Source organism: Anolis carolinensis, chromosome 2 (assembly GCF_035594765.1).
Source record: "Anolis carolinensis isolate JA03-04 chromosome 2, rAnoCar3.1.pri, whole genome shotgun sequence".
Taxonomy (NCBI): Eukaryota; Metazoa; Chordata; class Lepidosauria; order Squamata; family Dactyloidae; genus Anolis; species Anolis carolinensis.
Window position 1 is genome coordinate 1,623,259 of NC_085842.1, and position 63,839 is coordinate 1,687,097.

General features: G+C 45.5%; 3 protein-coding genes and 1 long non-coding RNA gene across 6 annotated transcripts in view; 3 read left to right on the forward strand and 1 right to left on the reverse strand.

Moving 5' to 3' along the window:
• Positions 1 to 1,869: 1,869 nt before the first annotated feature.
• LOC134296842 (zinc finger protein 84-like) lies at positions 1,870 to 8,282 on the forward strand. The gene has a single exon (XM_062972772.1). It carries the CDS (start codon positions 3,610 to 3,612, stop codon positions 5,107 to 5,109), a length of 1,500 nt encoding a protein of 499 aa, XP_062828842.1. The 5' UTR covers positions 1,870 to 3,609; the 3' UTR covers positions 5,110 to 8,282.
• A 7,884-nt stretch (positions 8,283 to 16,166) lies between these two features.
• LOC103281125 (zinc finger and SCAN domain-containing protein 2) lies at positions 16,167 to 23,875 on the forward strand. Of its 2 annotated transcripts, none has more exons than XR_010003695.1 (3): positions 16,167 to 16,336; positions 19,556 to 19,701; positions 19,926 to 23,875. It is a non-coding gene; the product is annotated as a zinc finger and SCAN domain-containing protein 2 (long non-coding RNA). The 2 variants fall into 2 exon arrangements; XR_010003694.1 differs by lacking the exon at positions 16,167 to 16,336 and adding an exon at positions 17,890 to 19,415.
• Positions 23,876 to 26,977: 3,102 nt separating this feature from the next.
• Positions 26,978 to 37,505, forward strand: LOC134296850 (zinc finger and SCAN domain-containing protein 2-like). Its single transcript, XM_062972815.1, has 3 exons — positions 26,978 to 27,472; positions 32,723 to 32,845; positions 34,963 to 37,505. The coding sequence occupies exon 3, from the start codon at positions 35,246 to 35,248 to the stop codon at positions 36,557 to 36,559; it is 1,314 nt and encodes a 437-aa protein (XP_062828885.1). The 5' UTR covers positions 26,978 to 27,472; positions 32,723 to 32,845; positions 34,963 to 35,245; the 3' UTR covers positions 36,560 to 37,505.
• Positions 37,506 to 54,427: 16,922 nt separating this feature from the next.
• Positions 54,428 to 63,839, reverse strand: part of LOC103281120 (zinc finger protein 709-like) — an 11,900-nt gene continuing 2,488 nt past the window's right edge. The window contains exons 1-3 of one of the 2 annotated variants that reach the window (XM_062972776.1): positions 63,221 to 63,839; positions 59,767 to 59,889; positions 54,428 to 56,330 (exon numbers count right to left, since the gene is read on the reverse strand). The exon at positions 63,221 to 63,839 is cut by the window's right edge and continues 1,954 nt beyond it. In XM_062972776.1, coding sequence (XP_062828846.1) covers positions 54,559 to 56,037 — 1,479 coding nt within the window. In that variant the 5' untranslated portion in view covers positions 56,038 to 56,330; positions 59,767 to 59,889; positions 63,221 to 63,839 and the 3' untranslated portion in view covers positions 54,428 to 54,558. The remainder of the gene's footprint in view (positions 56,331 to 59,766; positions 59,890 to 63,220) is intronic. The other variant, XM_062972777.1, reaches the window with a different exon arrangement.

Here is a 63,839-nt window from a genome sequence, read left to right on the forward strand (position 1 = left end):
GGGCCGGATTATCATTTGAAAAAAAAATACAAACAAATTCCGATGCACACTGCACATGTCTTATTTGTAGTGCAAAAATAATAACAACAACAATGAAAGAACAATACAATATTTAAAAATAAAACCAATTTTAACCAACATACATTTATCAGGATTTCAATGGGAAGTGTGGTCCTGCTTCTGGCCAATGAGATAGTCCAGTTAATCAGGATTGTTGTTGTTGTTGTTTTGTGCCTTCAAGTCATTTCAGACTTTGGGCGAGCCTAAGTCTAAAATTTATTTATTTATTATTTATTTATTTACTGCATTTATTTACTACATTTGTATCACACCCTTCTCACCCCAAAGGGGACTCAGAGTGGCTTGCAAATTATATGTGCATGCAATATATTATATTATTAGCATAGCACAATATTAGCAGTATATATTACTATATTGAACTATACTGTAATATTATTAGTAATATTATATGTAATTTAGAATATATAATTAATATTATTATATGGTATTATTATTAGTGTTATATTGTATTACATTATAATATTATTATCAATATTATATGTATATACAATATATTATATTATAAAATTGAGGGCGGGGGCCAGGTAAATGACCTTGGAGGGCCGCATCCGGCCCCCGGGCCTTAGTTTGGGGACCCCTGGTCTAAGTCGTTAATAAAGATGTTGAACAGAACCGGGCCCAGGACGGAGCCCTGCGGCACTCCACTCGTGACTTCTTTCCAAGATGAAGACGATGCATTGGTGAGCACCCTTTGGGTTCGTTCGCTTAGCCAATTACAGATCCACCTAACCGTAGTTTTGTCTAGCCCACATTTTACTAATTTGTTTGCCAGAAGGTCGTGGGGGACTTTGTCGAAGGCCTTACTGAAATCCAGGTAGGCTACATCCACAGCATTCCCTGTATCGACCCAACTCATAACTCTATCGAAAAAAGAAATCAGATTAGTCTGGCATGACTTGTTTTTGGTAAATCCGTGTTGACTATTAGCAATGACCGCATTTGTTTCTAAGTGTTCGCAGACCACTTCCTTAATGATCTTTTCCAGAATCTTGCCTGGTATCGATGTGAGGCTGACCGGACGGTAATTGTTTGGGTCGTTCTTTTTTCCCTTCTTGAAGATAGGGACCACATTCGCCCTCCTCCAATCTGTGGGACTTCTCCTGTTCTCCAAGAACTCTCGAAGATTATTGCCAGTGGTTCTGAAATAACTTCCGCTAGTTCCTTCAATACTCTTGGATGTAGCTGATCTGGCCCTGGGGACTTGAATTCGTTTAGAGTGGCCAGGTGTTCCTGGACAACTTGTTTCCCTATTTGGGGTGGGATTTCCCCCAATCCTTCGTCCATTCCATGTTGCTGAGGTTGAAGATGGCTTTCTTTTTGTGAGAAGACCGAGGCAAAGAAGGCATTAAGCAGTTCTGCCTTTTCCCTATCCCCTGTCGCCATCACCCCATCTTCTCCTTGCAGTGGCCCTATCGCCTCCTTTTTCTTCCTTTTTCTACCAACGTAAGCAAAAAAGCCTTTTTTGTTGTTTTTTATGTCCCTGGCAAGCCTGAGCTCATTTTGTGCTTTAGCCTTGCGAACCTTTTCCCTACAGGTGTTGGCTATACGTTTGAATTCTTCTTTGGTGATTTCTCCCCTTTTCCACTTCTTGTGCATGTCACTTTTGAGCTTTAGCTCAGTTAGAAGTTCTTTGGACATCCATTCTGGCTTCTTTGCACTTGTCTTATTTTTCTTCTTTGTTGGCACTGTTTGCATTTGCGCCTTGAGTATTTCACTTTTGAAAAACTCCCATCCATCCTTAACTCCCTTGTTTTTTAATACTGGCGTCCATGGAATGCTGCTCAGTAATTCCTTCATTTTTTGGAAGTCGGCTGTCTTAAAATCCAGAATGCGTGTTTGACTTGTCTTAGTTTCAGCATTCCTTTGTACTGCAAACTGCAAGAGCACATGGCCACTTGGCCCTAAGGATCCAACGACTTCAACTGTATTGATCAGGTCTTCCACATTTGTTAAGATTAGATCAAGAGTTGCTGATCCCCTTGTTGCCTCTTCTACTTTCTGGACCATAAAATTGTCTGCAAGGAAAGTGAGGAATTTGTTGGACTTTGTACTCTTGGCTGAGTTTGTTTTCCAGCAGATATCGGGATAATTGAAATCGCCCATGACTACTATATCTCTTCTTTGTGCCTGTTTGGTCAGCTGTTGACAGAAGGCTTCATCGAGTCCTTCATCCTGACTTAGGAGCTCCTGCTGAACTATGGTTGTTGCTGCTTTGCCCTTTTTGACTGCTTTGTCCTTTTTGGAAATGGCCCCAGACTCAGAACCTGGACCCTTCCCTCTGCAGAGAAGGCCGTCCTGCGAAAGTAGAGAGGCCCCAGGGAGGGAGTGGCAGAAGAAGCTCCAGGCTGAAGTGGAGAAGGACCAGCAGGTGCAGAAATGTGAGGCGGACTTGGGAGTTGAAAAGCTGCCCTCGGCTTATACGTTGGTGCTTTCCTGCCAGGACCCTCACCTCTCTGCACAGCAGCCCAGCTCTCCTTCCTCTCCTCCTCTCTCGACGCAGTGCGCACCTTCCTCTCCTCCTCGGTGCTCGTCTTTTCCACTTTTTCTTACTCATTTACATACAGCATTTCCCCCAAAATGTATACTGAAAATAAACTATGGTGATTATTGGAAGCACATATACATTGAAGGAGGTTAGAATAATGATTTAATCAGAGTTGGGCAGTCTTAAATCTTAAATTCCAGTTGTATGTAAATATTCAAAAACATTTAACCTACTGATGCCTCAATAATATAATTTTATTGCTATCTACCCCACCTTTCTCTACCCTGAAGGGACTCATTGTTAAGATACAACATGAAGATAAAATATTAATTAATGATATCAATATTCAACAGACTTTTAAACATTATTACAGTAATTTATATAAGGCTGACCACATATCTCTAGAAGACATTAAGAATTATTTAATACAGCAAAAGATGCCAAAAATAAATGAAACATGAAAAAACATGTCCACAGTTCACAGCCTGTTATACCTGCAGCTTTGCTGCATTGTTGAATTTTAATCTGTAGGATTGGATTTTATTTTATGAAGAGAGTCTATGGGCATCCTCCCCTTTGTACCTGAGGAGGGATTGTTCGTTGTTGGGCAAGGGTTAAAGGATTTGTCACCAGGCAATGGGCACTTTCCCTCTTCCCCTGGGTTTGCTACAACACGAGACTTGTTCTTCATGTTTCATGAGATCTTTCTCTGTTCAACTGCTGAAGTGATTTTCCTCTCATTTGTCTGGCAGGTAACTTCTGAACAAGTTACGCGAAGAACACCTTGTGAGAGCTTTGCCCGAGGAGTGATCTAAGTCTAAAGTGACTTCAAAATACACAGCAATGACAAAAAGAAGAAAGAAGTAGTAGAAAAATATATTTCAAGCTGCATACCTATGCAATTAAGGGGAGGAAATAAGATTGTGCTGAAAAAAGATAGGCTTGGAAAAGCAAGCAGAAGGCTACAGAAACACAGATTGTGCTGTTTGAAAGGTTATATCTGTGAACCCCTGGCATGATATTTGAATTATAAATGTAAAAGAATGGCAAGTCCTCTACCTCCCTATCCTAGATCACACACAGGGGAGAAGTTACATCAGTGTGTGGAATGTGGGAAACAATTTGATAGGAAACGTTCTCTTACTGTACATGAACGGACCCACACAGGGGAGAAGCCCTATAAATGCATGGAATGTGGAGAAAGCTTCACTCACAGTGGCAGTCTACGTTCCCATCAAAGGACCCATACAGGGGAGAAGCCATATAAATGCATGGAATGTGGAGGAAGCTTCAGTCACAGTAGCAATCTACGTTCCCATCAAAGGACCCACACAGGGGAGAAGCCATATAAATGCATGGAATGTGGAAAGAGCTTCAGTCAGAGTGGCCATCTACATTCCCATCAAATGACCCACACAGGGGAGAAGCCACATAAATGCATGGAATGTGGAGAAAGCTTCAGTCACAGTGGCAGTCTACGTTCCCATCAAAGGACCCATACAGGGGAGAAGCCATATAAATGCATAGAATGTGGAGAAAGCTTCAGTCACAGTGGAAGTCTACATTCTCATCAAAGGACCCACACAAGGGAGAAGCCATATAAATGCATGGAATGTGGAAAGAGCTTCAGTCAGAGTTGCCATCTGCGTACCCATCAAAAGACCCACACAGGGGAGAAGCCACATAAATGCCTGGAATGTGGAGAAAGCTTCAGTCACAGTGGAAGTCTACGTTCCCATCAAAGGACCCACACAGGGGAGAAGCCATATAAATGCATGGAATGTGGAAAGAGCTTCAGTCAGAGTTGCAGTCTGCGTACCCATCAAAAGACCCACACAGGGGAGAAGCCACATAAATGCATGGAATGTGGGGAAAGCTTCAGTCACAGTGGCAGTCTACGTTCCCATCAAAGGACCCACACAGGGGATAAGCCATATAAATGCATGGAATGTGGAAAGAGCTTCAGTCAGAGTTGCAGTCTGCGTACCCATCAAAGGACCCACACAGGGGAGAAGCCACATAAATGCATGGACTGTGGAAAAAGCTTCAGTCACAGGGGAAGTCTACATTCCCATCAAAGGACCCACACAGGGGAGAAGCCATATAAATGCATGGAATGTGGAGAAAGCTTCAGTCAGAGTTGCAATCTGCATACCCATCAAAAGACCCACACAGGGGAGAAGCCACATAAATGCATGGAATGTGGAGAAAGCTTCAGTCACAGTGGCAGTCTATGTTCCCATCAAAGGACCCACACAGGGGAGAAGCCATATAAATGCATGGAATGTGGAGAAAGCTTCAGTCGCAGAGGCAGTCTACATTCCCATCAAAGGACACACACAGGGGAGAAGCCACATAAATGCATGGAATGTGGAGAAAGCTTCAGTCACAGTGGAAGGCTACGTTCCCATCAAAGGACCCACACAGGGGAGAAGCCATATAAATGCATGGAATGTGGAAAGAGCTTCAGTCAGAGTTGCAATCTGCGTACCCATCAAAGGACACACACAGGGGGAGAAGCCACAGAAATGCATAGAATGTGAAGAAAGCTTCAGTCGCAGTGATAATCTACGTTCCCATCAAGGGATCCACACAGGAGAAATCACCTTAATGCACGGAATATGAAAAGTGCTTTAGAGAAAGTGAAGCATACATTAGACATCACAGAACTCATGCTCCGCTAGAGGGGACGAGCCTTTGAGTTTCTGCGCTGTCTCTAAAAAGCATTGGAAGGAAAGAGGAAGGACAGCACCTTGCTCTCTCTCCTCCAGAACTGCAGTTTGTGTGGCCTTGGTTGACGGCTACTGGGAGCAGGTGTCACTCAGAATGGCAGCAAGCTTCGAAGGGGTTCATCTAACCTCCTCCCCAAGGAGACCCATCACAGGCTTCTAGGGTGATCTGTGAAAGTTTGCTGAAATGAGCAGCAGTTGAGATCTCTGGATAAAAGGTTCTTTAAAAAAGAAAGCTCTTAGCAGGGGGTCCTGCTTCTTAGCAGGGGGTCCTGCTTCTTAGCAGGGGGTTGGACTAGATGGCCCATGTGGTCTCTTCCAACTCTACTATTCTATGATTCTATGATTCTATTTGGTTGCAGATAACATCATATCTTCATACTCCTGTCACATGTCTTGGCTCTACTGCATTCAATGGCATCGATTGTTTCCCATGCATGTGTACTGTATGTACCGTGATCCATCCTGAGTCCATTTGGGGGGATAGGGCAGAATATAAATAAAGTGTTACAGTAGAAACTCACTTATCCAAGCCTCACTTATCCAAGCTTCTGGATAATCCAAGCCATTTTTGTAGTCAATGTTTTCAATATATCGTGATATTTTGGTGCTAAATTCGTAAATACAGTAATTATAACATAACATTACTGCATATTAAACTACTTTTTCTGTCAAATTTGTTGTATAACATGATGTTTTGGTGCTTAATTTGTAAAATCATAATCTAATTTGATGTTTAATAGGCTTTTCCTTAATCCCTCCTTATTATCCAAGATATTCGCTTATCCAAGCTTCTGCCAGCCTGTTTAGCTTGGATAAGTGAGACTCTACTGTATTATTATTACTGCCCCTTGGTTAAAATTTTGGGCTCTAGCCCTGTACCTTTCACCCTTTTCTGGACTTTGTTATATCCTGAATTGTTGACTCTAAATTCTGGACTGACGTCCTGGTTTCGTTTATGGACTTGGACTTTGTATCCCTGACTTTCTGGCTTGACTTTGGGACTCTAAATTTGGTTGTACTGTTGATTTCTTGATTGTTATTTGATGAACTCTGCTGAATGAACTCCTGGCATGTGACGGTTGGACTGTAACCTTGGCCCTTGTTTATTTTTGCTTTTGACCTGGATCTGCAGTACTCAACTTGTCTGCATTAATTGGACTCTTGACCTGCCCTTGTGTTCATTGTTCCTTTGACTGTGTTGCTGCAATTGTATTATTTTAGCCCAGTGGTCCCAAACCTTTTTAAAACTAGGGATCAGTTGACCAGGGACCACTTTGATCAGAGACCACTCTCCAACATTAGTACCAAAAGGGTTACGAATCAGTTTTTCGTCAACTTTAGATATGGTTTTGTTATTTGGGGTGATGATTAAGAAAATCGCATTGAATAGACCACATCAGCTCTAGTTCCTGATACAGAACATATGCCACCCAGTAGTCGCCATCTGCTTGCCCACAGAAAACCATATTTAATAAGCCTCGGCATTATAAGTGAGTTTCGCGAGGCCAGTCGCTCTCGTTGCAATGGTGTAGTAACGGTGAGGCCGTGGACCCTGTTTTAGTTCTTGCAGACCACTGGTGTTTTACGGACCACAAGTTGGGAACCACTGTTTTAGCCAGACTGAAGACTTTAGTTTTCTTATAAGTTAATAGGGTCTTGGGTTATCTTGTGTTTGTTTAATAAACCTCAGACTTTGTACCAAGAAAGCCCTGGAACATCACTCTTCATGTTGCTTACAATGATCCAGTTTTGATATTTGGGATTGTTTAATCACCACCTTTGGCAAAGGGTCCATTAGGATACACAACACATTTCCCTAACTGCAGGGAATGGAAGGCAAAGACTGATGACGACAGATGATGAAGATTCATAAATCAGTTCAGATGGACAAATTAATTAAATTGATGAAGTATAGAGTATGGAACAGTATTGAAAGGAAATAGAGTAAACAGATAAACATATTGTGAGTGACAGGTTTCTAGACTAGGGTTTGGTGTCGGTTAGTTTTGTTCTTATTGTGCAAGGTGTGTGTCTTTGTTTCCTTTATATTTGTTAAGTAGTCCTTTAAAATTTGATTTGTTTTTCTTTTTTGTGTTTGAATAAAAAAAAATTTTTATTATAAAGTGTGATACAGCAGCTTTAAAAAATCAATGTGATTCTTGGCTGTACCAATGGGAGCACAATGTCTAGATCTGGGTAAGTTTTAGTCGGCTCTCTTCTATACTTAGATCAGACCTGCCCTGGGATAACCCTGTGTCCAGCTCTGAGCAGCACAATTCAAGCAAGATTTTGAGATGCTAGAATGTCTCCAGAGAAGAGCTATAGGGAATGGCTGAGGGAGATGGGTGTGTTTAGTTCGGAAGGAAAAAAAGGCTGAGGGGACAAGAGAGCTAATATTTGGAAGGATGTCCCTTTGAGGAGAAAAGGGCAAGTATTTCCTGCTGCTCTGGAAATTGAAATATAAAGCAACTGATTTACATTGGGGGAAAGAAGCTTCCACCTAAACATTGGGAAGCATTTCCTGATGGTAAGAGCTGTTTAGCTATGGAAACCTTGTCCCTTCCCAGGAGCCTCCCTTCCCAAGCCCTGGCCTTCCACCTCCTGGGGACTCCATGTCCCAGAATCCCTGATCTTGGGCCAAGGCAGCTGGGGCTTCTGGGTGTTTGGGAATCCCTGCTGCAGAGAGTGAAGGGAATGTCTGTCTTGGACTACAACTCCCTTCACCCCTGCAGAATGTCCTGGCATGAGGGTTGGAGGACCCTGGGAGTTGTAGTCCAAGATAAATATATCTCCCAAGTCCTTGCAATTAAAAGCATGTGTTTGTGTGAATCCATGCAAACAAGGATTTAGAAAGAAACAAGGGAAATGTGCCTTGATTATCTCCCACCGCTTTAACATTTACTGGTCACTTCTGATGGCAGAGGTTGATCAGGTATATATTAATCCAATGTCCAAAATGCAATAAAGATTCCTGTGTGATTACACTATTAGTCCAAAGTTACTTATTTGGACTCCAGCTCCCATAATCCTTCCCCACAGGAAGATCTAAGGAGTTTTGGAGGGAGGCCAGATAAGGAGAGACCCTGGTTGTTTATAGATTTGGGGAATTTGGGTTGTTGAGGAGGGAGGCCCCCAGATGCCCTTCTCCTGGGATTTCCAGCCTCCTCTCCTTTTGTCGTGATTTCAGGAGAGACCACATATTGCGGGTCCGTACCAGGTGAGGTTCCACTCAATCAGATCGGTCAGGACGGAGAACAAAATTATCCGGGGTTGAAGGCAAACAACAGTGCCGGGCATGGAAGACAAAAGGTGATAATGCTAGATATCCCAAGGGTAGGGTACACACTCAAAAAGTTAAATCATTCATCCATGTTTGGCCTTGCGTTCCGTGGGAATCATAAACCTCTGGACACATCTGGCAATGTAAACAGTGCACAACAGCCCTCCTGATGAAGGGATTTTGTCCGTCACGCTCACACAAAAGGGATTACATGTCCTGGCTTGGAAGGACACTAGAGGGATATTTACTAATGGTACAAAATCTCAGTTCCCAGGATTGTATATAAATACAAGGACTTTCACTAAAGATTTCCCCTGACCTACTTCTATTTATCACAGGACGTTGAAACTGCACATATAAGTCTCTATAGGTTATGTACCAATTTACAACTCAGAACTGATAACGGTCTTGACTGTAGAGGTGCTGAAGTGGAGTGAGGTTTGATAATGGGACCAGTGGAATACAGAGCAGTCCTCCAGTTCCTTGACTTGAAAGGCCGGCCGCACACCAAAGGAGACATTCGATGAGATGAAAGAGGTTTATGGTGATGATTCCCCGTCATATGACGTAGTCAATTCAAATGTGTTTGGACTTTGGTGCAACCCCACTCTGCTATTGATGAACACACCATCCAGCAAGTGAAGGTGGCCAATTTGGAAAAATGCCTCGTAACCATTCACCGCCCAGCCCAAAATATCAAGATTAGTGTGGAAAAAATCACCCAAGACCATCTTCACATGCATAAGGTACCTGCTTGCTGGGTTCCCCGTTTGCTCACACCTTTCCAGAAGCAGGAACAGGTCGAATGATCTCAGGCTCTATTGAGGATGTGCCATGGAAACCAGGAGGACTTTCTCAACAGACTGATCACACAGGATGAAAGCTGGGTCCGTCACTATGATCCTGAGCTCAGTAGATGCAACGGTGCATCATAACCCACCGCCTCCAAAGAAGGCACGTGCCCAACTCTCGGCAGGCAAGGTCACGCTCACAGTATTTTGGGACCAGCACGGAGTAGGATGGATGGATTTCCCAGCAAAGGATCCCACGGTCACTGGAGCAGATGACGTTTCACTGCTGCGGGAACTGTGGGAGGGAGGCCATCAAAACCAAGAGACGTGGCATGCTCACCAAAGGTGATGAGACTCTGATTTCCGAAGTCACAACATGGCTCTTGAAACAACCTGACGACTTCTACAAGCGAGGTGTTGAGAGTCGCTTAAAAGATGGGAGAAGTGTGTGTCCCGAGGTGGCACTCATGGAGAGAAGAAGGACTCAGGACTGGGCCAGGGTCCATTGCTCTCAGTCCGCAGGAAGTGGGCCAGGGGAAATCTTGCATGAGCGCCCTCGTAGAGGGGATGGAGGGGAACAGGTGCCTTCACAAGACATTTGATACAATATGAGTAAAGCGTACCCCAAAATATCACTCAATACCAGTATTAAAGGGTTTACTTTTATTAAGTTTGGGGTCCAGTGGCAAGGTCCTCCTGAGGCATTGAGCTGCTTCCCAACAGCGTCCCCCTGAACACATCCCAGAATCCCCTTCCTCACCTTATGAGCACTCCCCATCTGGCCAGACTGCAAGAGAAATCTGCTCAACCATGTGGGGTGAAAAGTGGGGTGCCTCTTTTTACCCAGAGGAAATACACATGGAGTCTGCATTTTGCATTCATTGAGTTTCCCTTGCTTATCAAAAACAGCCATTGTGTTGTCGAAGGCTTTCATGGCCGGAATCATTGGGTTGCAGTCAGTTTTCAGGGCTGTGTGGCCATGTTCCAGAAGCATTCTCTCCTGAAGTTTCACCCACATTTATGGCAGGCATCCTCAGAGGTTGTGTGGTCTGTTGGAAACTAAGCAAGAGGGGATTATATATCTGTGGAAAGTCAGGCAGAAAACAGCCAGGCTTTGAATCTGTAAGCCCATTCAATGCTAATCAAGGTGGCCAATCACAACATTCCCACTTGCCTGCAACAGACAAGAGTTCTTTCTCCCAACCTGGGCATAATTGCACAGGTATTTAAACCCCACTTGCCTAGTTTCCAACAGACCTCAAAACCTCTGAGGATGCCTGCCATAGATGTGGGTGAAACGTCAGGAGAGAATGCTTCTGGCACATAGCCAGGCAGCTGGAAAACTCACAGCAACCCAAAGATGTCATTTGTTTCCAGGATAGTTTCTTAACCATTGACCCATCAGAGAGTAGTAGCATCCCCCTCTGAGGTTCCCCCCAACCCTGGCTGAGTCCCTGCCCTGCCCTTGGGCTTCTCTGGCACCCCGAGCAGGGCCAGCCCTCCCTCCCTCCCTCCCTCCCTGGAGTTCCCTGCCAGGCCTGGCCTCTCTCACCTGCAGCAGAGACCCCCAGGCTGGGCAAGGGAGGGAGGGAGGGAAGGGGGCTCTTCTTGTTTCTCCTCCTTCCTGAGTCTCTGATGTGAAACACCAAGGGCTGAGCGGGGGCAGAAGGAACCCTCCCCTCGCTGGGGAAGGATGAGGAGAAGGGGGGGCACTGGCGGGGCATCCGGACACCCCAAAGCTGCCCCTTTCCCAAGGGAGCCTGGGAGGGGATCCCACTGAGACCCACGGCCTGGCCTCCATCGGGAGGAAGATTGGGATTGGAAAGCGCCAGGCCTTGGCCTTTGTGGAGAAGAGGAGCAGGAGGAGCACAGGTCTTGATCTTAATGACAAAAAGTAATTTCAGGAAAGATGAAGAAGTGAGGAATGGATTCAGGTCTGGATCTCAGTATCTGATGATTTGGTTTTATTTTCTACCAGCTTAGATACCCAGCAATGCCCGGGTGATGTCTCTGGTTGTGATAAATATTAGAAGAAGTCCTTGTTTGAGTCTCGCTCTGTGAGAAAAGCGGGACAAAAATAAATAAATAATGATAATAATTGTTTTTGGATTTTTAGAAAACGCATAAGGAGGTGGGTAAGCTCCTCCTCCCACCATCACCTGTCGTTGCCCCTCTTTGATCCTGGGAAGTCTTGATCTCCCAACATCATGGCCCAGTTCTCCCAGTCCACACTATTAGGGTTGGTCTCCATGGGTCCGTGTGTCAGGTTTGGCCCAGATCCCTTCGAGAATCCTGGAGGCGGAAGAGGCCTCGCGGGCCATCCAGTCCAACGTGATTGTACCAAGAAGCACAAGGATGTGCAGAGTGTGTAAAGACCTACTGCACGAATCCGCATGGATCTCAAATAATTTCCACAATAGAGAAGCTATTTCAGTGTTCAGGGTGTGGAAAGCAGTTCAGTTCATACGGTTGTGTTGTTTCCCATCAAAAGAACCACAAAGGGGAGAAGCCATATAAATGCCGGGAGTGTGACCAGAGTTTCCGGCTGAAAGGTGAACTCCTATCACATCAAGGAACGCACCCGGGGGACAAACCGTACAAATGCTGCGAGTGTGGAAAGGGATTTGACGGGAGCCTAGAGCAGGGGTCCTCAAACTTTTTAAGTGGTGGGCCGGTTCATGGCCCCTCAGATTGTTGAGGGGCCGAATTATCATTTTAAAAAATACAAACAAATTCCTATGCACACTGCACATGTCTTATTTGTAGTGCAACCCCCCCCCCCCAACAACAATTATTTATTTATTTATTTGCTTACTACATTTATACCCCACCCTCTCTCACCCTGCAGGAGACTCAGAGCGGTTTACAAGTTATATGTACATACAATATATTATATTATTAGCACATCACAATATTAGCATTATATATTACTATATTGTACTATACCGTAATATGATTAGTAATATTACATTTGATATATAATATATAATTAATATTATTATATTATACATTATTATTATATTATATTATATTATTATTATTAGCCACCCTGAGTCCCCTATTGGGCAACAAGGGTGGGGTAGAAATACTGTAATAAATAAATAAATAAATAAATAAATATTATATTGTATTACATTATAATATTATTATCAATACTATATGTATACACAATATATTATATTATTAGGATTGCACAGTATTAGTAAATTAAAGAACAATACAATATTTAAAAATAAAAACAATTTTAACCAACATACTGTGTAAATCTATCAGGATTTCAATGGGAAGTGTGGGCCTGCTTCTGGCCAAAGAGATAGTCAAGTTAAGTAGGATTGTTGTTGTTGCGCCTTCAAATCATTTCGGACTTTGGGCGAGCCTAAGTCTAAAACTGAGGGCGGGGGCCAGGTCAATGACCTTGGAGGGCCGCATCCGGCCCCCGGGCCTTAGTTTGGGGACCCCTGGTCTAGAGCTTATTCGACATGAAATACATCATGGAGGAGAGAAATTTTACAAATGTTTGGAATGCGGAAAGCACTTCCGTTCTGCTGTTCTCCTTGACGCACATGGAAAAACCGACACAGAGAAGCAATCAGGTTTGGAGTGTGCCAAGAGCTTCCCGACAAGCACACCTCTTATTAGCCATGAACTGACCCACATGGGGGAGAGGCCGCATAAGTGCATGCAGTGTGGGGAAAGCTTCAGTGGGAGAGAGTGCCTGGATATGCATACAAGAACCCACACAGGAGAGAAACCGTATACATGTCTGGATTGTGGAAAGGCCTTCACGGCGAGTGCAAGCTTTAAAGAGCACAGAAGAACCCACACCAGAAAGAAATCACACAAGTGCTTGGAGTGTGGAAAGAGCTTCACTGGGAGAGGAAACCTTGATGCACATACAAGGATCCACACAGGAGAGAAACCATTCAAGTGTGAGGAGTGTGGAAAGAGCTTCCGCCAGAAAGGGAAATTTAACGTGCACAAAAGGACCCACACGGGAGAGAAACCGCATAAGTGCTTAGAGTGCGGAAAGAGCTTCCATGCGAAAGAGTACCTTACTACCCTGTTTCCCCTAAAATAAGACATCCTCAGAAAATAAGACCTAGTAGAGGTTTTGCTGAATTGCTAAATATAAGGCCTCCCCCGAAAGTAAGACCTAGGCAAGTTTGTGTTTGGAAGCATGCCTGCCAAACAGAACACCAGAGCATGCAGGTTTGGTAAATGTACGTACCATAGATTGTTGTACATGGAAATAATGGTAGTAACAAGAAATTCTTGATCGGATTCAGTTTGCCTGGTTATGCTGGTTTGTGATGACAACTACTGTACAGTATATAATAAATGTTCATTTTTTTGGTTCAACAATAAATGTGAATTCTTCTTCATGGAAAAATAAGACATCCCCTGAAAATAAGACCTAGAGCATCTTTGGGAGCAAAAATTAATAGAAGACACTGTCTTATTTTCGGGGAAACACGGTAGGCATAACAGAACCCACACAGAGAATCCGCATAAATGCCTGGAGTGTGGAAATAGCTTTTGCCAGTTAGCAGACCTTTCCTCCCACCAAAGCATCCACATGAGGAAACAAACCAATATACTTTCCAGCTTCCAGGCGCCATATGTAATGTGTCTTCCAGGCAGTATAAGTAGTTTTGGAATTAGGAAAGATACCCTTTATACACAATTTCACATTCAACCCTCAAATCCTGGGTACACTTATTCATTGGGTAATGTAAGTATTGTACCTTAACTCTTTATGTGTTTTATTGCTTATATGTTTAGATTGTTTATATTTTAATCAGATGTGTTTTATTGTTTACTTGTGCGGCATTGAATTTTTGCTGGATTTGTAAGCCGCCTTGAGTCCCCTTCGAGGTTGAGAAAGGCGGGGTAGAAATGAAGTAAATAAAATAAATCAATAATAAAGAAGCAGGAAAATGGCATTGGGAGCATTGCTGGTGTTGTGTACAGTGATCTTTCATAGGGGGTGAACTGCAACTCCCCACATTGTGGGTCAATTTCCCTCAAACCCAGTAGGTATTCAAAGTTGATCTTGTTGGTAAAGTGTGTCAAGTTTGGTCCAGATCAGGGGTCCCCAAACTTTTTAAACAGGGGGCCAGTTCACAATCCTTCGGACCATTGGAGGGCCGGACTATAGTTGGCCACCGAGCAATAATAATAATTATTATTATTAATAATAATAATAATAACAGCAATAATAATGAAAAGAGGGTTGGAAGAGACCCTTTGGGCCATTGAGTCCAATTCCCTTCTGCCTTTGTGTACTGAAAGCATAAGCAAAGCATCCCTGACAAATGGCCACACAGCCACAATGTTAACAATAATAATAATAATAATAATAATAATAATAATAATAACAGCAATAATAATAAAAAAGAGGGTTGGAAGAGACCCTTTGGGCCATTGAGTCCAATCCCCTTCTGCCTTTGTGCACCGAAAGCACAAGCAAAACACCCCTGACAGATGCCCACCCCGCCTCAATGTTAATAATAATAATAATATTATAATAATAATAATAAAGAAGGTTGGAAGAGACCCTTTGGGCCATTGAGTCCAACCCCCTACTGCCTTTGTGCACCGAAAGCACAAGCAAAGCATCCCTGACAGATGCCCACCCCGCCTCAATGTTAATAATAATAATAATATTATAATAATAATAAAGAAGGTTGGAAGAGACCCTTTGGGCCATTGAGTCCAATCCCCTACTGCCTTTGTGCACCGAAAGCACAAGCAAAGCATCCCTGACAGATGCCCACCCCGCCTCAATGTTAATAATAATAATAATATAATAATAATAATAATAAAGAAGGTTGGAAGAGACCCTTTGGGCCATTGAGTCCAATCCCCTACTGCCTTTGTGCACCGAAAGCACAAGCAAAGCATCCCTGACAGATGCCCACCCCGCCTCAATGTTAATAATAATAATAATAATATAATAATAATAATAAAGAAGGTTGGAAGAGACCCTTTGGGCCATTGAGTCCAATCCCCTACTGCCTTTGTGCACCGAAAGCACAAGCAAAGCACCCCTGACAGATGGCCACCCAGCATCAATGTTAATTAATAATAATAATAATAATAATAATAATAATAATAATAATAAAGAGGGTTGGAAGAGACCCCTTGGGCCATTTTGTCCAACCCCCTTCTGCCTCTGTGGACCAAAAGCACAAGCAAAGCACCCCTGACAGATGGCCACCCAGCCTTAATGTTATTAATAATAATAATAATAATAATAATAATAATAATAATAATAATAATAATGGTTGTAAGAGAAGAAGAGACCCCTTGGGTCATTTAGCCCAACCCCCCTCAGCCCAAGTGCCGTGGGGGCCGGATAAATGGCTTCGGTGGGCCGCATCCGGCCCCCGGGCCTTAGTTTGGGGACCCCTGGTCCAGATTCATGGTCACTTTGGTTCGCAGCGCTTTCTGGATGTGGGTGAATTAAAGCTCTGAAAACATTTGCGCATTGGGTGTGTGTGTGTGTGTGTGTGTGTGTGTGTGGGCCATGTTTGGTCCAGATCCATCTCTGTTGGGATTTGCCTGATCTTTTGAGGTGAGTGTATGTACTTCACATCCCATCATCCAGGGCCCATCCCCTGCCAAACCCTACCTGGACTTCAAGTGGGTCATGGGGTGTGTGTGTGTGTGTGTGTGGGCCAGGTGTGGTCCTCTCCCTTTGGAGGCTGAGCCCCGCCTCTCGATGGGCGCCTCCTCGTGGCCGCCATGTCCAGTCCGGGCGGAAGTAGAGCGAGAGGGAGGCCTCCGCTGCCCAGAGAGGCGGGAGGAAGTGCTCAGGAGGGGAGGGGAGGGTGAGGCCCTTCCCTCTGAGCTCACTTCCGGAGGGGGGAGCGGGGCCTTGTCCTGGCGCCCTCCCTTCCAGGCCTGGGCCTCGCGTGGGCCTCCTCTCCCGGGTGTTTGGGCCTGGCCTCCCTCAGGGACTCCGGTGAGTGTGGGCAGGCCTGGGGGGAAGGGAGTGGGCTCTCCCGGGGGTCTTCCTCCCCCTCCCCCTCCCTCAGCCACAGACCAGGCCCGTCTCCCGCCCCCTCCGTGGACCCCACCCCAGCCTTCCCTCCCTTTCCCATTCCCATTCCCACCCACGCAGCACAGACCAGAACCACCCCGAGGCCCGCTTCCTTCCACGGGCCTCCATCCCCTCGGTGCTGCGCAATCCCTCCGGCTTTCACCTGAGGTTTAATCTCTGTTTGATGAATTTTACTACCAGGGTTGGATGAAAAGTAATGCCTCCACCTTCGGAACTCCTCAGCAGATGGCAGCCCTGGTCTGCGGCAGGTCCTGGCTTGTTCAGGAGACTCTCCTCTGCAGTTAAAGTAGAGTCTCACTTATCCAAGCCTCGCTTATCCAAGCCATTTTTGTAGTCAATGTTTTCAATACATCGTGATATTTTGGTGCTAAATTCGTAAATACAGTAATCACAGCATAACATTACTGCGTATTGAACTACTTTTTCTGTCAAATTTGTTGTATAACGTGATGTTTTGGTGCTTAATTTGTCAACTCATAACCTCATTTGATGTTTAATAGGCTTTTCCTTAATCCCTCCTTATTATCCAAGATATTTGCTTATCCAAGCTTCTGCCGTCCCGTTTAGCTTGGATAAGTGAGACTCTACTGTAGTTCCATTTGGCGGGAAGCCTTAGCATTGAATGGTTGTGTTGTTAAAGTGCAAAGTATGGAACCCTGCGCAGACGGTTGGTTAATGCAACTTAAGCTTTGCTTGGCTAGCAGAAGATCTGTGCACGATGGGTACCCAGGATCCTGACAGCTGAAATGAAAGTGCACAGACTTGAAATTTGCCAGGAACTCACTCTCTCTCTCTCTCTCTCTCCCTCCCTCCCTCTCCCAGCAGGCCCACCCAGACAGAGTGCATCATGGCTTTGAAACTTGCACCTGATGTTACATCTTGGCTTTCTGTATTTTAATATGTATTTTGTAGAAATATGTTGTGATATGTGTATTTTAAAGAATGTTTCGGGTTAATGTCTGTTTCACAATGTTGCAACCTGCCTCAAGCTACAGTAGAGTCTCACTTATCCAAGCCTCGCTTATCCAAGCCTCTAGATCCGGGGTCCCCAAACTAAGGCCCGGGGGCCGGATGCGGCCCTCCAAGGTCATTGACCTGGCCCCCACCCTCAGTTTTATAATATAATATTTTTATATCAGTTTTAATAATATAATATATTGTATATACATATAGTATTGATACTAATATTATGTTACACAATATAATACTAATAATAATACCATATAATAATATTAATTGTATGTTATATATTACATATAATATTACACTATAGTGGTATAGTTCAATATAGTAATATATAATGCTAATATTGTGCTATGCTAATAATATAATATATTGTATGTACATACAGCTGCTCTGAGTCCCCTTCGGGGTGAGAAGGGTGGGATATAAATGTAGTAAATAAATAATTAATTTTATAATTATAATATTATAATAATATTAATTATATGTTATATATTACATATAACATTACACTATAGTGGTATAGTTCAATATAGTAATATATAATGCTAATATTGTGCTATGCTAATAATATAATATATTGTATGTACATACAGCTGCTCTGAGTCCCCTTCGGGGTGAGAAGGGTGGGATATAAATGTAGTAAATAAATAATTAATTTTAGACTTAGGCTCGGCCAAAGTTTGAAATGACTTGAAGGCACACAACAACAACAATCCTAATTAACTTGACTATCTCATTGGCCAGAAGCAGGCCCACATTTTCCATTGAAATCCTGATAGGTTTTTGTTGGTTAAAATTGTTTTCATTTTAAAATATTGTATTGTTCTTTCATTGTTGTTGTTGCTGTTTTGCACTACAAAAAATAAGACATGTGCAGTGTGCATAGGAATTTGTTCATTTTTTTTTTCAAATGATAATTCAGCCCAACAGTCTGAAGGATTGTGGACCGGCCCTCTGCTTCAAAAGTTTAAGGACCCCTGCTCTAGATTATCCAAGCCATTTTTGTAGTCAATGTTTTCAATATATCATGATATTTTGGTGCTAAATTCGTAAATACAGTAATTACAACATAACATTACTGCATATTGAACTACTTTTTCTGTCAAATTTATTGTATAACATGATGTTTTGGTGCTTAATTTGTAAAATCATAATCTAATTTGATGTTTAATAGGCTTTTCCTTAATCCCTCCTTATTATCCAAGGTATTTGCTTATCCAAGCTTCTGCCGGCCCGTTTAGCTTGGATAAGTGAGACTCTACTGTATTACTATTATTATTTCTATACTTTTCATAGTGATGACACTTTTTCAAATGGATCATTAGGAACTCAGTAATTCCATTTTCTAGGAAACTGGAGGTTAAACCAAGCCCTTCTAAGAATTAGAGACAGATAGATAAAAAGGTAAAGGCTTCCCCTGGACGTTAAGTCCAGTCATGTCTGACTCTGGGGGTTGGTGCTGATCTCCATTTCTAAGCTTACTTAGAAATAATGGAATGTATGGGAATGCAATGTATCTCATGGAAACCTGTGGATACGGAAGTCTGCCTACACGTTGTGATTCTTACTTGTTTTTATTTGGAATTCTGTAACTTTAAAGCTTGTCCCATGGATCTTCTATCTCTCCAAAAATGATAGGAATAACGTCTGTGAGTAGTTAGGAATATTTGGAGACACGTTCGTATTATTAATCATAATACTTACTTTATTTTTGTATCCCACCTCCATCTCCCCGAAGGGATTCAGAGCTCACATGGGCATGAACCCAACATCGACATAACTTAAAACAATCCATGAAATGTAAAACAATATAACAATATAGTATAAAACAGCATAAAACAACATAAAATATTTTCCCTCCTTGGAGTGCACTTTCCTCAGCGCCAGCCCAAGGGAGCCATGCTCTGCGTGAGGATCAGGATGAGGGCCTTCCCTTCTGCAGCCTCCCCATTATCTGATGCCCTCCCCTTCAAAGCCCACCCAGTGCAGATGTTGATGTTATTCCAGTCTCCAGGTCTGCATTTATCATGCCTTTCTTTTAAAATAAATTGCAATTCATGAACCATTAGTAAGAAAAGTTTAAAATAGTAAAACATAAACAATTGTGTTTTGGGAACACAAGCTGATGTTCTAAAAATACTTTTTTCAAAACAGACACATCATACTGCTGAGCTGAGCTGGAGGTAATACGAGGCTGCAACACATCCACTGCTCCCCATTCAGGAGCAAAGGAAGGGCGGGAAGGATGTAAGTACCCTCCGGAGGCAGGAAGAGGAGGGCAGAGGGGCCTGCAAAGAAAGGTAAGTGTAAGACATCGCATACATCGAATATTTGGGCACCGTCCCCTTTGTCCCTAAGGAGGGATTGTTCGTTGTTGGGCAAGTGTTAAAAGTATTTGTCACCAGTCAATGGGCGCCTTCCCTCTTCCCCTGGGTTTGCTCCAGCACGAGTCTTGTTCTTCATGTTTCATGAGATCTTTCTCTGTTCAACTCCTGAAGACATTTTCCTCTCATTTGTCTGGCAGGTAACTTCTGAACAAGTTCTGCGAAGAACATCTTGTGAGAGTTTTGCCCGAGGAGTGCTCTAAGTCTAAAGTGAATTCAAGATGCACAGCAATGACAACAAGAAGAAATAAGTAGTAGAAAAATACATTTCAAGCTAAATGCCTGTGCAATTATAAGGGGGGAAATAAGATTGTGCTGAAGAAAGAGACACTTGCTGAAAGTGAGAAGAATGCTAAAGTAATACAAAGACTATGCTGTTCGGGAGGTTATATCTGTGAATCCCTGGCATGATATTTGAATTATAATTGTAAACGAATGGCAAGTCCTCCACCTCCCTATCCTAGATCACACACAGGGGAGAAGTTACATCAGTGTATGGAATGTGGGAAACAATTTGATAGGAAAAGTCATCTTACTAGACATGAACGCACCCACACAGGGGAGAAGCCTTATAAATGCATGGAATGTGGAGGAAGCTTCAGTCGCAGTGGCAGCCTACGTTCCCATCAAAGGACCCACACAGGGGAGAAGCCATATAAATGTATGAAATGTGGAGGAAGCTTCAGTCGCAGTGGCAGCCTACGTTCCCATCAAAGGACCCACACAGGGGAGAAGCCATATAAATGCATGGAATGTGGAGGAAGCTTCAGTCGCAGTGGCAGCCTACGTTCCCATCAAAGGACCCACACAGGGGAGAAGCCACATAAATGCATAGAATGTGGAGAAAGCTTCAGTCACAGTGGCAGTCTACGTTCCCATCAAAGGACCCACACAGGGGAGAAGCCACATAAATGCATGGAATGTGGAAAGAGCTTCAGTCAGAGTTGCCATCTACGTTCCCATCAAATGACCCACACAGGGGAGAAGCCACATAAATGCATGGAATGTGGAGAAAGCTTCAGTCAGAGTGGACATCTACGTTTCCATCAAAGGACCCACACAGGGGAGAAGCCACTTAAATGCGTAGAATGCGGAAAGAGCTTCAGTCACAGTTCTCATTTGCGTACCCATCAAAGGACCCACACAGGGGAGAAGCCATATAAATGCATAGAATGCGGAGTAAGCGTCAGTCACAGAGGCAGTCTACGTTACCATCAAAGGACCCACACAGGGGAGAAGCCATACAAATGCATAGAATGCGGAAAGAGCTTCAGTCGGAGTGACAGTCTACGTTCTCATCAAAAGACCCACACAGGGGAGAAGCCACATAAATGCGTAGAATGCGGAAAGAGCTTCAGTCACAGTTCTCATTTGCGTACCCATCAAAGGACCCACACAGGGGAGAAGCCATATAAATGCATAGAATGTGGAGAAAGCTTCAGTCGGAGTGACAGTCTACGTTCTCATCAAAAGACCCACACAGGGGAGAAGCTACATAAATGCGTAGAATGCGGAAAGAGCTTTAGTCACAATTCTCATTTGCGTACCCATCAAAGGACCCACACAAGGGAGAAGCCATATAAATGTATGGAATGTGGAAAGAGCTTTAGAGAAAGTTCAGCATATATTAGACATCACAGAACCCATGCGCCACTAGAGGAGACGGGCCTTTAAGTTTCCAAGCCCTCTTCAAAAGAACATTGGAAGGAAAGAGGAAAGCCACCACCTTGCTCTCTCTCTCTCTCCCATGAACTGCAATTTGACTGCTGCTGACAGGTCTCACTCAGAGGGGGGCTTTTCTCAGCATTGCAGCAAGCTTTGAAGGCGTTCACCTAACCTCCTCCATAAAGAAACCCCTCACAGGCTTCTAGGATGATCTCTGAAGGTTTGCTGAAATGAGCAGAAGCTGAGATATCAGGATAAAAAGGGTTCTGAAAAAGAATAGCTCTTTGGTAGCAGATTACGTCATATCTTGATACGCTTGTCTCATGTCTTGGCTCTACTGCCCCTCGGTTAGAATTTGGGGCTCCAGCCATGTACCTGTAACCCTTTCCTGGACTTTGTTGTGTCCTGAATCGTTGACTAAATTCTGGACTGACTGCCTGGTTTCATTTATGAACTAGGACTTTGTTTGTATCCCCGTCTTTTTGGGTTATCTTTGAGACTCTGAATTCTGTTTGTATTCTTGATTTTTTGGTTGTTATTTTATCATCTCTGTCGAATGAACTCTGGGCATGTGACTATTGGACTGTTATCTTGGCTATTGTTTTTTCTTGCTCCTGACCTGGATCTGCAGTTCTTGACATGTCTGCATTAATTTGACTCTTGACCTTGACTTGTGTTCACTGTTACTCCGACTGTGTTGATGCAATTATATTATTTTAGCAGGACTCAAGATTTTAAAGGTAAAGGATTTAAAGTTTAAAGGTAAAGACTCAAGTCTTGAAAGGTATGGTCTTGGCTTACCTTGTGTTCCTCAGACCTTATACCGGGAGAGCCCTGGTACACGAGACCATCAGTCTTGCTTTGTGTGTACTAATCCCTGCTTAGAGTGAACCCATTTCTGTATTTGAGACTGTTTAATCGCCACCTTTGGCAAAGGGTCCATTAGGATACACAGCATATCTCCCTAACTGTAGGGATTGGAAGACACCGGATTATGACAACAGCTGATGAAGATAAATGATGGTGATGATGATGGTGGTGATGATAATTTATTTGTAACCCGCCCTATCTCCCCGAGGGGACTCAGGGCGGTTTCCAGCAAGTAACAAAATGCCAAACATTCAATGCCATAAAGTTAAAAACAATAGATATGACAATCACAATATAAACCTATGAATGAAACTAAAAACATAACCAAATATTAAAACCTAAACATACTCTCACACATTTACCATAGTAAAATGCTACATGTTTCACATAATGTAGTTTACGGCTTCCCAGGAGCTGAGGTAGGTGTCCAATATCTGGGCGAGGATATTTATATGATGTAGTAGTCCTCCTCCTCTCCATATGCTAAAGTGCATAAATGGGTTTTTAAAAGCTTTTTGAAGGAGAGGAGAGGGGGCCATTCTTAGTTCTTTAGGGTGGAGTTCCAGAGACAAGGGGCGATCACGGAGAAGGCCCCTCTCTTGTCTCCCCACAACCGAGCTTGGGACGGGAGTGGGACCGAGAAGAGGGCCTCCTCTGCAGACCACAGCACCCGTGCTGGTTTATTTATGGAGGTGCCGTTTTTCAAAAACTCTGGACCCGAAATGCTTAGGGCTTTATAGGTAATAACCAGCACTTTGTATTAAGTCCAGAAGCGGACGGGCAGACAGTGGTTGCTCTCCCTTTATGGTGCTCCACAAATTAACCTGGTTGCGGATCTTTGAACAATTGAACCTTCCGAACTATCTTCAAAGGCAGCCCCACGTAGAGAGAGTGGCAGTGGTCCAGGTTGGATGTAACTGGACTCATTAATCCGTTGAGATGGACAAATTAACTAAATGGATGAAGTATAGAACAGCATTTAGAGGAATAGAGGTAAAAATCATATAGTGAATGAGATGTTTATAGACTAGTGTTCGTTGGCCGTTAGTTTTGATCTTATTGTACAAGACGTGTGTCCTTGTTCGCTTTATATTTGTTAAGTAGTACAGTAGAGTCGCACTTATCCAACACTCGCTTATTCAACGTTCTGGATTATCCAACGCATTTTTGTAGTCAGTGTTTTCAATATATCATGATATTTTGGTGCTAAATTCGTAAATACAGTAATTACTACATAGCATTACTGTGTATTGAACTACCTTTTATGTCAAATTTGTTGTTAAACATGATGTTTTGGTGCTTAATTTGTAAAATCATAACCTAATTTAATGTTTAATAGGCTTTTCCTTAATCTCTCCTTATTATCCAACATATTTGCTTATCCAACATTCTGCCAGCTCGTTTACGTTGGATAAGCGAGACTCTACTGTACTTCTAAAAAGGGACCAGAATGATAATTTGTGTAAAAACGTTAAATACCTAAATTGTAATTTGCATAAGCATGCTTTGTTTTGTTTGTTGTTTTTTTGTCTTTGAATAAAAATTGTTTATTCTATGAAGTGTGATACATCAGCTTTAAAAAGCCAAAGTGATTATAGGCTGTACCAATGGGAGCATGATGTCTAGATCCGGGTAATTTTTAGTCGACTCTCTTCGACACTTTGATCAGACCTGCCCTGGAATAACCCTGTGTCCAGATCTGAGCAATTCAAGCAAGATTTTGAGGTGCTAGAATGTCTCCAGAGAAGGGCTCCAGGGAATGGCTGAGGGAGATGGACGTGTTCAGTTTGGAGGGGGAAAGGCCGAGGGGACAAGAGAGCCAATACTTGGAAGGATGTCACTTTGAGGAGAAAAGGGCAAGGTTTTCCTGCTCCTCGAGACTAAAATAAACAGCAACTGATTCACATTGCGGGAAAGAAGCTTCCACCTAAACATTGGGAATCATTTCCGGATGGTAAGAGCTGATCAGCCGTGGAAGCCTTGTCCCTTCTCAGGAGCCTCCCTTCCCAAGCCCTGGCCTTCCACCTCCTGGGGACTCCATGTCCCAGAATCCCTGACCTTGGACCAAGGCAGCTGGGAGTTCTGGGTGTTGGAAGTCCAAGAAATCTCAGAGGAATAGAGTTTGGGAATCCGTGCTCCAGAGAGTGGAGAGAATTGCTCTCTTGGGCTACAACCCCCATAAACACTATAAAAAGACCTGGCATGGGGGTTGTAGGACCCTGGGAGTTGTAGTCCAAGACAAATATGTCTCCCAAGTCCTTGCAATTAAAGGCTTTCTTTCTCATGGTGTCGAATGTGTTTGTGTTCATCCATATAGAGAAGGGTTTAGAAAGAAACAAGGAGAATGTGCATTGAGTATCTGCCACGACTTTAATGTTTACTTGTCATTCTGATGGCAGTGGTTGATCAGGTTGATCAGGTATATATTAATCCAATGTCCACAATGTAATAAAGAATCCTATGTTATTATTAGTCCAAAGTTACTTCTTTGGACTGTATCTCCCATAATCCTTCCCCACAGGAAGACCTAAGGAGGCCAGATAAAGAGAGACCCTGGTTGTTTATAGATTTTGGGAATTTGGGTTGTTTTGGGTCTTAGGCCTCCTGAGGAGAGAGGGCCCAGATGCCCTTCTCATTGGATTCCCACGTCCTCTCTTTTTGAGGTGATTTCAGTAGAGACCACATATAGTGAGTCTATACCTGGTGAGGCTCCACTAAATCAGATCGGCCCGGACAGAGAACAAAGTTATCTGGGTTTGAAAGCAAAGAAGATGACTTTCAATCCACTTGCACAGGTATAAAGTGCTAAACGGTTCCGGCCCAGCTTACTTGTCCGAACGTGTCTCCCGCTATGACCCATCACGGAATCTAAGATCTTCCAGGGAGGCCCTGCTCTCGGTTCACAGGTGCGGCTGGCGGGGATGAGGGACAGGGCCTTTTCAGTGGTGGCCCCCCGCCTATGGAACACCCTCCCAAACAAAATTAGACAGGCTCCCGCCCTCCTGTCTTTCTGAAAGAGAACAAAAACGTGGTTATGGGAGCAGGCATTTGAGCATGAGTAGCAGCAGAATCGCGATATGAATATATGACTCCTTGACAGACCCCCACCTGGACATGAAAAGCACCTTAAATGTATATTTAAATGTACAATGATGCAGGTTTTTAAGGTATATTTTAATTTTTATTGTAATTTTTTAATCTTGGAAGACTTTTAATCTGATGTAAACTGTGTTTCTGATGTATATTGTAAGCCGCTCTGAGTCCCCTGATGGGTGAGAAGGGCGGGGTAGAAATGATGTAATAATAAATCAATCAATATCCAGACCTCCCATGCCTCCCTCCTGATTGGCTGTGGAATGAGCCAGCCAGGATCCGGGCCATGATTGGTGGGGGTTCCCTTCGTGTCACAGTTGGAAGGAGAGGTTCCCCACGGCAGGAAGAACCACGGACGATTTTGGGAGGGTTTAAGAGTCCATTCAGTTGTGAGGAGACCTGTGGAGGGCGCAAAACTGATGAAGGTGATGGTGTGGGAATGCAGATGAGTCCTTGACTGACTTAATGTCTAATTCCAAAGAAGACAAAAGTGCCAGTCCCAGAAGACACAAGGTGATGATGCTACATATCCTGGGGGTCGGGTACCCATTGGAAAGGCTAATTTAGTCATCCTTGCTTGGCCTTGCCTTCCCTGGGAATCCTAAACCTCTGGACATATGTGGCCAGGTAAAGAATGCCAAAGAGCCCTCCTGAAGAAGGGATTGTCTGCCTGTCACTCTCACACAGAAGGGATGACATGTCCAGGCCTGGGAGATGGCTAGAGGGATATTGGACAGGGTTTGATAGGGTTGTATGTCAATAGAGGAGACGGACGGGGACATGTGCCTTCACAGGATATTTGATACAATAGGAATACAGCGTACCCCAAAATATCACTCCATGTGCTTATTAAAGAATTTCGTTGGATCAAGTTTGGGGAGCAGTTGCAAGTTCCCCCCAGGGTTTTGAGCCGCTTCCCAACAGTGTCCCCCGAACCCACCCCAGCACCCCCTTCCTCACCTTCTGAGCCCTCCCAGTCCGGCCAGGCTGCGACGGAAATCTGCTCAGCCACTTGGGATGGAAAGTGGGGTGCCTCTTCTGCCCCAGAGGAAGGAAACACACCTTCTGGCCACGGAGCCTGTGGGTCTGGCACTCGCTGGGCTGTCCCTTGCCCAACAGAAGACAGACATGGATATGATGCGTTGTGTTGTCAAAGGCTTTCATGGCTGCAATGACTGCCTTGCACTGAGTTTTCGGGGCCGTATGGCCATGATCCAGAAGCATTGTCTCCTGACGTTTCACCCACATCTATGGCAGGCATCCCTAGGCAAGAGAGGTGTATCTATCTGTGGGAGGTCAGGCAGGATGCAGCCAGGCTTTGAATCTGCAAGGCCATTCAATGCTAGTGAAGGTGGCCAATGGCAACATTCCCATTTGCCTCTACCTGCCAAGGGTTCTTTTTCCCACCCTGGACATTATTCCACAGGGATATATATAAACCACACTGGCCTAGTTTCCAACAGACCTCACCACCTCTGAGGATGCCAGCCATAGATGTGGGCGAAACGTCAGGAGAGAATGCTTCTGGCACATGGGCAGGCAGCTGGAAAACTCCCTTCAGCGCAATGATGCCATTTGTTTCTAGGATAGTTTCTTAAGCATTGCCCATCAGAGAGTAGTAGCATCCCTCTCTGAGGTTCCCCCCAACCCTGGCTGAGTCCCTGCCCTCCCTTTGGCTTCTCTGGCACCCCCGAGCAGGGCCAGCCCCCCCTCCCCCCCTCCCTCTCCCTCCCTCTACGTGGAGTTCCCCACCAGGCCTGTCCCTGCCAGGGACCCCCAGGCCGAGGGAGGCGGGGAGGGGGCTCTTCGGGAGGAACAGCCTCGTGGGGGTCCTTCCCGCAGTGCTGCTCCTTTAAGGCCAAGCCCCGCCTCTCTTTGGGCGCCTGCCTCCGCCCCCAGGGTGACGTCACGGCAAGGCCAGCCCCGCCCCGATCCCTTGGAAACAGGCAGGCAGAGGGGAGGGGGGCCTCCGCGGGCGGAAGTGAGGGGGCGCTTCCGGTTGGGCCCAGCCGAGGGAGAGGCGCCAACTCTTCGCGTGTTCCTCGGGAGCCTCGCGCGGGTGAGTGGAAGGAGGGGGGGGAGGGGAGGGGAGCCAGGCCAAGGCCTTGTTCCCGGATGGGGAGGAGAGAGAGAGAGAGAGAGACGCACAGACCTCCCGGGGCCTCCTGCGTGGCCTGGTCTCCTCCCGAGGGAAAGAAGGCAGGCAGGCGGGCGGGCGGGCGCCCCTGAGGGAAGAAGGCCCGGGGCCTGAAGGGACTGCACCTCCCCCGCCCCCTCCCTCCCTCGGCCCTCCAGTCTGAATCTCACCAACGAGGCACCTGGAGCTCCACTGGCTGCCATTTATTTTCCGAGCCCAATTTAAGGTGCAGGTGCTTACCTACAAAGCCCTGAACGGTTTGGGACCATCCTACCTCCGTGACCGCATCTCCGTCTACGAACCCACGCGTTCACTTCGGTCATCTGGAGAGGCCCTGCTTGTGATCCCGCCTGCGTCGCAAGCGCGGTTGGTGGGGACACGAGACAGGGCCTTCTCCGTGGTGGCCCCCCGACTCTGGAACCCCCTCCCCAAGGATCTCAGACAGGCCCCTACATTGGCAGCCTTCAGAAAGAACTTGAAGACCTGGCTGTTCCAATGTGCCTTCCCAGATTAATAGGAAATCTCCAATACCAAGTCCCATAAGCACTTTATTAGAACTAAGATCGTATATCGCACTCTGCACTTGCCCTAGAAGCCTATATATCACCGGTCACATCAGCACTTTTAATCTTGTACCCATTACTCTGGCCCGGCCCAGTTTTATTGTGTTTTAGCGTATTGTTTATTGCTTGTTGTTTATACTGTTTTAAGTGTTTTTAATTTGCCTTTTGTTTTGTATTGTTATATTGTGTGTTGAGGCTAGCAGGGTACAAATAAAGTTTAATAATAATAATTAAAAATAGAGCTCACTTGCCACACAGACCCAACATGGCCAAATCTGCATCCTGACCTTGACACCCAGGAGTTATAGTTCACCCGTGTTCAGAGAACACTGAACCCAGCAAATGAGGAATCTGGACCAAACTTGGCACACAAATTCAACATGGCCAACTGGGAACACTGGTGGATTTAGCGGGTGACTGACCTTTATCTCCGGGAGTTATAGTTCCCCTGTATTCCGTGAGCCCTCTGAACCCCACCAATGACGGATCTGGACCAAACCTGGCTCACAGACCCAACATGGCCAACTGGGAACACTGGTGGATTTAGGGGGTGACCGACCTTTATCTCCGGGAGTTATAGTTCCCCTGTATTCCCTGAGCCCTCTGAACCCCACCAGTGACGGATCTGGACCAAACCTGGCTCACAGACCCAACCTGGCCAACTGGGAACACTGGTGGATTTAGGGGGTGACCGACCTTTATCTCCGGGAGTTATAGTTCCCCTCTATCCCGTGAGCCCTCTGAACCCCACCAGTGACGGATCTGGACCAAACCTGGCTCACAGACCCAACATGGCCAACTGGGAACACTGGTGGATTTAGGGGGTGACCGACCTTTATCTCCGGGAGTTATAGTTCCCCTGTATTCCCTGAGCCCTCTGAACCCCACCAGTGACGGATCTGGACCAAACCTGGCTCACAGACCCAACCTGGCCAACTGGGAACACTGGTGGATTTAGCGGGTGACTGACCTTTATCTCCGGGAGTTATAGTTCCCATGTATCCCGTGAGCCCTCTGAACCCCACCAATGATGAATCTGGACCAAACCTGGCTCACAGACCCAACATGGCCAACTGGGAACACTGGTGGATTTAGGGGGTGACCGACCTTTATCTCCGGGAGTTATAGTTCCCCTGTATTCCGTGAGCCCTCTGAACCCCACCAGTGACGGATCTGGACCAAACCTGGCTCACAGACCCAACATGGCCAACTGGGAACACTGGTGGATTTAGGGGGTGACTGACCTTTATCTCCGGGAATTATAGTTCCCATGTATTCCGTGAGCCCTCTGAACCCCACCAGTGACGGATCTGGACCAAACCTGGCTCACAGACCCAACATGGCCAACTGGGAACACTGGTGGATTTAGGGGGTGACTGACCTTTATCTCCGGGAATTATAGTTCCCATGTATTCCGTGAGCCCTCTGAACCCCACCAGTGACGGATCTGGACCAAACCTGGCTCACAGACCCAACATGGCCAACTGGGAACACTGGTGGATTTAGGGGGTGACCGACCTTTATCTCCGGGAGTTATAGTTCCCCTGTATTCCGTGAGCCCTCTGAACCCCACCAGTGACGGATCTGGACCAAACCTGGCTCACAGACCCAACATGGCCAACTGGGAACACTGGTGGATTTAGGGGGTGACTGACCTTTATCTCCGGGAATTATAGTTCCCATGTATTCCGTGAGCCCTCTGAACCCCACCAGTGACGGATCTGGACCAAACCTGGCTCACAGACCCAACATGGCCAACTGGGAACACTGGTGGATTTAGGGGGTGACTGACCTTTATCTCCGGGAGTTATAGTTCCCATGTATTCCGTGAGCCCTCTGAACCCCACCAATGATGAATCTGGACCAAACATGGCTCACAGACCGAACATGGTCAACTGTGCATACAAGCGGAGTTTAGAGGCGATTGCCCTGGACATCTGGGAGTTGTAGTTCACCCTTACCAAACTGGACCAAACTTAGGATATTACCTAACGTTCCAAAATAAACAATGCCTTCTTCTAATAACCCAGCCACCACTGGGTCCCCAAGCTAGTAAATATATAAATACTAACATATAAATAGGTAGGTAGATAAATAGATATGTGTGTTTGTGTGTAAGTGAACATGAGGGCATTTGGATGTGCCTGGTCACACGCTTTGTTTGCAAATGTGCTGTTTCCCTCAAAACTGTACTTTAGGGAGGCCAGCTGCCCTGGGAGTAAGACTTCTCTTCTCCCCTCCCTCCCTTCCTTCTTTCCTTCTTTCCTTCCTCTCTTCTGTCTTTTGTGACCTGCCTCCCGGTCGGTGCTTCAGGTTCCACAAGCATCGTGTGTCTTATTCCTGTATGAAACTGACCTATGAAACATTCTCTCTAACATTAACAATTAATCTGTCTAATGATAAGAGCCGGAAGCGACCCCCGGTCCCCCAACACAAAGAGCCACAACGTGGGACCCGCAAACCTTTGCAGGGCAGGCTAAGGAAGGCCTTTCTGCTTCAATTGAAGCCAGTGCCTTTTATCTTCCTTATTATTCTGCAGCAGGGGAGGGAGGGAGGGAGGGAGGGAGGGAGGGAAGGAAGGAAGGAAGGAAGGAAGGAAGGAAGGAAGGAAGGAAGGAAGGAAGGAAAGAAAGGGGCTCTTCTGGAGGAACAGCCTTGCGTGTGTCTCTTTCACAGATACGTACATATATGCATACAGTATTATGCGGTGCAAGATATAAATATGGCAAATGTGAAATTGACCATTGCAATGGCCCCGGTCTACAGCTTTGGATCATGTAATTTTAATGTTTATATGAGGTGTTTTAATTCTATGTTCTCATGTCTAAATGTTTATATCTTTATGTTTAATGGTCTTATTGATCTATGTTTAATGGTCTTATTGATTTTAATGAATACTTATGTTTCTTTTTTAGATTTTATGATTTGGTTTTACTTATTTATTATTTATTTAAAGCATTTATATTGCACCCTTCCCACCATGAAAGGGACTCATGCCGGAACATAAAACTCATGCCGGAACATAATGCCGGAATATAAAATAAATAAAAATACACAAAAACTAAAATCAGATTATTTCGACTTTAAAATCAATTGTTTAAAGCCATCTCAGATCAGCCTTGTTGTCATCTTATTTTATAAGTATGTTAGGCATTGAATTTTTCCCATGATTATGTTATAAACCAGTTTGAGTCCCGTTCCCCCCCCCTTCCCCCGGTGAGAAAAGTGGTATATAAAAACAGTCAGTAAATAAATAAATAAATAAATAAATACAAACATATAGATACGGTAGATAGATAGATAGATAGATAGATAGATAGATAGATAGATAGATAGAGAGAGAGATGTGTGAGTCAAGGAAAATCAAGGCACTTGGATGGTCACACGCTATGTTTTGATATGTGCTAGTTTCCTTCAGAAGTGTGCTTTGGGGATGCCAGTTGCACTGGGAATGTGTTGTTTGTGTCATTGGCACCTTGTGTTGTTTGTGTCATTGGCACCTCCCTTCCTCCCTCCCTCCCTTCTCCCCTTTCTTCCTTTTCTCCTTCAAGGCTAATATCCCCTTTACTCACCAATTGCCCAGGAAGAACCCTAAATTGGTCTCGCAGCTCTCTACTGTCTGATCATGACAGAAGGGCAATGGAGCATAGAATCCTAGAGTCTGAAGAGACCTCGTGGTCCACCCAGTCCAACCCCATTTTACCGAGAAGCAGGAAAATTGCATTCAAAGTACCCTGACAGATGGCCATCCAGCCTCTGCTTAAAAGCCCCAAAGGAGGAGCCTCTACTATTTGGCAGGTGGCCATATTTCTCTTTGCAGCAGTAAAAGGCCGCAAGTGCTTCATGAATAATCTGTAAGTGCTGACAGTGTAACAAAGAGCAGCTGGTTATAGGGAGCACACCATGCCCCTATTAAAGCAGCCCCACAGGCTGCCAATGAATTTCCGGACCTGATTCAAAGTGCAGGTTATCACCTATGAAGCCCTTTACGCTTCGGGTCCAACCTGTCTTCGAGACCGTATCTCTTTATGAACCGGCATGGGCTTTAAGATCGACCGGAGAAGGAGGCCCTGCTCTTGGTCCCACCTCCATCTTAAGTGGGGACGAGAGAGAGGGCCTTCCTTCTCAGTGGTGGCCCCTTGGCTCTGGAGTGCCCTTTCAAGTGAGATCATGCTAGCCCCCCCCCCAAACCTTCCGCACACATTTAAAGACCTGGCTATTCTGACAAGCCTTTGTTCATGTTTAGACTCTCTTATAATACATATGAGGACCTTTAGACTCTTTTGTTAGCACTTTACTATTCTGAGGTCAAATACTGCTGTTTTATCTACAGCAATAGCTGTATTTTATTGTTTTTACCAGAGGGTACTGTGAATTTATGATGTTGTGTTGACTCTTTATTACCTATGTTTTATTTTGCACTTGTTGTATTTTGTGTCACACCTTGAGTGTTTTGTGAGCCGCCCCGAGTCCCCCTCAGAGATGGTGGCGGGATATAAATAAAGTTGTTGTTGTTGTTGTTGTTGTTGTTGTTACTATTATTACTACTGATCTGCTGAACTATGGTTGCCCTTTTTGACTGCTTTGTCCTTTTTGGAAATGGCTCCAGACTCAGAACCCGGACCCTTCCCCCGGCAGAGAAGGCTGTCCTGCGAAAGGAGGGAGGCTGCAGGGTGGGAGTGGCAGAAGAAGCTTCAGGCTGAAGTGGAAAAGAACCAGCAGGTGCAGAAAGGTGAGGCGGACTTGGGAGTTGAAAAAGCCATCCTCAGCTTATACTTGGGTGCTTTCCTGCCAGGACCCTCACCTCTCCGCACAGCAACCCAGCTCTCCTTCCTCTTCTGCTCTCTTGTGCAGTGCTCACCTTCCTCTCTTCCTTTCTCGACGCAGTGCACACCTTCCTCTCCTCTTTCAACGCAGTGTGCACCTTCCTCCCCTCTCGGTGTAGTGTGCACCTTCCTCTCCTCTCTCGACGCAGTGCGCACCTTCCTTTCCTCCTCTCAACGCAGTGTGCACCTCTCTCCTCTCTCGGTGCAGTGTGTACCTTCCTCTCCTCCTTTCTCGACGCAGTGTGCACCTTCCTCTCCTCTCTCGACGCAGTGCGCACCTTCCTCCTCTCTCGATGCAGTGCGCACCTTCCTCTCCTCTCTCGACGCAGTGCGCACCTTCCTCCTCTCTTGACACAGTGCGCACCTTCCTCTCCTCTCTCGACGCAGTGCACACCTTCCTCTCCTCTCTTGACGCAGTGCGCACCTTCCTCTCCTCTCTCGGTGCAGTGTGTACCTTCCTCTCCTCCTTTCTCGACGCAGTGCGCACCTTTCTCTCTTGACACAGTGTGCACCTTCCTCTCCTCTCTCGACGCAGTGTGCACCTTCCTCTCCTCTCTCGACGCAGTGTGCACCTTCCTCTCCTCTCTTGACGCAGTGCGCACCTTCCTCTCCTCTCTCGGTGCAGTGTGTACCTTCCTCTCCTCCTTTCTCGACGCAGTGCGCACCTTTCTCTCCTCTCTTGACACAGTGTGCACCTTCCTCTCCTCTCTCGACGCAGTGTGCACCTTCCTCTCCTCTCTCGACGCAGTGTGCACCTTCCTCTCCTCTCTCGACGCAGTGTGCACCTTCCTCTCCTCTCTCGACGCAGTGTGCACCTTCCTCTCCTCTCTCGATGCAGTGCGCACCTTCCTTTCCTCCTCTTGACACAGTACGTACATTCCTCTCCTCTCTTGGTGCAGTGTGTACCTTCCTCTCCTCCTCTCTCAACGCAGTGTGCACCTTCCTTTCCTCCTCTTGACGCAGTACGTACATTCCTCTCCTCCTCGGTGCTCGTCTTTTCCACTTTTCCTTATTCCTTTACACACAGCATATCCCCCAAAATGTATACTGAAAATAAGCTATGGTGATTATTGGAAGCAAATTTACATTGAAGGAGGTTAGAATAATGATTTAATCAGAGTTGGGCAGCCTTAAATCTTAAATTCCAGTTGTATGTAAATATTTAAAAACATTTAACCTACTGATGCCTCAATAATATAATTTTATTGCTATCTACCCCACCTTTCTCTACCCAGAAGGGGACTCATTGTTAAGATACGACATGAAGACAAAATATTAATTAATTATATCAGTATTCAACAGGCTTTTAAACATTATTACAGTTTTTTTTCGTGTCAGGAACAACTTGAGAAACTGCAAGTCACTTCTGGAGTGAGAGAATTGGCCGTCTGCAAGGACGTTGCCCAGGGGACGCCCGGATGTTTTGATGTTTTTACCATCCTTGTGGGAGGCTTCTCTCATGTCCCCGCATGGAGCTGGAGCTGATAGAGGGAGCTCATCCACGCTCTCCCCGGGTGGGATTCGAACCTGGCAGCTTTCAGATCAGCAGCCCAACCTTCAAGTCACAAGGCTTTAACCCACTACTCCACCGGGGGCTCATTATTACAGTAATTTATTTCTTATTACAGTAATTTATTTCTATCATTTCTAGAGATATGTGTTCGGCCTTATATAAATTACTGTAATAATGATTTATTTAATTTATTTAAAGATGCCAAAAATAAATGAAACACAAAAAGAAATGTCCACAGTTCACAGTCTGTTCACCTGCAGCTTTGCTGCATTGCTGGAGTTTAATCAGTAGGGTTTTATTTTATTTGATGCAGAGAATCTTTGGGCACTGTCCCCTTTGTACCTAAGGAGGGATTGTTCATTGTTGGGCAAGTGTTAAAATGTTTGTCACCAGGCATTGGGCACCTTCCCTCTTCCCCTGGGTTTGTTATAGCATGAGTCTTGTGCTTCATGTTTCATGAGATCTTTCTCTGTTCAGCTCCTGAAGAGATTTCCTCTCTTTCTCTGGCAGGTAACTTCTGAACAAGTTCTGCGAAGATCACCTTGTGAGAGCTTTGCCCGAGGAGTGCTGTAAGTCTAAAGTAACTTCAAGATACACAGCAATGACAAGAAGAAAAAATAAGTAGTAGAAAAATATATTTCAAGCTGTGTAATTAAGGGGGGAAATAAGATTGTGCTGAAGAAAGAGACGCTTGCTGAAAGTGAGCAGAAGGCTAAAGTAATACAAAGACTGCTGTTCGGGAGGTTATATCTGTGAACCCCTGGCATGATATTTGAATTATAATTGTAAAAGAATGTCAAGTCCTTCACCACCCTATCCTAGATCACACACAGGGGAGAAGTTACATCAGTGTATGGAATGTGGGAAACAATTTGATAGGAAACATTCTCTTACTGTTCATGAACGGACGCACACAGGGGAGAAGCCCTATAAATGCATAGAATGTGGAGAAAGCTTCAGTTGGAATGGCAGTCTACGTTCCCATCAAAGGACCCATACAGGGGAGAAGCCATATAAATGTATGAAATGTGGAGAAAGCTTCAGTCAGAGTGGCAGTCTACGTTCCCATCAAAGGACCCATACAGGGGAGAAGCCATATAAATGCATGGAATGTGGAGAAAGCTTCAGTCAGAGTGGCAGTCTACGTTCCCATCAAAGGACCCATACAGGGGAGAAGCCATATAAATGTATGGAATGTGGAAAAAACTTCAGTCGGAGTGGCAGTCTACGTTCCCATCAAAGGACACACACAGGGGAGAAGCCATATAAATGCATAGAATGTGGAGAAAGCTTTATTCAGAGTGACCATCTACGTTCCCATCAAAGGACCCACACAGGGGAGAAGCCACATAAATGCATAGAATGTGGAGAAAGCTTCAGTCGGAGTGACAGTCTACGTTCCCATAAAAGGACCCACACAGGGGAGAAGCCCTATAAATGTATAGAATGTGGAGAAAGCTTCAGTCGGAGTGGCAGCCTACGTTCCCATCGAAGGACCCACACAAGGGAGAAGCCATATAAATGCATGGAATGTGGAGAAAACTTCAGTTGGAGTAGCAGTCTACATTCCCATCAAAGGACCCACACAGGGGAGAAGCCCTATAAATGCATAGAATGTGGAGAAAGCTTCAGTCGGAGTGACAGTCTACGTTCCCATCAAAGGACCCACACAGGAGAGAAGCCACATAAATGCATGGAATGTGGAGAAAACTTCAGTTGGAGTAGCAGTCTACGTTCCCATCAAAGGACCCACACAGGAGAGAAGCCACATAAATGCATGGAATGTGGAAAAAGCTTCAATCAGAGTGGCAATCTACGTTCCCATCAAAGGACCCACACAGGAGAGAAGCCACATAAATGCATGGAATGTGGAAAAAGCTTCAGACAGAGTTGCAATCTGCGTACCCATCAAAGGAAGCACACAGGGGAGAAGCCATATAAATGCATGGAATGTGGGAAGAGCTTCAGTCACAGTGGCAATCTACGTTCCCATCAAAGGACCCACACAGGGGAGAAGCCACATAAATGCATGGAATGTGGAATGTGCTTCAGTCACAGTAAAAGTCTGCATATCCATCAAAAGACCCATACAGAGGAGAAACCATAGAAATGCATAAAATGTGGAGAAATTTTCAGTCAGAGTTAACAATATGCATTCCTATCAAAGGACCCAAATAGGGAAGAATCCATATACATTCATGGAATGGGGAAAGCGCCTCAGTCACAGTGGAATCCGCATTCCCATCAAAGTTTGACAGGGACAAATGCAAGATACTTCACTTTGGCAGAAAAAACAGAATGCAAAGATACAGAATGGGGGATGATGCCTGGCCCGACAGCAGTAGATGTGAAAAAGACCTTGGAGTCCTCGTTTACAACAAGTTAAACATGAGCCAACAATGTGATGCGGCTGTTAAAAAAGCCAATGGGATTCTGTCCTGCATCAATAGGAGTATAGCGTCTGGACTGAAAACTTTAATTTTCCTATAAGTTAATATGGTCTTGTCTTGTGTTTAATAAACCTCAGACTTTATACCGAGAGAGCCCTGGAACAGGAGACCACCAGCCTTGCTTTGTGTGTACTTATCCCTGCGTAGAGTGAAACCCTTTCTGGATATGAGACTGTTTAATCCCACCTTTGGCAAAGGGTCCATCAGGATACACAGCATATCTCCTTAAATGTAGAGAATAGAGGACAAAGAATGATGACAATGATCGATGAAGATTCATGAATCCATTGAGATGGACACATTAACTAAATTGATGAAGTATAGAACAGCATTGAAAGGAAACAGAGTAAATAGAGATAGAAATCATATAGTGGGTGAGAGTTTTGTAGACTAGTGTCAGTTTTGTTCTAATTGTGCAGGTGTGTGTCCTTGCTCCCTTTATATTTGTTAAATAGTCCTTTTTCCAAAAAAATGTATCAAAATTATTATTTGTGTAAAAATATTGTTTTTAAATACCAAAATTGTAATTTGTTTAAATGGGCTTGGGTATGTTTTTCTTTTTGTCTTTGAATAAATATTGTTTTTTAAAACGAGTGTGATACAGCAGCTTTGAAAAGCCAATGTGATTTTAGGCTGTACCAGCGGGAGGGTGATGTCTAGATCCGGGTAAATTTTAGTCGACTCTGTTCTATACTTTGATGAGACCTCCCCTGGAATAACCCTGTGTCCAGTTCTGGGCAGGACAATTCAAGGTAGATATGGAGATGATATAATGTCTCCAGAGAAGAGCTATAGGGGATGGCCGAGGGAGCTGCGCGTGTTTAGTTTGGAAGGAAAAAAAGGCCGAGGGGTCAAGAGAGCTAATATTTTGAAGGATGTCCCATTGGGGAGAAAAGGGCAAGTTTTTGAAAGAAAGCAGGAAAATGCGCCTTGATTATCTGCCCCTGCTTTAACATTTACTTACTGGTCACTTCTGATGGCAGCGGTTGATCAGGTATATATATTAACCCAATGTCCAAAATGTAAAACTTTCCTATGTTATAACATTATTAGTCCAAAGTTATTTCTTTGGACTCCAGCTCCCATAATCCTTCCCCACAGGAAGACCTTAAGGAGTCTTGGAGGGAGGTCCGATAAGGAGAGACTCTGGTTGTTTCTAGATTTGGGGAGTTTGGGTTGTTTTGGGTCTTAGGCCTCCTGAGGAGGGAGGGCCCCAGAGGCCCTTCTCCTGGGATTCCCAGTCTCCTCTCCTTTTGTGGTGATTTCAGTAGAGACCACAAATAGTGCGTTCGTACCTGGTGTCGTCGTTTTTTCGTTCAATCGCTTCCGACTCTTGGTGACCTCCTGGACCAGCCCACACGAAAGCGTGACCTAGACCAGCCCACACGAGAGCGTGACCTCCTGGACCAGCCCACACGAGAGCGTGACCTCCTGGACCAGCCCAGAGTTCTCTGTCGGCTGTTGCTACCCCCCAGCTCTCTGTCGGCTGTTGCTACCCCCCAGCTCTTTCGGGTTCAAGCCAGTCACTTCAAGGATAACAACCCACCCGCCTTGCCCTTGGTCGGCCCCTCTTCCTTTTCCCTTCCATTTTCTCCAGTATCATTCTCTTCTCCAAGCCTTCCTGTCTTCTCCTTATGTGGCCAAAGTCCTTCATCTTTGCCGCTAATATCCAGCTGTTGCAGCCATAGGTTAACACAGGGAGTACCATTGCTTTAACTCTGCGGACCTTCGTTGCCAGTGGGATGTCTCTGCTCTTCACTAGGCATTGGATACAATATGAGTACAGCATTCCCCAAAATATCACTCAATACATTTATCAAAGGGTTTTGTTTGATCAAGTTTGGGGTCCAGTGGCCAGGTCCTCCTGAGGCTTTGAGCCGCTTCCCCAAACTGTCCCCGCGGTCCCCCTGAACCCACCCCAGCACCCCCTTCCTCTCCTTCTGAGCACTCCCAGTCCGGCCAGGCTGCGACGGAAATCTGCTCAGCCACTTGGGATGAAAGGTTGGATGCCTCTTCTTGTCCACAGGAAATACACGTGGAGTCTGTGCATTTTGCACTCCTTGAGTTGTCCTTTGCTCACCGGAAACAGCCATTGATATTATGCTTTGTGTTGTCAAAGGCTTTCATCACTGGGTTGCTGTGAGTTTTTCAGGCTGTATGGCCATGATCCAGAAGCATTCTCTCCTGACGTTTCGCCCACATCTATGGCAGGCATCCTCAGAGGTTGGGAGGTCTGTTGGAAACTAGGCAAATGGGGTTTATTTATATATCTATGGGAGGTCAGGCCGGAAGCAGCCAGGCTTTGAGTCTACAAGGCCATTCAATGTTCATCAAAGTGGCCAATGGCAACATTCTCACTTGCCTCAGGCGGACAAGAGTTCTTTGTCCCAACCTGGACATTATTCCCCAGGGATAGAGGGATACACACACACACACAGACCTCACCACCTCGGAGGATGCCTGTCCTAGAAGTGGGAGAAACATCAGGAGAGAATGCTTCTGGCACGTGGCCAGGCAGCCGGAAAATTCACAGCAACGCAATGATGCATTTTGTATCTAGGAGAGTTTCTTCACCATTGCCCACCCGAGAGTAGTGCCATCCCTCCCTGGAGTCCCCCCCCCCGCAACCCTGGCCGAGGCCCTGCCCTCCCCTCGGGCCTCTCTGGCCCCCACGAGCAGGGCCAGCCCTCCCTTGCCTCCCTTCCCTCCCTCCCTGTTGTTCTCCACCAGGCTCTCTCTCTCTCTGTGTTGTCGAAGGCTTTCACAACCTCTGAGGATGCCTGCCATAGATGTGGGCGAAACGTCAGGAGAGAATGCTTCTGGAACATGGCCACACAGCCCGAAAGACATACAACAACCCCCCCTCTCTCTCTCTCTCTCCCTCCTTCCCGCAGTGCTGCTCCTTTAAGGCCAAGCCCCGCCTCTCTTTGGGCGCCTGCCTCCGCCTTCCATGACGGGGCCGGGCGGAAGTAGGGCTGCGGGGTGACGTCAAGGCAAAGCCAGCTCCGCCCCGTTCCCTTGGAGACAGACAGAGGGAAGGCGGGCCTCAACGGGCGGAAGTGAGCGGGCGCTTCCGGTTGGGCCTAGCCGAGGGAGAGGCGCCTTCCCAGATTCATCGGAAGCCTCGCGCGGGTGAGTGGGGGAGAGGAGAGCCATCCTAAGGCCTTCATCCACTCTTATGGGGGTCGCGGTGCTCTCTGGGAGAGGGAGACGAGGGGGGAACCCCGCCCACACACACGCACACAGACAGACAGACGGACACGGATGCACACAGTATAAGGCCGGGCAAGAAAGAAACCTAGAAGACGTGCCAGTGACCATTGCTTTGGCCCCGGCCCACGACTTTGGGTCATGTCGTTTTAATATTTATCATCGTTGCTTTTAATTCGGTTTATTATATTATTATTGCACCCTCGTGCCTTTCCTCAGGGGAGCATCCCCGCTTTTGAAAAATCCACCCCGTCTCTTTCTGCAGCTACCTCTGCCTCTCCTCACGGCATTATTGTTATTTTTTACCACCAATAAGAATAACTGCCAGACTCTGAAGAAAATCAGCCATTTGGCTGCTGAGCTGCACAGCTGCAGTGGCACCCAAAGAGGTGAGAACATAAATACAGGAAGGAAAACTGCCATTTCTAGATGTTCTGGTCATCGGCAAACCCAATCAACAATTGGGCCACACAGTTTACAGAAAACCTACACACACAGATAGATACCTTCATAAAAACTCCAACCATCACCCAAGTCAAAAAAGGAGCACAATCAAAGCCCTGACAGACCGTGCACAAAGAATCTGCGAACCTCACCTCCTCCAAGGTGAACTCAACCACCTAAACTGGGCTCTACAGGCCAATGGATACTCCACCACAGACATCAGAAGAGCTGCAAGGCCAAGAACAAGCCATGAGAGTCAAGACAAAGATCCACCCAGAGGAAAGGTGTTCTTACCATACATCAAGGGAACTACTGACCGCATAGGGAAGCTGATGAAGAAGCACAACCTACAAACTATCTACAGACCCACAAAGAAAATCCAACAAATGCTACGGTCAGCAAAGGACAAGAGGGATCCTCTCTCTTCTGCAGGAGTCTACCGGATACCATGCAGCTGTGGACAAGTCTACATAGGGACCACCAAACGCAGCACCCAAACAAGAGTCAAAGAACATGAAAGGCACTGCAGACTAATTCAACCAGAGAAATCAGCCATAGTAGAGCATTTGATGAACCAGCCTGGACACAGAATACTATTTGAGAACACAAAAATGCTGGACCATTCTAACAACTATCATGTCAGACTACACAGAGAAGCCATTGAAATCCACAAGCATGTGGACAACTTCAACAGAAAGGAAGAAACCATGAAAATGAACAAAATCTGGCTACCAGTATTAAAAAACTCAAAAATCAGAACAGTAAATAAAAAGCAATACTCTGAAAACAGAGGATTTCCAGACATGAATCAACCAAGGGCAGTTAACGACTCTAAACAAAGGATGCCCCAGAGGCAGGAAGAAGATAGCAGATAAGCTTTTCAATGCTAATTAAAGTGATTAACTACACAACATTCACACTGACCTCTCTCACCCTAGACTTTCCACAGATATATATTAACCTCTTTGCTTAGTTTTCTCCATACCTCACAACCTCTGAGGATGCCTGCCATAGATGTGGGCGAAACGTCAGGAGAGAATGCTTCTGGAATATGGCCACACAGCCCGAAAGACATACAACAACCCCAACATAAATACAATTGATAGAGAAAGAAAGTAATATAAACATATAGGTAGGTAGGTAGGTAGGTAGATGTGTGTGTCAAGGAACATCAGGGCATTTGGATGTGGTTGGTCACACACTTTAATTTCAAATGCGCTGTTTCCCTCAAAACCGTACTTTAGGGAGGCCAGCTGCACTGGGAGGGAGGCTTCCCTTCTCTCCTCCCTCCCTCCCTTCCTCCTTTCCTTCCTCTCTTCTTTCTGTCCTTCCTTCCTTCCTCTCTTCCACTACAACTTGGACTACAACTCCCAGAAACCTACAAAAAGTCCTGGCATGAGGGTTGGAGGAACTTGGGAGTTGTATTCGAAGACAAATATCTCCCAAGTCCTTGAGGAGGAGGCGGGGGAGGGGGAGGCGGCAGCCTTGGCCTAGGACTGAGACATGAGGAATCCCAAAAGCTATAGGGTTGGGGGGGACCCCAAGGGCCACCCAGCCCCACCCCCTTCTGCCGGGCAGGGAAACACAATCCAAACCCTCCCGACAGATCTCCATCCAGCTTCTGACTAAATCCTCCAAAGAAGGAGCTCCCTCCAGACTCTTGAGGCAGAGAGTTCCTCTGCTGAACAGCTCTTCTTACCCTCAGGAAGTCCTTCCTCGTGTTTAGGAGGAATCCCTTTTCCTGCCGTTTGACCTCCTGGCTCCGTTGTCCCTTAGTCTCCAGAGCAGCAGAAAGGAAGCCTTTCCCCCTCCTCTTCCTCACCAATGGGACATCTTTTCGGATATTGAAACATGGCTGCAGCAAAATCTGGATGACTAATAGAGCTTTGAGGACCCATCCCTGAGTCCCCCCAGGGAGATAGGGTGGAATAATAATCAAGTTTTATTATAATTTGTTATTATTTTGGGCTGTAAATTGCACGAACCACATGCAGAATGATTTCTTAGTTGCTTCCACACCCAAAGGCAATAAGCCTTGTTTGTGGTTCACTCAGAAACAACCCCTTTCCTTGAGCTCCCTAAATTTGTCAACCACTTTGAGCCCCTTGATGAGGGAAGAGAAGAGAAATCCATGTCTTGTCAAAGGTTTTGATGGCCAGAATCACTGGGTTGCTGTGAGTTTTCCAGGCTGCATGGCTTCTGGAACATGGCTATGCAGCCCGGAAAGCTCACAGCAACCCAGATATATTCATGTTTAACCCATTGGTTTTTAACAATTCTGTGTCTAATTCGATTTAGTATTTATATGTTGTGGGTTTTAAAAATGGCATTACTTTTTACTGTTTAGAGCCGCCTTGAGGCGCCCAAACGAGAAAGAGAGCCTTTGCCTTGGGATGCCCCCAAGTTACAGGTGCAACCCGTTGTATCCAGGTGGGGCCCAGTCTTGTTTGCCCTTGAGTCTCTCCTGCATCTGTGTCGAAGTGGGGGAAGGGGACACGTGGGAGCCCAAGGCTGCCCTGCATCTTGAAAAGGCAGGAAGGGAGGTTCCACCTGAACACTAGGGAGAACTTTCTGACTGTAAGGAGAACCGCTCAACAGTGGAACTCTGCATCAGAGTCCGGTGGAAGCTCCTTCCTTGCAGGCTTTTAAACAGGCTGGATGGCCATCTGTCGGGAAGCTTTGATGATGCTTTTCCTGCATGAAGGCAGAAGGCTTGTGTCATCTTTTCCAGCTACTATTCTATGATTATTCTACGAGCCTCACCTAAGAGAGTAAAGTGGGGTATAAGTATAGTAGTTATAATAATAACATTAAAAACAGGTGCAATATGGAAAGGAATGTTTCCATCACAGGCCGGGGAAAATCTGTTTGTACCCTCTTTAGATATTTGTGATGATGGGAACTGTTTGATAAAATCCATTAGCAGCTTTGCTGGCACTTACGAAACAAAAACTGGAGCATATGCTTAGAAGAACAGATGTAGGTATCTCTCTCAGGAAAGGCAGAGAGATGCAGTGGGTTGGGCCAAGTGGCCATTGGGGTCCCTTCCAGCCAAGGTCCCATGGAACCGGGCCTTGGGTTGTTCCTGACGCATTTCCTTGGGCCGCCCTCTCCTCTTCCGGATATCAGCATATGGATGTCATACATAGACGTGTGTTTAGCACCTGTTTGAAGACAAGGAGGGAGGGGGAAGTTTTTAGTTCTTTTGGGAGGGATTTCCAGAGGAGGGGAGGATCACGGAGAAGGCCCCCTCTCTCGTTCCCACCAGCTGTGCTTGAGTCGGGAGTGGGAGCAAGAGCAGGGCCTCCTCTGCAGATCTCAGTGCTCGAGCCGGTTTGTAAACAGAGGTGCGGCTCTGCAAATAGTCTGGATCTCTATTTACAAACCAGTTCGAGCACTGCGATCCTAAACTCAACAAGCTCTATGAGGTACGACAGGAGCCATATGAGAGCCCGAGTCTCTTCTGGTGTGAGAGTATCAACCGCCTACAAAGACATGGCTCAGGGGAAGCCAAGCACTTGGACACAGAGAACACAGAAATGTTGGATCATTCTGACAATCACTATGTCAGACTACACAGAGAAGCCATTGAAATCCACAAGCATGTGGACAATTTCAACAGAAAGGAGAAAACCATGAAATTGAACACAGTCTGGTTACCAGTATTAACAGATATGATATTATATATCTATATATCTATACACACACACACACCCCACTTGCCTAGTTTCCAACAGACCGCACAACCTCTGAGGATGCCTGCCATAGATATGGGCAAAAGATTAGGAGAGAATGCTTTTGGAACATGGCCATACAACCCAGAAAACTCACAGCAACAAAGTTATCAGGCCTCCATTATGAAAACTGATGCCTTACAGGAGATTGGAATTAAGTGTTTTCACCAAAGGAAGCCAAACTCTTGGGGAGGGGGCTGCCAAAGAATATACTGTATATACTCAAGTATAAGCCTAGTTTTTAGCCCTTTTTAAGTTGAAAAAGCCCCCCTTGGCTTATACTCAGGTGCTTTCCTGCCAGGACCCTCACCTCTCCACACAGCAACCCAGCTCTCCTGCCTCTCCTGCTCTCTTTGTTCTCATGCAGTTTGCGCCTTCCTCTCCTCGGCGCTCTTTTCCACTTTTCTTTATTCATATACACACAGCATTTTCCCCAAAATGTATACTGAAAATATAAACTATGATGATTATTGTAAGCACATTTACATTTACACAGGGGTCCCCAAACTATGACCCTCCAAAGTCATTTACCAGGCCCCCGCCCATAGTTTTAGACTTAGGCTCGCCCAAAGTCTGAAATGACTTGAAGGCTCACAACAACAACAACAATCCTAATAAACTTGACTATCTCATTGGCCAGAAGCAGGCCCACATTTCCCATTGAAATCCTGGTAGGATTATGTAGGTTAAAATTGTTTTTATTTTTAAATATTGTATTGTATTGTTCTTTCATTTACTAATATTGTGCTATGGTAATAATATCGTATATTGTGTACCTATATACATATAATATTGATAATAATATTATAATGTAATACAATATAATACTAATAGTAATGCAATATAATAATATTAATTATATATTATATATTAATTGTAATATTATTAATAATATTACAGTATAGTGGTATAGTACAATATAGTAATATATAATGCTAATATTGTGCTATGCTAATAATATAATATATTGTATGTACATACAACCTGGAAACTGCTCTGAGTCCCCTTTGGGATGAGAGTGGGCGGGGTATAAATGTAGTAAACAAACAAACAAACAAACAAACAATTGTTATTGGGGTTTTTTTTGCACTACAAATAAGACATGTGCAGTGTGCATAGGAATTTGTTTGTTTTTGCTTTTAAATGAGAATTCGGCCCCTCTACAGTCTGAGGGACCATGAACCGGCCCTCCACTTAAAAAGTTTGAGGACCCCTGCACTAGCACATGGAGAGGAGGAGGATTAGACAATGAGAGATCAGTACCGAGCCCTTGGTTGAGAACTATTTTGTATTGGACTCTCCCCGTCCATGCCAGCCCAATAATAATAATAATAATAATTATTATTATTATTATACCCCTCCTCCATCTCCTCGCAGGGACTTGGGCCAGCTAACATGGGGCCATGCCCCAATAACCACAGTAAAATAGGATAAAATACATACAGAACAAAAAGAAAAGCATCAGCAAGAAAATTTAAATAGAATAGAACACCATTTCAGACAGTAATGTAATAATTAAATAAAAACCACCATATAAGAGCAAAACAGTGATTTAAAATAATAAGAGAACTGGGCAAAGGTGCGAGGAGTATACAATTAAAATTCTAATGAGGTAGATAATGAAGTGATGCAGTATTAACTGGGAGATTCGGAGGTGGGGTAAGCGAAAAAATAATTACCAACTGAAAGGGCAAAGAGACAATGACTGTGCTGGCTGAAAGGTCAGCAGTTCAAATCTGGTGAGCTCCGTCTGTCAGCTTCAGCTTTTCATCGAGAGAAGCCTCTCACAAGATGATAAAAAAATCAAACATTTGGGCATCCCCTGGGCAACGTCCTTGCAGATGGCCAATTCTCTCACACTAGAAACGACTTGCAGTTTCTCAAGTCACACACACAAAATCAAAACCTATTATCATAAGATTTATGAGTAGCCTACAGTCAAATCGGTTTAAGCATTTTGAGATTAAAATTTAAAGAATCCAAGACCATACTATACAACGAAACAATTCAAAAATTGAATAATGTAAAAGTTACAGCAACCTGAAAGACCTGGAGGCTGGAATTCCATCAACATCTGCATCAGGTGGGCTTTGAGGGGGAGGGCAATGCACAAGGGGGGAGGTCACTGAAGAGAAGGCCCTCTTCCTCATCCTCACAACAGAGTATGGTTCCCTTTGGCTGGCGCTGAGGAAAGGGCACCCCAAGGAGGGAAAAGAACGTGTCCCCAAATATTCCTAACTGCTCACAGACATCATTCCTATGGTTTTTTGGGGGTGGAAGATCCATGGGACATGCTTTAAAGCTAGAGAAATCTGAATACAAACAAGGAAGAATCACAGCATGTAGTCAGACCTCCGTATCCACAGGTTTCCATGAGATACTGTACATTGCATTCCCATACATTCTGTTATTTCAGTTTAAGTATCTGTCTATAATTCTCAGAAGGGCTTGGTTTAACCTCCAATTTCCTAGTAAAGCTGAATCATTGTGTTCCGAATGATCCATTTGAAAAAGAGTGTCATCAATATAAAAAGTCTGGAAATAGTAAAAGCAACAGGAGCCATGGTGGCACAGTGGCTAGACTGCTGACCTGAAGGTTGGCGCTTTGAATCCGCTAGACGGAGTGAGCTCCCATCTGTCAGCTTTAGCTTCCCATGCGGGGACATGAGAGAAGTTCCCTCAGGATGGTAACACATTCGGGCGTCCCCTGGCAATGTCTTTGAAGATGGCTGCTTCTCTCACACCAGAAGTGACTTGGTTTTTTCCATGTCAGGAGTGACTTGAGAAACTGCAAGTCACTACTGGTGTGAGAGAATTGACCATCTGCAAGGACGTTGCCCAGGGGAGGCCCGGATGTTTTCATGTTTTTACCATCCTTTTAGGACGCTTCTCTCATGTCCCCGCATAGAGCTGGAGCTGACAGAGGGAGCTCATCCATGCTCTCCCCGGGTTGGATTTGAACCAGCAACCTTCAGGTCAGCAACGCAACCTTCAAGTCACAAGGCTTTAACCCACTGCACTGTGTAAACCGCTCTGAGATAGAGATAGAGATAGAGCGGTATATAAATAAAGTTTTGTTGTTGTTGTTGTTGTTGTTGCGCCACCGGGGGCTCCACCAGAGGCGACTTCCCTCAGTTCTCTTCTGACACAATCAAATAACACAAAACAATAATGTTTCTGTCTGGCCTGTTTGTGCTCATGGCTTGAGGCAGGCTGCAACACGGCAAAAAACACCTTCACCTAAAGCATTCTTTCTCACTCTTTCACAGGCCTGGCCACACTCACTGTTTTGTGACCGCTAGTTAGCTGTTTTAAATTAATGTGGATGTTTGTTTAGATTTTACGTTATTATGCAATTTCGTTTGACTAGGCGTAGTTTAATGTATTGGCTTTAATTTGATGTGAGATTTGAATGTTGTTTTCATATGCAGGGTTTCTCTGGGATTTTATGTCAGTATATATTTGTTTAACAGAAACATTGAATATTTGCCGTTGTATGTTGGAAGACGCCCCGAGTTCCCTTGGGGAGATAGGACGGAATACAAATAAAGATTATTATTATTATTATTATTATTATTATTATTATTGTTTCAGAGGGCCCAGAGTTCGAAGCTCCCGAAAGCCTCAGGAGGACCTTGCAACTGTACCCCAAACTTTATCAAACTTAAACCTTTCAATAAACGAGTGATATTTCAGGGTATGCTGTATTAATATTATATATATATCAAATGTCTTGTGAAGGCCCCAGAGGAGCAGGAAAGACTTTATTTATTTATTACAATACAGTAGAGTCTCACTAATCCAAGCTAAACGGGCCGGCAGAAGCTTGGATAAGCGAATAACTTGGATAATAAGGAGGGATTAAGGAAAAGCCTATTAAACATCAAATTAGGTTATGATTTTACAAATTAAGCACCAAAACTTCATGTTATACAGCAAATTTGACAGAAAAAGTAATTCAATACGCAGTAATGTTGTGTTGTAATTACTGTATTTATTAATTTAGCACCAAAATATCACGATATATTGAAAACATTGACTACAAAAATGGCTTGGATTATCCAGAGGCTTGGATAAGCGAGGCTTGGATAAGTGAGACTCTACTGTAACTGGTTGGGCCTGCTTACTTTTGCTGGGATGGCTCAGAATAGGCTTCTAATTGGATGTAACTATTTGCTTTTAATAGTTTCAGTGTTTAACTTTAATGTGTGTGTTTTTGGTTTGAAATGATATGCAGTGTTGCTTTTATTCTTAGTGAGTTTGGGCCTCCTTTTAAGAGAGAGATAGTAGGATAGAAATGATGATGATGTAATAATATTACTCTGTAAATCGTAAGGCTGTACCTTTGCCTTCTGAAACCCTTTGGCTTCACCGACCCTTGCGACCATCCCCTTTGACCCCTGGCATTGTGGGATTGGGCCCTGAAGGTCAAAGATGCCTGGCCGCACACAGAAGAGGCCCCGGAGGAGGGCAAGGAGACCTGCAGGAGACCTGCAGAGGGAAAAGGAGGGGAAATGGGGATCTGAAACCTCTGCAATCTGTAGAGTTGCCTAGAATTTCTCACCCAATAGGGGACTCAGGGCGGCTTACAATAAAACACGTATATAAATATAATACAGCTCATTCAATCAATTAAATAATAATACAGCTCATTCAATCAATTAAAATTAAATACATTAAACATTCCTAATGGCATCAGGGCAGCGGACAAAACAACAAAATTACAGGGCCCCCAACCTCGAAATTTGACAACCCATCATCCACTGCTCTAAGGTTGATACAACAAAAAGAAAAAAAAATAAAGTCTTAATTACAGGGAGAGGAATAATAGTTTTTATCCAATTGCTGGAGCCCCCGGTGGCCAAGGGGATAAAAGCCTCGTAACTTGAAGGTTGGGTTGCTGACCTGAAAGCTGCCAGGTTCGAATCCCACCCGGGGAGAGTGCGGATGAGCTCCCTCTATCAGCTCCAGCTCCATGCGGGGACTTGAGAGAAGCCTCCCATAAGGATGATAAAACATCAAAACATCTGGGCGTCCCCTGGGCAACGTCATTGCAGACGGCCAATTCTCTCACTCCAGAAGCAACTCCGGTTGCTCCTGACACGAAAAAAAAAATCCAATTGCTGCCAGTTTGAAGTATAAGCTCCGTCCACTTGGTCTCCTAGCAACCTACTCAGCCCAGGGGACAGGCACAGTTAGGCCTCAGGCTTCTTCCCCACTGCCTATAAAATACAGATTATCTGCTTTGAACTGGATTATCTTGACTCCACACTGCCATATAATCCACTTCAGTGTGCATTTTATCCAGCTGTGTAAAAGGGGCCTCATATAATCCAGTTTTAAGCAGATAATATAACATTATCAATATACAGTAGAGTCTCACTTATCCAACATAAACAGGCCAGCAGAACGTTGGATAAGTGAATATGTTGGATAATAAGAAGGGATTCAGGAAAAGCTGATTAAACATCAAATTAGGTCATCATTATACAAATTAAGCACCAAAACATCATGTTATACATCAAATTTGACAGAAAAAGTAGTTCCAGCGCAGTAATGTTTATGTAGTAATTACTGTATTTACAAATTTACCACCAAAATATCACAATGAATTTAAAACACTGACTACAAAAACATTGACTACTAAAAGGCAGACTGCGTTGGATAATCCAGAACACTGGATAAGCGAATGTTGGATAAGCGAGATTCTACTGTAATATGAAATAATTACTGTGATAGAATAATACAGAACAATGTAATCTCTAAAAGCAGGACAGTAAATAAAGAACAACACTCTGAAAGCAGGGAAATTGGAAATTCCACAAAGGAAACAATCAGGGCCAGCTAACATCTCCCAAGATACGATTCTTCCAGAAAAGAAGCTGAGAAGGGAGTGAAGCAGTGCGTATTACCAAAGTCATTATTATTACTATCATTATTATTATTATTATTATTGTGTTGCTGTGAACTGTGAAAATGAATACAATCTGGCTCCAACTATTCAAAAACATTAAATCTGAGTATATAAAAATTACAGTGGTATAATAGAACAGAACAATACAATCTCTAAAATCAGAACACTAAATAAAGAAGAACACTCTGAAAACAAGGGAATTCCAGAAAGGAAACAATCAGGGCCAGCTAACACCTCCCAACAAAAAATTCACTCAGGGAGGAAACAGCCAGGCTTTAAAGCTGCAAGGCCATTACATGCTAATCATTTCCCCTAATTGCAGCAATTAGACTTGCCTCCAACAGGCAAAAAAAATCCAAAATATTGTATATTCACAACCTTTAGGAAATAATATCCCCTGATGGCGCAGCGTGTTAAAGCGCTGAGCTGCTGAACTTCTGGACCGAAAGGCCACAGGTTTGAATTGGGGGAGCGGAGAGAGCCCCCACTGTTAGTCCCAGCTTCTGCCAACCCCAAAGTTCGAAAACATGCAAATGAGAGTAGATGAATAGGTACTGCTCTGGCGGGAAGGTAACGGAGCTCCATGCAGTCATGCCGCCCACATGACCTTGGAGGAGTCTACGGACAATGCCAGCTCTTCGCCTTAGAAATGGAGATGAGCACCAACTCCCAGAGTCAGACACGACTGGACTTAACGTCAGGAGAAAACCTTGACCCTTGACCTTAACTACCACCAATTCCTCAATACTTTATTTCCCAGACCACCAGACTTCGCCACAGCAACGCGTGGCCGGGCACAGCTAGTATACATATAAATATACAACTGGCACATTTGGAGTCTAAAAACTGGGTCTGTCATTGAGTTCTAAAAGGTGTGGTAGTGATTGATGCTGCTGCTCTTGCTTGAAAGCCTGGTCCCACAACCAGGTCTTAACTTTCCTGCGGAAAGATAGGAGAGGGAGCCTCCCTGGCATCATTTGGGAGGGCGTTCCACAACCAACTTTAGTCCTGAATACTAGTCCTGAAGCCTAAGCATGGGAGTCCTAAACTTTCGAGACTGCTGGACTCTACTTTTCAATGACCTTGCTAACGTTTAGACTTAGAAGATGAATGTTTAATTGTTTGAAAAGAACAAGACATTCAGCTGTAGCTCTGTGTTTGCTATTCCTTGCCCTTTTCTCCTCAATGGGACATGCTTCCAATTATCGACTCTCTTGTCCCGTCGGCCTTTTTCCCCTCCAAACTAAACACACTCATCTCCCTCAGCCATTCCCTAGAGTCCTTCTCTGGACACATTCTAGCATCCCAAACTCTTGCTTGAATTGAGCTGCTCAGAACTGGACACAGAGTCAACTAAAACTTACCCGGATCTAGACATCATGCTCCCATTGGTACAGCCTAGAATCACATTGGCTTTTTAAAGCTGCTCTATCACATTTTATTTAAAAAAAACATTTTATTCAAACACAGAAAAAGAAAAACAAATCAAAGCATGTTTACACAAATTACAATTTTGGCATTTAATTTTTTTTACACAAATTACAATTTTGGCATTTAATTTTTTTTACACAAATTATAATTTTGGTACCTTTTAAAAAAAAGGACTACTTAACAAATATAAAGGGAACAAGGACACACACTTTGCACAATAAGATCAAAATTAATGGACCCCAAACCACAGTCTAGAAACCTCTCACTCACTATATGATTATCTGTTTACTCGATTTCCTTTCAATACTGTTCTATACTCTATACTTCATCAATTTAGTTAATGTGTCCATCTGAACTGATTCATGAATGTACATCAGTCGTTGTCATCATTCTTTGCCTTCCATTCCCTGCTGTTAGGGAGATATGTTGTGTATCCTAATGGACCCTTTGCCAAAGGTGGGGATTAAACAGTCCCAAATACCAAAAATGATTCATTGTAAGCAACGATAAATGCACATGAAGAGTGATGGTCTCGTGTTCCAGGGCTCTCCTAGTATAAACTCTGAGGTTTATTAAACAAACACAAGATAAGCCAAGACCATATTAACTTACAGGAAAACTGAAGTCTTTGGTCCAGCTAAAACAGTGGTTGCCAACCTGTGGTCCGTGGGCCACCAATGGTCCGGAAGAGCTTAAATAGGGTCCACGGCCTCACCATTACTACACCATTGCAATGAGAGCGAGTAGTCTCGCAAAACCCTCTTATAGTGCCGAGGTTTATTGAATATGGTTTTCTGTGGGCGAGCAGATGGCGACTACTGGGTGGCATGTGTTCTGTATCAGGAACTAGAGCTGATGTGGTCTGTCCAATGCCATTTTCTGAATCAGCACCCCAAATAACCAAACCGAATCTAAAGTTGACCAAAAACTGAGTTGTAACCCTTTTGGTATTAATTTTGGAGAGTGGTCCCTGGTCAAGTGATCCCTAGTTGGAAACCACTGGGCTAAAAATAATGCAATTGGAGCCACACAGTCGAAGGAACAATGAACACAAGTGCAGGTCAAGAGTCCAATTAATGCAGACAAGTCGAGTACTGCAGATCCAGGTCAGGAGCAAAAATAAACAAGACCCAAGGATACAGACCAATAGTCATATGCCAAGAGTTCATTAAGCAGATTTCATCAAATAACAACCAAGATATCAAGAGTGCAAACCGAATTTAGAGTCCCAAAATCAAGCCAGCAAGTCAGGGATACAAACAAAGTCCAGTCCATAAACGAAACCAGGACGTCAGTCCAGAATTTAGAGTCAATGATTCAGTATACAACAAAGTCCAGAAAAAGGTTACAGGTACAGAACTAGAGCCCAAAATAATAATAATAATAACAACACTTTATTCATATTCCGCTCTATCTCCCCAAAGGGACTCAGGGCAGATCACAGTCCACACAATACACATGCACAGCAAACATTCAATGCCGTTGAATGAAGCAGAGCCAAGACATGAGACAGGAGTATGAAGATATGACGTTATCTGCAACCAAAGAGCTATTCTTTTTCAGAACCTTTTATCCCGAGATCTCAGCTGCTGCGCATTTCAGCAAATGTTCACAGATCATCATAGAAGCCTGCGATGGGTCTCCTTGGGGAGGAAGTTAGGTGAATCCCTTCGAAGCTTGCTTTATTTATTTCGTGTCAAAAAGCATTGCAAACAATTTCATTTTAAAATGATGAAAAAAAGGAAATCACAAGCAACTAAATAGTTTTGGACTAAAAGCGGGCAATAGCAACCGCATTGTCCGTAGCTTTAGACAACTCCTCCTCCGTACATGAGGCAGGGCATTGTGGGCTAGCATACATATGCGGAGTTGTTTGTTCTGCTCCACAGTCACACAAGGTGGAGGATTCCTCCAGGTAGTGCCATCTTGCCAAGTTGTCTTTAGATCTGCCCACTCCGCTTCTGAGTCTGTTCAGGGACTTCCAAGTTGCCCATTCTTGGTTTGCCCCTGGAGGAAGGAAGACCCTCATGGGGGGTCATCCAGTTGGGATTGCCAGGTTTAGCTGCCCAGAGGGACACCCTTGCTGTTGCTGGAGGAACATCAAGAGGAGTGGTGGTTCTCATGAAGCCCTTCCTTGATTTGAGTCTGGTGGGAGGAGGCTGATAGTCATGCAGTGGGTGGCTTTCACAATGTTCGACCTTATTTCTCTCACCATTAGCAGCAACTTCCCGTCGCACGTCAGGAGGAGCAATGCCAGCTAACTTGTAGAGTTTATCAACAGGTGTAGGTTTAAGGCATCCTGTGATGATTCTGCATGTTTCGTTCAGTGCTATGTCCACCTGCTTTGCATGGGCAGACTTGTGCCAGACAGGACAGGCGTACTCAGCTGTTGAGAAAGACAAGGCCAGGGCTGATGTAATTATTAATTGTGGGTCTGCACCCCATGCGTTGCCAGTCATTTTCTGCAGGATGTTGTTGCGCGCAGCTACTTTGTGCTTGGTGTTCATGCAGTGTTTCCTATATGTTAGTGTTCGTTCTAAGGTGACACCAAGGTATTTAGGATGGAAACAGTGTTCGAGTTCTTGGCCGAAGTTCGAAGCTTGCTGCAATCCTGAGAAAAGAGCCCCTCTGAGTGACACCTGCTCCCAGTAGTCGTCAGCCAAGGCCACACAAACTGCAGTTCTGGGGGAGAGAGAGCAAGGTGCTGGCCTTCCTCTTTCCTTGCTTTTTTAGAGAGAGCTCGGAAACTCAAAGGCCCATCTCCTCTAGAGGTACATGAGTTCTGTGATGTCTACTGTATGCTGAACTTTTTCTAAAGCTCTTTTCACATTCGGTACATTTATATGGCTTCTCCCCTGTGTGGGTCCTTTGATGGAAATGCAGATGGTCACTCTGACTGAAGCCTTCTCCAAATTCTATGCATTTATATGGCATCTCCCAAGTGAGTCTTTTGATGGGAATGTAGACTGCCACTCCAACGGAAGCTCTTTCCACATTCCATGCATTCATATGGCTTCTCTCCTGTGTGCTTCCTTTGATGGGAACGTAGACTGTCACTCCGACGGAAGCTTTCTCCACATTCCATGCATTTATAGGGCTTCTCCCCCGTGTGGGTCATTTTATGGGAACATAGACTGCTTCTCTGACAGAAGCTTTCTCCACATTCCATGCATTTATAGGGCTTCTCCCCTGTGTGCTTCCTTTGATGGGAACGTAGGCTGTCACTCCAACTGAAGCTTTCTCCACATTCCATGCATTTATATGGCTTCTCCTCTGTGTGCTTCCTTTGATGGGAACGTAGGCTGCCACTCCAACTGAAGCTTTCTCCACATTCCATGCATTTATATGGCTTCTCCCCTGTGTGGGTCCTTTCATGGGAACGTAGATGTCCACTCCGACTGAAGCTTTGTCCACATTCCATGCATTTATGTGGCTTCTCCCCTGTGTGGGTCCTTTGATGGGAACGCAGATTGCCAATCTCACTGAAACTTTTTCCACATTCCATGCATTTATGTGGCTTCTCCCCTGTGTGCTTCCTTTGATGGGAACGTAGACTTCCGTGACTGAAGCTTTCTCCACATTCCATGCATTTATATGGCTTCTCCCCCGTGTGGGTCCTTTGATGGGAACGTAGATGGCCACTCTGACTGAAGCTCTTCCCACATTCCATGCATTCATAGAGCTTCTCCCCTGTGTGCTTCCTTTGATGGGAACGTAGGCTGCCACTCCAACTGAAGCTTTCTCCACATTCCATGCATTTATATGGCTTCTCCCCTGTGTGGGTCCTTTCATGGGAACGTAGATGGCCACTCTGACTGAAGCTCTTTCCACATTCCATGCATTTATAGGGCTTCTCCCCTGTGTGCTTCCTTTGATGGGAACGTAGGCTGTCACTGCGACTGAAGCTTTCTCCACATTCCAAGCATTTATGTGGTTTCTCCCCCGTGTGGGTCCTTTGATGGGAACGTAGATGGCCACTCTGACTGAAGCTCTTTCCACATTCCATGCATTTATAGGGCTTCTCCCCTGTGTGGGTCCTTTGATGGGAACGTAGACTGCCACTCCAACTGAAGCTTTCTCCACATTCCATGCATTTATATGGCTTCTCCCCTATGTGCTTCCTTTGATGGGAACGTAGACTGCCACTCTGACTGAAGCTTCCTCCACATTCCATGCATTTATAGGGCTTCTCCCCTATGTGGGTCCTTTGATGGGAACGTAGACTGCCACTCTGACTGAAGCTTCCTCCACATTCCATGCATTTATAGGGCTTCTCCCCTGTGTGGGTCCGTTCATGTCTAGTAAGAGAACTTTTCCAATCAAATTGTTTCCCACATTCCATACACTGATGCAACTTCTCCCCTGTGCGTGATTTAGGATAGGGAGGTAGAGGACTTGCCATTCTTTTATATTTATAATTCAAATATTATGCCAGGGGTTCACAGATATAACCTCCCGATCAGCACAGTCTTTGTATTGCTGTAGCCTTCTGCTCGCTTTCCAAGCCTCTTTTTTTTTCATCACAATCTTCTTTCCTCCTCTTAACTGCATAGGGTTGTAGCTTGTAATATATTTTTCTACTACTTATTTTTTCTTGTTGTCATTGCTGTGTATCTTGAAGTCACTTTAGACTTAGAGCACTCCTCGGGCAAAGCTCTCACGCTGTGTTCTTTGCAGAACTTGTTCAGAAGTCACCTGCCAGAGAAAGAAAGGAAAATCTCTTCAGGAGTTGAACAGAGAAGATCTCATGGAACATGAAGCACAAGACTCGTGCTGTAACAAACCCAGGGGAAGAGGGACGGTGCCCAATGCCTGGTGACAAATATTTTAACACTTGCCCAACAATGAACAATCCCTCCTTAGGTACAAAGGGGACAGTGCCCAAAGATTCTCTGCCTAAAATAAAATACAACCCTACCGATTAAACTCCAGCAATGCAGCAAAGCTGCAGGTATAACAGACTGAATTAAATTATTCTCAATGTCTTCTAGAGATATGTGTTCAGCCTTATATAAATTACTGTAATAATGTTTAAAAGCCTGTTGAATACTGATATAATTAATTAATATTTTATCTTCATGTTGTATCTTAATAATGAGTCCCTTCAGGGTAGAGAAAGGTGGGGTAGATAGCAATAAAATTATATTATTGAGGCATCAGTAGGTTAAATGTTTTTGAATATTTACATACAACTGGAATTTAAGATTTAAGACTGCCCAGCTCTGATTAAATCATTATTCTAACCTCCTTCTATGTAAATTTGCTTCCAATAATCACCATAGCTTATTTTCAGTATACATTTTGGGGGATATGCTGTGTGTAAAGGAATAAGGAAAAGTGGAAAAGACAAGCACCGAGGAGGAGAGGAATGTAGCACTGTATCAAGAGGAGGAAAGGAAGGTGCACACTGCACCAAGAGAGGAGAGGAATGTACGTACTGCGTCAAGAGGAGGAAAGGAAGGTGCGCACTGCATCGAGAGAGGAGGAAGGTGTGCACTGCGTCAAGAGAGGAGAGGAAGGTGCACACTGTACCGATAGAGGAGGAAGGTGCGCACTGTGTCGAAAGAGGAGAGGAAGGTGCGCACTGCATCGAGAAAGGAGGAGAGGAAGATACACACTTCACCGAGAGAGGAGAGGAAGGTGCGCACTACGTCGAGAGAGGAGAGTAACGTGCGCACTGCATCGAGAGAGGAGAGGAAGGTGCGCATTGCGTCGGGAAAGGAGGAGAGAAAGGTACACACTGCACCAAGAGAGGAGAGGAAAGTACGTACTGCGTCAAGAGGAGGAAAGGAAGGTGCGCACTGCACCGAGAGAGGACAGGAAGGTGCGCACTGCGTCGAGAGAGGAGAGGAAGGTGCACACTGCGTCGAGAAAGGAGGAGAGGAAGGTACACACTGCACCGAGAGAGGACAGGAAGGTGCGCACTGCGTCGAGAGAGGAGAGGAAGGTGCACACTGCGTCGAGAAAGGAGGAGAGGAAGGTACACACTGCACCGAGAGAGGACAGGAAGGTGCGCACTGCGTCAAGAGAGGAGAGGAAGGTGCACATTGCGTCGAGAAAGGAGGAGAGGAAGGTACACACTGCACCGAGAGAGGAGAGGAAGGTGCACACTGCGTCAAGAGAGGAGAGGAAGGTGCGCACTGCATCGAGAAAGGAGGAGAGGAAGGTACACACTGCACCGAGAGAGGAGAGGAAGGTGCACACTGCATTGAGAGGAGAGGAAGCTACACACTGCACCAATAGAGGAGGAAGGTACACACTTCACCCAGAGAGGAGAGGAAGGTGCGCACTACGTCGAGAGAGGAGAGGAACATGCGCACTGCATCGAGAGAGGAGAGGAAGGTGTGCACTGTGTCGAGAAAGGAGAGAAAGGTACACACTGCACCGAGAGGAGAGGAAGGTACACACTGCACCAATAGAGGAGGAAGGTACACACTTCACCGAGAGAGGAGAGGAAGGTGCGCACTACGTCGAGAGAGGAAGGAAGGTGCGCACTGCATCGAGAGAGGAGAGGAAGGTGCGCACTGCGTCGAGAAAGGAGGAGAGAAAGGTACACACTGCACCGAGAGGAGAGGAAGGTGCACACTGCTTCAAGAGAGGAGAGGAAGGTGTGCACTGCGCCGAGAGGAGAGGAAAGTGCACACTGTGTCAAGAGAGGAGGAAGGTGTGCACTGCATCGAGAGAGGAGAGGAAGGTGCACACTGCGTCAAGAGAGGAGAGGAAGGTGCGCACTGCATCGAGAAAGGAGAGGAAGGTACACACTGCACCGAGAGAGGAGAGGAAGGTGCGCACTGCGTCAAGAGAGGAGAGGAAGGTGCGCACTGCATCGAGAAAGGAGGAGAGGAAGGTACACACTGCACTGAGAGAGGAGAGGAAGGTGCACACTGCATTGAGAGGAGAGGAAGGTACACACTGCACCAATAGAGGAGGAAGGTACACACTTCACCGAGAGAGGAGAGGAAGGTGCGCACTACGTCGAGAGAGGAGAGGAACGTGCGCACTGCATCGAGAGAGGAGAGGAAGGTGCGCATTGCGTCGAGAAAGGAGGAGAGAAAGGTACACACTGCACCGAGAGGAGAGGAAGGTGCACACTGCTTCAAGAGAGGAGAGGAAGGTGTGCACTGCGCCGAGAGGAGAGGAAAGTGCACACTGTGTCAAGAGAGGAGGAAGGTGTGCACTGCATCGAGAGAGGAGAGGAAGGTGCACACTGCGTCAAGAGAGGAGAGGAAGGTGCGCACTGCATCGAGAAAGGAGAGGAAGGTACACACTGCACCGAGAGAGGAGAGGAAGGTGCGCACTGCGTCAAGAGAGGAGAGGAAGGTGCGCACTGCATCGAGAAAGGAGGAGAGGAAGGTACACACTGCACCGAGAGAGGAGAGGAAGGTGCACACTGCATTGAGAGGAGAGGAAGGTACACACTGCACCAATAGAGGAGGAAGGTACACACTTCACCGAGAGAGGAGAGGAAGGTGCGCACTGCGTCAAGAGAGGAGAGGAAGGTGCGCACTGCATTGAGAAAGGAGGAGAGGAAGGTACACACTGCACCGAGAGAGGAGAGGAAAGTGCACACTGCGTCAAGAGAGGAGAGGAAGGTGCACACTGCATTGAGAGGAGAGGAAGGTACACACTGCACCGAGAGAGGAAGGTGCGCACTGCGTTAAGAGAGGAGAGGAAGGTGAGCACTGCGTCAAGAGAGGAGAGGAAGGTGCGCAGTGTGTCAAGAGAAGAGGAAGGTGCGCACTGCATTCAGAGAGGAGAGGAAGGTGCACACTGCATCAAGAGAGGAGGAAGGTGCGCGCTGCGTTGAGAGGAGAAAAGGAAGGTGCGCACTGCATCGAGAGAGGAGGAAGGTGCGCACTGCATCGAGAGAGGAGGAAGGTGCGCACTGCGTTGAGAGGAGAAAAGGAAGGTGCGCACTGCATCAAGAGAGGAGAGGAAGGTGCGCCCTGTGTTGAGAGAGGAGAGGAAGGTGTGCACTGCGTCGAGAAAGGAAGAGAGGAAGGTGAGCACTGCACAAGAGAGCAGAAGAGGAAGGAGAGCTGGGTTGCTATGCGGAGAGGTGAGGGTCCTGGCAGGAAAGCACCCAAGTATAAGCCGAGGGTGGCTTTTTCAACTCCCAAATCCGCCTCACCTTTCTGCACCTGCAGGTTCTTTTCCACTTCAGCCTGGAGCCTCTTCTGCCACTCCCACCCTGCAGCCTCCCTCCTTCCGCAGGACAGCCTTCTCTGCCGGGGGAAGGGTCCGGGTTCTGAGTCTGGAGCCATTTCCATAAAGGACAAAGCAGTCAAAAAGGGCAGAGCAGCAACAACCATAGTTCAGCAGATCAGTAGTAATAATAGTAACAACAACAACAACAACTTTATTTATATCCCGCCACCATCTCTGAGGGGGACTCGGGGCGGCTCACAAAACACTCAAGGTGTGACACAAAATACAACAAGTGCAAAATAAAACATAGATAATAAAGAGTCAACACAACATCATAAATTCACAGTACCCCCGGTAAAAACAATAAAATACAGCTATTGCTGTAGATAAAACAGCAGTATTTGACCTCAGAATAGTAAAGTGCTAACAAAAGAGTCTAAAGGTCCTCATATGTATTATAAGAGAGTCTAAACATGAACAAAGGCTTGTCAGAATAGCCAGGTCTTTAAATGTGTGCGGAAGGTTTGGGGGGGGGGGCTAGCATGATCTCACTTGAAAGGGCACTCCAGAGCCAAGGGGCCACCACTGAGAAGGAAGGCCCTCTCTCTCGTCCCCACTTAAGATGGAGGTGGGACCAAGAGCAGGGCCTCCTTCTCCGGTCGATCTTAAAGCCCATGCCGGTTCATAAAGAGATACGGTCTCGAAGACAGGTTGGACCCGAAGCGTAAAGGGCTTCATAGGTGATAACCTGCACTTTGAATCAGGTCCGGAAATTCATTGGCAGCCTGTGGGGCTGCTTTAATAGGGGCATGGTGTGCTCCCTATAACCAGCTGCTCTTTGTTACACTCTCAGCACTTACAGATTATTCATGAAGCACTTGCGGCCTTTTACTGCTGCAAAGAGAAATATGGCCACCTGCCAAATAGTAGAGGCTCCTCCTTTGGGGCTTTTAAGCAGAGGCTGGATGGCCATCTGTCAGGGTACTTTGAATGCAATTTTCCTGCTTCTCGGTAAAATGGGGTTGGACTGGGTGGACCACGAGGTCTCTTCCGACTCTAGGATTCTATGCTCCATTGCCCTGATCAGACAGTAGAGAGCTGCGAGACCAATTTAGGGTTCTTCCTGGCCAATTGGTGAGTAAAGGGGATATTAGCCTTGAGGGAGAAAAGGAAGAAAGGGGAGAAGGGAGGGAGGGAGGAAGGGAGGTGCCAATGACACAAACAACACAAGGTGCCAATGACACAAACAACACACTCCCAGTGCAACTGGCATCCCCAAAGCACACTTCTGAAGGAAACTAGCACATATCAAAACATAGCGGGTGACCATCCAAGTGCCTTGATTTTCCTTGACTCACACACACATCTATCTATCTACCTACCGTATCTATATGTTTGTATTTATTTATTTATTTACTTACTGTTTTTATATACCGCTTTTCTCACCCAGGGGATTTGGGGGAGGGGGGGAACGGGACTCAAATCGGTTTACAACATAATGGGAAAAATTCAATGCCTAACATACATATAAAGTAAGACGACAACAAGGCTGATCTGAAATGGTTTTAAACAATTGATTTAAAGTCAAAATAATGTGGTTTTAGTGTTTGTGTATTTTTAGTTATTTTATGTCCCAGTATTGAATGTTTGCCGTATATATCTTGTGCTCTGCCCTGAGTCCCCTTTGTGATGAGAAGGGTGCAATATAAATGCTTTAACTAAATAATAAATCAATAAAAGAAAATCATAAAATCTAAAAAAAGAAACGTAAGTATCCATTAAAATCAATAAGACCATTAAACATAAGATATAAACAACATTTAGATATGAGGACATAGAATTAAAACACGTCATATTAAAATCACATGATCCAAAGCTGTAGACTGGGCCACTGCAATGGTCAATTGCACATATGCCATATTTATTTCTCGCACCGCATTATATTGTATGCATATATAGTAGAGTCTCACTTATCCAAGCCTCGCTTATCCAAGCCTCTGGATAATCCAAGCCATTTTTGTAGTCAATGTTTTCAATATATCGTGATATTTTGGTGCTAAATTCGTAAATACAGTAATTACAACATAACATTACTGCATATTGAACTACTTTTTCTGTCAAATTTGTTGTATAACATGATGTTTTGCTGCTTAATTTGTAAAATCATAACCTAATTTGATGTTTAATAGGCTTTTCCTTAATCCGTCCTTATTATCCAAGATATTCACTTATTCAAGCTTCTGCCAGCCCGTTTAGCTTGGAGAAGTGAGACTCTACTGTATGTACGTATCTGTGAGAGAGACAAACACAAGGCTGTTCCCCCAGAAGAGCCCCTTTCCTTCCTTCCTTCCTTCCTTCCTTCCTTCCTTCCTTCCTTCCTTCCTTCCTTCCCTCCCTCCCCTGATGCAGAATAAGGAAGATAAAAGGCACTGGGTTCAATCCAAGCGGAAAGGCCTTTCTTAGCCTGCCCTGCAAGGGGTCACGGGTCCCATGTTGTGGCTCTTTGTGTTGGGGGACCGGGGGTCGCTTCTGGCTCTTATTATTAGAAAGAGTAATTGTTAATGTTAGAGAGAATGTTCCATAGGTGAGTTTCACACAGGAATAAGACACACGATGCGCATCGGGCCCGAGTCACCGATTGGGAAGCAGGTCACAAAGGACGGACGGGCGGAAGGAAGGGAGGAAGAGGAGAAGAGAAGTCTTACTCCCAGGGCAGCTGGCCTCCCTAAAGTACAGTTTTGAGGGAAACAACGCATTTGCAAACAAAGCGTGTGACCAGGCACATCCAAATGCCCTCATGTTCACTTACACACAAACAGATGCATCTATTTATCTACCTACCTATTTATATGTTAGTATTTATATATTTACTAGCTTGGGGTGGTGGCCGGGTTATTAGAAGAAGGCATTGTTTGTTTTGGGAAGTTAGGTAGTATCCTAAGTTTGGTCCAGTTTGCTCAGGGTGAACTGCAACTCCCAGATTTCCAGGGCAATCGCCTCCAAACTCCGCTTGTATGCACACTTGGCCATGTTGGGTCTGTGAGCCAGGTTTGGTCCAGATCCGTCACTGGTGGGGTTCAAGGTTCTCTGAACACGGGTGAACTGGAACTCCTGGGTGTCAAGGTGAGGCTGCAGATTTGGCCAAGTGAGCTCTGGGTGCCTCGTTGGGGAGACTCAGGCTGGAGGGCCGAGGGAGGGAGGGAGGGAGGGGGCGGGGGGAGGTGCAGTCCCTTCAGGCCCCGGGCCTTCTTCCCTCAGGGGCGCCCGCCCGCCTTCCCGCCTTCCTTCCCTCGGGAGGAGACCAGGCCTCGCAGGAGGCCCCGGGAGGTCTGTCTGGATGGCTGTGCGTCTCTCTCTCTCTCTCTCTCTCTCTCTCTCCTCACCATCCTGGAACAAGGCCTTGGGCTGGCTCCCCTCCCCCCCCTCATTCCACTCACCCGCGCGAGGCTCCCGAGGAACACGCGAAGAGTTGGCGCCTCTCCCTCGGCTGGGCCCAACCGGAAGCGCCCCCTCACTTCCGTCCGCTGTCTGTCTCCAAGGGAACGAGGCGGGGCCACCTGCCATGACGTCACCTTGGAAGCCTACTTCCGCCCGGCGCTGTCATGGAGGCGGAGGCAGGCGCCCAAAGAGAGGCGGGGCTTGGCCTTAAAGGAGCAGGACTGCGGAAAGGGGGCAGTTTCTCCAGAAGAGCCTGGGGGTCCCTGCTGCAGGTGAGGGAGGAAGGGAGGGAGGGAGGGCTGGCCCTGCTTGTGGGTGCCAGAGAAGCCCGAGGGGGGCAGGGACTTGGCCAGGGTTGGGGGGAACCTCAGAGAGGGATGCTACTACTCTCTGATGGGCAATGCTTAAGAAACCCTCATAGAAACAAATGGCATCATTCGGTTGCGATGAGTTTTCCGGCTGCCTGCCCATGTTCCAGAAGCATTCTCTCCTGACGTTTCGCCCACATCTATGGAAAGCATCCTCAGAAGTGGTGAGGTCTTTTGGAAACAGTAGAGTCTCACTTATCCAAGCTAAATGGGCTGGCAGAAGCTTGGATAAGCAAATATCTTGGATAAT

Coding starts and splice junctions, on each gene's coding strand:
- LOC134296850 (XM_062972815.1), top strand. CDS start 35,246: ATGTCAAGTCCTTCACCACCCTATCCTAGATCACACACAGGGGAGAAG.
- LOC134296842 (XM_062972772.1), top strand. CDS start 3,610: ATGGCAAGTCCTCTACCTCCCTATCCTAGATCACACACAGGGGAGAAG.